At 37.7% G+C, this 72,089-nt stretch overlaps 2 protein-coding genes across 7 annotated transcripts; both read left to right on the top strand.

Moving 5' to 3' along the window:
• Window positions 1–12,611: 12,611 nt before the first annotated feature.
• On the top strand, window positions 12,612–22,283 carry pld3 (phospholipase D family member 3). The gene is made up of 12 exons (XM_028464758.1): window positions 12,612–12,794; window positions 15,543–15,596; window positions 16,069–16,119; window positions 16,189–16,385; window positions 17,069–17,243; window positions 17,325–17,442; window positions 18,337–18,464; window positions 18,954–19,151; window positions 19,694–19,833; window positions 19,907–20,072; window positions 21,106–21,205; window positions 21,929–22,283. Exons 2-12 carry the CDS (start codon window positions 15,570–15,572, stop codon window positions 22,126–22,128), a joined length of 1,500 nt encoding a protein of 499 aa, XP_028320559.1. The 5' UTR covers window positions 12,612–12,794; window positions 15,543–15,569; the 3' UTR covers window positions 22,129–22,283.
• A 5,924-nt stretch (window positions 22,284–28,207) lies between these two features.
• prx (periaxin) lies at window positions 28,208–67,353 on the top strand. 6 transcript variants are annotated; one of them, XM_028464840.1, is made up of 12 exons: window positions 28,208–28,367; window positions 35,907–35,962; window positions 36,807–36,926; window positions 41,673–41,798; window positions 43,347–43,506; window positions 46,819–47,012; window positions 49,232–49,473; window positions 49,551–50,068; window positions 50,162–55,786; window positions 56,390–57,292; window positions 57,881–65,185; window positions 66,848–67,353. In XM_028464840.1, the coding sequence occupies exons 4-12, from the start codon at window positions 41,769–41,771 to the stop codon at window positions 67,135–67,137; spliced, it is 15,267 nt and encodes a 5,088-aa protein (XP_028320641.1). In that variant the 5' UTR covers window positions 28,208–28,367; window positions 35,907–35,962; window positions 36,807–36,926; window positions 41,673–41,768; the 3' UTR covers window positions 67,138–67,353. The 6 variants fall into 6 exon arrangements, with proteins under 6 accessions (XP_028320641.1, XP_028320643.1, XP_028320640.1 ...); XM_028464842.1 differs by having other exon boundaries at window positions 49,551–55,786; window positions 57,881–62,503; window positions 62,705–65,185; XM_028464839.1 differs by having other exon boundaries at window positions 49,551–55,786; window positions 56,390–56,763; window positions 57,352–65,185.
• Window positions 67,354–72,089: the final 4,736 nt, after the last annotated feature.

Here is a 72,089-nt window from a genome sequence, read left to right as displayed (position 1 = left end):
AGCAGCGCACCATCCGCACCATACATAGTGTTGACGGTGCACTGCTTCCCCCTCCTGAGACGCCGGATAGTGGTCCAGAATCTCTTCGAAGCCGTCCGGAAGTCGTTCTCCATGGCCTCACCAAACTCCTCCCATGTCCGGGCTTTTGCCTCGGCGACCGCCGTGGCTGCACTCCGCTTGGCCCGTCGGTACCTGTCTGCTGCCTCCGGAGTCCCACAGGCCAAAAAGGCCCGGTAGGACTCCTTCTTCAGCTTGACGGCATCCCTCACCCCCGGTGTCCACCAACAGGTTCGGGTATTGCCGCCACGACAGGCACCGACTACCTTGCGGCCACAGCACCGATCAGCCGCCTCAGCAACAGAGGCACGGAACATTTTGTTTGTCATGGTAATAAAAATTCCATTACAATCATACGTTTAACTGTTTTTATTTAAACTAATAACTTGTCATATTACTCTTGTATGACAAAAAAAAGTCCTGTTTAGTCAATAGTTAGTAGTTAGTAGTCAGTAGTCAGTAGTTAGTAGTCAGTAGTCAGTAGTCAGTAGTTAGTAGTCAGTAGTCAGTAGTTAGTAGTTCGTAGTCAGTAGTCAGTAGTTAGTAGTTAGTAGTTAGTAGTCAGTAGTTAGTAGTTAGTAGTCAGTAGTCAGTAGTCAGTAGTTAGTAGTCAGTAGTCAGTAGTTAGTAGTTAGTAGTCAGTAGTCAGTAGTTAGTAGTTAGTAGTCAGTAGTCAGTAGTTAGTAGTTAGTAGTCAGTAGTTAGTAGTTAGTAGTCAGTAGTCAGTAGTCAGTAGTCAGTAGTCAGTAGTTAGTAGTTCGTAGTCAGTAGTTAGTAGTTAGTAGTTAGTAGTTAGTAGTTAATTGTCAGTAGTCAGTAGTTAGTAGTCAGTAGTCAGTAGTTAGTAGTCAGTAGTTAGTAGTCAGTAGTCAGTAGTTAGTAGTCAGTAGTTAGTAGTTAGTAGTTAATTGTCAGTAGTCAGTAGTTAGTAGTCAGTAGTCAGTAGTTAGTAGTCAGTAGTTAGTAGTTAGTAGTTAGTAGTTAATTGTCAGTAGTCAGTAGTCAGTAGTTAGTAGTCAGTAGTCAGTAGTTAGTAGTTAGTAGTCAATAGTCAGTAGGTAGTAGTCAGTAGGTAGTAGTTAGTAGTCAGTTGTCAGTCACCAAATTAGACTTTTTATTGTCGACAAAAAGTTTTATTTTAAGTTTTAGTTGTAAAACTCAAAACTGCATAAAACGTGTATAAATTCAGCAAAATTTCTCCAGAAAATAGTAAAACATTTTAAACATCTTAGAATTCCACAGCTCTGTGTCATGTACTGAGTTTGTGTCGTACTGAGATTGTGTATGCATGTGGCGATTACGTGAAAATTATTATTAATTTTTTGTTTTCAAAGTGAACGAACGCGTGTTTTATTTGTTTATGGGATTATGTTAGGGTTAGGATTATAATCTCAGTACGGAGGTAAACTCAGTACGTTACACTGGGCTCCGTACACAATAATACGTTGGTTGTAAATTTTTACCAGAGCTTCAATCTATTGATCAGACATATTAATAAAGTTGAATAATAGACTGATATGCTGTAGCTATAGAGAAGAATAATATAAATCCATAAATCAAAACACTGTAGACATGTTTCACAACATGTCATAGTTTGTGTGTTTCACTCTCAGGTCTCAGAGCTGAGTCGACCCACTGATAACACCTGGCTCCATGCCAGCTGATAAGGACACGGGGCATACCTGGTGATTAATGATTGGTCAGCCCTCACCCCCTCACCCCCTTCTTCATTACAACATTATGCCTTATTATTCCACTGAGTGGAAAATACAGCATCAGCCGTGGGTTTCAGTGTGTGTGTGTGTGTGTGTGTGTGTGTGTGTGTGTGTGTGTGTGTGTGTGTGTGTGTGTGTGTGTGTGTGTGTTAAAAGGACGACACAGGAGCCAGTTTAGTGAAGCACATCGTCATTAACATCAAACAGGCGACAGTGGTGCCATCAGATACTAATGTAGGAGGAGCTTTATCCACAGTGGGCTGTACACCACTACACTGCTAACCAGAATATAAACTAAAATATATACTAAAATAAAACTAAAATATCCAAAATGACTCAAAAACACAAACCGACAATAAAAAATGCACGAAATGAGAGGAAAAACTAACAAAATGACGACAAAAACACAAAACGACGGACTCACATTTCCAATTTCAAAACGTCCTCAATTCGAGTTTTCTCATTTCTGTTTCTTCATCTTTCCACGTTTAGATGATTTTATTGCTATTAAACTTCATAAAAATGTACCAAACTTGATAAATAAGGTAAATATGGAGTTAAATACTGTTATTATTTTAGTTTTCAGCATTTTTGTTGTTGATTTGTAATCTGACATTTATTGCTCAGTGATTTGTAATTTTTTAATAGTTTTTGCTGATTTGTCTGTTTTTGTTTGTTTTGAGTGTTTTTGTTGTTATTTTGTGCAGTTTTCTGCCGTGTGTTTTTGAGTTGTTTTCTGTAGGAAGTTGGTTTTCATTTTCATTCCAACTTCTTGAATAACAGTTTTTTGGAGGTTTGTTTTGGGGGCCGAGGGTCACATGTGGCCCCCACGTTCCAGTCCTCTCCGTGTAAACACAGTGGATCAGTGAAGGCAAAGCCACTTTGTGTGGATGTTTAGACCTAAAAAGTAAAACGTGTTAGTTTCTCGTCTCTCTGCAATATGGGCGCCGGCTTCTGAAACGTAGAACACGCCACGGCGCTGCTCGGGCAGTGACCTCAGGGTTGTCTGGCCTGGATAAAAGGAAGTCCTGGTTAATGAGTGACAGTGGCAATGTGGCCTGGCGCTACAGGTGGGGTGGGCGCACTGATAAGCCTGGGTGAGTTAAGGGGTGGGCGGGGACAGATAGACTGCACCCCTGTTGTCTACGCTGCAGAGCATGAGGAAATAGCATTTTTATAAGCAGAGTCACCAAAACAGAAGCACGTAGGACAGATAAAGAAAACGGGTGATGTTTTTACTTCTGCAATAACGCGTTCATGCCTCCAAACTTTACAAAGCAGGTTTTTTTACTCTTATAGAGACTTTTAATGATCAATACTTTTATAAACTCAATTAAAAAAAATGAATAAATACCAATCATTTTAAAGGGATCATTTTTATGACTGTTCTCATTAGGATGATAACTAACATACTGTAGATATAGACACCGTGGACGCTCATTGATCAGTGAATCAAACTTTGATTATCAATGGCATTTTTCCCATAAAAAATGAAAGAATTTACTGTAAAAGATTTTAAACTGCTGCTCGAAAAGTTGGAAAAAAGTTCTAATGAACTTAGGCCAGGGTTAGGGTTAGTCATCTCTGTGCCAAATAACACGTCCCACGTTCCCAAGAATTCAGTTAAATGACAACGATACACACAAAATCACTCATAATACAGTAAATGTACAAAATGTATCCAAAACCACAACAAAAACACACAAAATGAAAGAAAAATACACAGAATGACACCAAATCATTCATTATTTTAAATGCTGACATGAATATTGATCATGTGACCTTAAAGGATCAGATAATCACATTAAAAAATGTCCATCTTTGCTTCTGACATTTTAGTTTATCATAAACTTTTGTTTCATTGCTGCTCAATGACTTCTTTGTTTCATTAAATTCATAATTATAACATTTTTATTGGTTTGGGTCACCGTTTATTGTTGGGATTGGTTGGTGGGTTTGTGTTGTCATCACAGCTAGCTAGCTAACTAGCTAGTTAGCTATCAGCTACGTGAATTCCAGGCTTAATTTAGATTTTTCCTGCTGAGCCTCAGGATAAAATAACTGATTGAGTGGGAATGTAAAGCAGAAACTTATTGATTTGGGATCTGTAAGTCAACAAAGTTCACACAGTGCTGATATAACCCCCCAATCCATGGGGACACTGACAGCTTTACTTCTACACTTTAGTCCAACTCCATCCCTTAATTAAAAAATACAATTCCAATAATATTTCCAAGCCAATAACAATTGTTGGAGTCGTATTTTAAACGTGGAGCACACGTGCTGACATATGAACCTCTGCTGTTTGTCCAAAGTGCTTAATCTGCTCCTACTTAAGAGGCAGGACTCACACTCTGTTTTTCTTGCGTCTTAAGTGAACAAAAGCTGACTTTGAACACAACAATGAGGAGGAAATCCTCAGTGTGCAAACCTTTAGGAGGGGATTCAATGATGAGAGAGATCTGATAGGTGGGGGGTGGGGGGACATATACCTGTGGATTCCCCTCTAATGAATGACCTGCTCCCCACACAGACCCACACTGACCCACACTGACCCGCACAGACCCACACAGACCCACACTGACCCACACTGACCCACACAGACCCACACTGACCCACACAGACCCACACAGACCCACACAGACCCACACAGACCCACACAGACCCACACTGACCCACACTGACCCACACAGACCCACACTGACCCACACTGACCCACACTGACCCACACTGACCCACACTGACCCACACAGACCCACACAGACCCACACAGACCCACACTGACCCACACAGACCCACACAGACCCACACTGACCCACACTGACCCACACAGACCCACACTGACCCACACTGACCCACACAGACCCACACTGACCCACACTGACTGACACAGACCCACACAGACCCACACTGACCCACACTGACCCACACTGACTGACACAGACCCACACTGACCCACACTGACCCACACAGACCCACACTGACCCACACTGACCCACACAGACCCACACAGACCCACACAGACCCACACTGACCCACACTGACCCACACAGACCCACACTGACCCACACTGACTGACACAGACCCACACAGACCCACACTGACCCACACTGACCCACACAGACCCACACTGACCCACACTGACCCACACTGACCCACACAGACCCACACTGACCCACACTGACCCACACTGACCCACACAGACCCACACAGACCCACACAGACCCACACTGACCCACACAGACCCACACTGACCCACACTGACCCACACAGACCCACACTGACCCACACTGACCCACACTGACCCACACTGCACACTATAGAACCTGAACACAACACAAACAGGAATTAGTACAGATCAATAAAACACATTCATATTATCAGCACAGATGTGACAGAATTTTAACATTATTATTAACTGGTTTTCAATCAATTTAATTCACTTCAAACATTTTTGATTTTGTTACCAATGTCTTTTGTGTCATTTATTTATTTATTTTTGTAATTTAGAGGAAGTTGTGTTTGTGAGAAATTGCAAGATTTGTAGAAAAATTGAGAGTTCTTTCCACTATTTGAAATTAAGAACGACTGCATTGATATGATATAATTTAAACAAAGAAAAAATACAAGCCCCTAAAAATATTCTAGACTTTCTTCTGCAGACAGAATTAGATGCTCTAAAGGGCCTCGAGTCTGACACATGTGTATTAGACATTCCAGTCAATCCCATGTGGGGTCACGACCCTGAGGTTGAAAAACACTGAACTAATGTGTGTTTGCTTATGACGTATCTGTTGATGAAATGCTCATTTCCTGTAAAACATCTGTACTAACAGCATCAGTACGCTGTCATCATGTGTTCCCTTCAAACGAACCGCTTTAAGAGCCAATCCACTGTATTTTATGCTGTCATTTTAGATTTTGGTCCAAGAAAATGTGTTCTTTCCAACAACACAAAATGACTCATAATACACACAATTACTAGAAGGATACACAGAAACGCTTGAAAAAATCAGTAATTTTTTGTATTTTTGTTGTTTTCTGAATGTTTTGTGAGTTCAGAAATAATTTTGGGGGTGGGGTTCTGTTGTTTTCTTTTGTTTTGTATGTTTTTAGGGTCATTTGAAGTATTTTGGTCATTTTGGGAATTTCTATTGTCAATTATGTGTTTTTAAAGTCATTGTGTGTGTTTTTGTTAAAAATCTGTTCCCTTCAAACGATCCGCTTTAAGAGCCAATCCGCTGTATTTTATGCTGTAATTTCAGACATTTGTGTAAGAAAACTACTACTTGCTCTTGGCCAATGAACAAAGGCAGCAGGGACACCCCCAAAAAAAGACAATTAGAGTGGGTGGGGTATCGTCATATCATTGATTGTTGTGTTTCTATGAAACAATAGATTAAAGTCAAAATTTTGAAGATGAACTCAAAGTAAACTATCATGATAAAAATGTGAAATTTGCTAAAAAATTACCTTTGTCTTGAATTACAAAATTTCAACTTTAATATGGAGATTTTGATTTTTTTCTTGATTTGCACAAAATTAGCCCTAATCCATTTCCGTAATCCCAAATTTCTACATATTTGGTTTCTTTTTATGCTTTTAAACCTTATTAAAAAAGTATTTTTATTTTAAACTAAAATAAATGCAGTTAGACAGAATATTTAGAGTCACGTCATTGAGCCATTACCATATCCCGCAACTTTTTAATCCAAATCCAAATAATTTATCAACATACCTCTGCAGAATCATTTCTTAATTATGTTTCTATTTGAACAAAACGTTTTCCTGTACTAAGGACTGTAGTTATTTCTTTGGAACTCAGCAGCTGTGACGTAACAGCCCTGAGCGTCTTTTACCTGCACCAGTAACGACTCTGTGAGGCGACGCCCAGAGGCCAAACCGAACAGGCCTTTGAAGGTTTGAGGACGTTTGGCGTTGGCGTTATCTCTCACGTCTCACGCAGTAATGGAACAAGTGATGAGTATCTACTGACTATTAGGAGAGTAACGTTCTCTTCTTCTAATGCTAACCATAAAGGACCAAAACTAGGACTGTTTTCATTTATGAATTGATTTATTGACAATATCCACATACACTATTCTTACTTTTATCAGTTAATGCAGTTTGTCTTGTGATTGGGGTTGGGACCCCATTTGCGGTCGCCAGACACTGGGAGGGGGTCTCCAGATGCCTTCAAGAAACTAAGAATGTTTTTTGAACATTTTGAGTCTTTACCCTTTTTCTACAACTACACCAAACTTTCCATATTTTAACCCATTTTCATCACTTTTTCTTGCCAAATTTTTGCTCCTTTTAATGTATTTTTGCTACATTTCTGACACTTCTACATCACATTTAATGACTTTTCTGTGTTCATCACTTTTAAACCCTCTCTACCACTTTTACACCTAATGTCACATATGTTGACCTATTATTATATGAGGGGAGGAGCCTACATTCAGCTACCAGGCTCCTCCCCTTTAGAACCAGCTCCCAGTCTTACTACAGGAGGCTGCTACTCTCTCCACCTTTAAAAGTAAACTCTAATTATACTCTACTGATATGCTAAAGCGTATGCCGTATAATAGCGTTAAGCTAAAACAGACTTGATCTCGTTGTTTTGGTCACAATCACAGACATTATACACAATGATCAACACCTCAGACTATTGTGAGACGATTACGTTGAAAACCTACACCATTTGAAGCCTTTTACCACTGTTTCTGTCTGTTTTTATCCACTCTAATTTGCAACTTTTAACCTATTAATGTTGTTTTTAAAATCCCATTTCACCACCATGTTTTGTCACTTTTAACCCATTTTATTTCTGATTAAAACAATCATTTACATCTTTAAGATGACCACAAACTAACAATAATATTACTCAGTACAATACTGTGTTTTCTTGTAATTTATTAAAACAGGATCAACTTATGCTGTAGATGTTATTTAATCAAAACTCTGACAATTGGAGACAATAATTAGAAAGATGTATTTTAAAAAGGAAACATAGTAATTGTTTACTATTGAAGTAATCACATGAAAGTCGTAATATTTCGGGGTTTTTTTCTTTTTATTTACACATCCTTAGAGAACCAATACTCTCTACATGATGCTCACTGATACACAAATGAAGCAGCAAATTAAACATGACATGTTCATGTTTCATTTATTCAGAAAACTTTTTTCAGGAAATTTACTTTGATCTCCTGACATTATTCGAGTGTCAACTGCCAGTCTTCTGCAGAGGCGTCTGATCATTGCTTTGATGTTTCCTTGACTTTTTGTTGTTGTTTATTCATTTGTTTCACCTTTGTGAAACAACAATATATTTTATTATAATGTTACGGTTCATTCTGTAAATGATTTATAAACTAAGACCTCTGCAGAAGTCTTTGACCCCCACTCTCCATCTGTCAGCCTTCACCTGTGCCTGCACGACCTGTTCCCTCGCACGTCGCATCCTGACAGTAGCCCCCACATTACCACACACACACACACACCACCTCACTCCCCCGCTCCACATCACAAAGTCCAGTTCGCCTGTAGGTGGTGGGTGGAGGGTGAACACAGAAAACTGGCTTCCAGTCATAATCCATGTCCTTAGATGTCGTTTGAACCATTTGTGTTAATCAGACCAAGAGAAAACAGTTAAAATAAAAATCCGGAAATGCATGTTGGTGAATAATTATCCAATGAGGTCGTTAGAGACAATGTCATCTTTTTAATCATGTAAAGCACACCTTTATTTTGGGAGTTGTGGGCTGAAAAGGTAGAATTCAGAAGATGCTTATGCAATGAAAAGCACCTTAAATACACGTTTAGGGTTTAAGATTTCCTGTAAAAACATGCATGGAATGAAATTTCTGAAACAGAAATTGAAATATTATAGATTTTTTTTTAATTGTTATAATCATTTCTAAATGTAACAAAATCAGGCAGAAATTGAAATCTGACATTGAATATAGCTTTATATGCATTTTTGGTGGAAATATCACAAACTGAAATGCAATGTCTTAACGGATGGACAAAGAAATGTAAATGTGAATTCTCACAAAAAACTAAACAAAAACCTAATAGAATGTGATATGACAGACTTCACCTTCTGAAATGTAAATACTGTATCTCTATGTGACACAGACTAAACCTTCACTAACAGGTTTTTATATTTTTACCATAAAAACAAGTGATTTAACGTTAGCTTAGCATGCTAAGCTAATGTCAAATCTCTATCAAACTCTCTCTGGATTTTAGCGTATGCTTGTTTTAGCGAATTGTATGAAATGAATGACAATAATTAACTCCATTAACTGTAGGTTTCACAGCCTGTAATGGCATGGATTTATCTTTATTTTATTGTGTGTTTATTTATGTTTTAATGTGTTTTGTAGTTTGATAGTTTGGCTACTATAGTGGAGTGAAATTAAAGATATTAATGTGAAAGTGAAAGGTACATGTGAAATTAATGTTTAAATCACTATTAAAATTCATGTTTATCATTTTTGTGTTTATTAATTTACTTATTTACCTTTTTATGTATTTTTATTTATAAAATGCATTTATTATTAATCTGTTTTTTTTTTTTAATCTTTTTATTCATTTGATTATTTTATACAGTATTTATTTATTCTCACTTTCAACAACACAAGTGAAACAAAGAGTTGTGCAAAGATCAAACTATGTAGAACAAAATGTAGGACAGAATAAAAGACTTATAATAATAATAATTAGACAGAATGTCAAAACAAGAACATTGAAAATAAGAAAAGCACAAGTCACTCCTTCTGTTGGGCGGCGACGGCTTTATAACGACGGCGTTCCGCTTCCTTTTCCACATCCTTTAACTGCTCAGGTGTGTGTGTGTGTGTGTGTGTGTGTGTGTGTGTGTGTGTGTGTGTGTGTGTGTGTGTGTGTGTGTGTGTGTGTGTGTGTGTGTGTGTGTGTGTGAGACAGAGAGACACTGTGACAGTTTACTCTCTGTATGTCAGAATGAGGTGTAGTTTATAGTTTATAATTTACATTCGTAACTTAAGGCAAAACAAAAAACAAATAAAAAATGCTGAGTTTTACTCCGAGGTTGGAGTTTGCATGTTCTCCCTCTTCTTGCTTGGCTCCTCCCACAAACAAAGACGATGTATGCGAGATTTTTTAGAGTAAATCGAAATTTGGATATTTGGTTTAATGAAAAAACAACATTTGTTCACAAAAAATGTAACTATTAAAAGCCATAAAACATCATTATTAATCAAAGTAAATGTTCATGTCATGCATAAATAGCTGCGTTCAACACATTGCACTAAAGTAGGACAGTTACTGCTATTTTTGTTCTTAAACAAGCTTTTCTAAGCAATGTTTTTGTTTCCGTTCCTTGTCTAAGCTAAAGCTGCTAATGCTAACATGCTACTGTAACGGACCTGCCACTTTACATATTTGGTGTGACAATTTTTCTTCAAAATGTTTCAATATTCTCTGTGAGAAAGTGTCATTGTAATCCACAGAATAAGAAGTATAGAGTATATTACAAACTTTTTATCGTTTTAATTTAATGGAAACGTTCATACTCAAGGTCAGTGTCGCTAATCATCCATGGAGTGGCGCTGTCTCTATAAATGTCAAAGTTTCCTCATTACCTTTAACAATTCCACAGAAAGCACAAAACCTTGATTTAGTGACAATCGTTATTTGTGTGAGAATGTCTGTAAACATTATCTGTCCAGAGGGAGGCGCTAAATATCACTTTAAGTTAGGGTTAAAGTGGTTGTTGTGTAAAAGTGTATTAATCACCAAGTTTTTGCAGTTTTTAAAGTGTTGATACAAAACTGCTTTTATAGTAGTTTTTAGCTTGTTAAGGTTTATTTATTTATCGGTGATATTCTTAGTTGCTCAAGATTGGGGAAATAATGTAAAATGTAAGTATTTTTCTTCATTTATTGCAACAAACAAATATTGACTAAACAGCTTTGTGCTTTCAATTATCATTATATTTGACATAAATCTGATAGTTGGCAGAAGAAGAAGAAGAAGAAGAAGAAGAAGAAGAAGAAGAAGAAGAAGAAGAAGAGCACATGGTAAACATGTTTATTTAAGCATGAATAACCAGGCTCCATCTTTACACGTGTTTATGTGTCACACTTATTTGCTCTCATTTGTCATAACTTTTTCTCTCTTTTTTAATCACAAAAACAAAACCCAAAACGTCACATGTGTGTCAACGCGTTCAGATGATGTGTGGTGTTCTCCATCTTGAAGCTCAAACCATCACCGTGTTCCTAGAAGAAGAAGAATAGAAGTGTGCACTACGTGAGAATTAGCGTAAAGGCATCATTATCTGGAAAAACAAGAACTGAAACTCACTGAATATGTAACAACTTGTTCTTGTAGCTTTGCAAACATCCTGCGGTGCCGCCTTTGTCAGCCTGGTCATTAAAACACACATAATGCTTCACGTCTATACTAACTATAGCTATATATGATGAATGCTTCACACCTAAGACTCACTACTGAGATAAACACAACATGAATCTACTTTTTATATCATTCTAACACTATTGATAAACATCTGATTGATTAATATTGGACGAGTCGGACAAAGTATCTATCTATAAAAGCAAGGAATGTCTGTGTGTGTGTGTGTGTGTGTGTGTGTGTGTGTGTGTGTGTGTGTGTGTGTGTGTGTGTGTGTGTGTGTGTGTGTGTGTGTGTGTGTGTGTGTGTGTGTGTGTGGTAACAGGATGTCATAAAGGAAAGGGTGCCAGTCAGCGTCAGGTCTGACAAATAATAATAAATTCAACTCAAAACATAGGAAGTGCTCACAGCCTCCATTTACTATTGATACTTTTACCTTTAATTATCATTACACACACAAACAAAGTTTGTTTTCTCACTTATAGTGTAAGATTCAAATAAAAAAGAACAATACCAATTGATCAGGAAACAACCAGGATCAGCTGACCTGGATTTGCTTTGTTTACAGTTCTTTGCCTGGAAATAGACGAACAGGACTGATGCAGTTTTGTGTAAAAAAGGTTGGACATGCAAAGCTGGATTTGCTCCAAGAGTAAAAGTCCCAACAGTTATTTTAGAATTTTATTTTATTTATTTTACCATGTGGCAACATTTTTTAATCCAAAATTTATATTTCTTAAAATTAGCCATTCTTTGATTGATGGAATAAATGTTGCCATTGAGCATATGAAAAGAGTTAATCATTTACTTTAATTAATAAAATAAAATGGCAAATGTATTTGTATAGCGCATTTCATAAAAAAGGCAATTCAATGTGTTAGGGTTAGGATTAGGGTTCACATAATTAAAAAGTGCAATTGAAAACATTTAATGGTTTGAAAATCAGTAAAAACATTAAATCAACAATAATATGATTAAAAAACCTATAGTAAATTAAAACGCCTGTTTGTTACAGAAGGCCTTTGTACATTTTTCAATAGTTTTTTGTAAAATGCTGAAATTAAATTTTATATAATCAAAGATGAGCCCACGTTGTTTATTAAAAAAGTGCTTGTTCTAAATAAACAAATAATTACAAATACAATAATAACAAATACATTTTCTCATCCTAAATAACAGTTTGAAATAATATTTTATCTTTAAAAGTAATTATTTTCAGATAAATAAATACATTTTTATTGTTAGTTATATTTCTATTGTTATATTTTATTGTTAGTTTTATTTTTATTGTTAGACTTTTTTATTCCTTGTTCGTTACAGATTCCGTGTGTTTAGAGTGACCTCTAGTGGTCATAATATAATGTACATTTATTAAATCCATGACATATGACGTCACGACGTTACACTGATTTAATTGGCTGTTCCGCTTTGGTCACATGACTACCTCATCGTTGTTTCAGCCGGTGTAAAAACATTACACAGGTCGACCTGGTTTTTAGATGTTTTTCCCTCATTTTACGACGAATTAAAGACTTTGAAGTGCGTTTAAACGTTTGGTTTCACGCCGACGCTTCCGTTTGAGGGATTTCACGTATTTCTGAGGCTGGAAAGCGGGTAGGTGATATATTTAACAGTGTTTTTGTGATGATGTTGTTTTGCCCGGTCAGCAACTTTGTAGCTGTTAGCTTTATGCTAAGCTATTCAACAGAAACAGCCTGTAAATGTAACACACGGACAGTTCAGAGATGGAACGCTTTTATTATTCATTATGACCGGAAATAATAGAACAACGTCACATAGCAATGCAGGGAAACAATAATCATCCATTGGCAGCAGGTGGTCTGGGGGCCACATGCGGCCCTCTGTGTGCGGCCCCAAAGTAAACAAAAAAAATCATTTTCAAAATAAAACTTAGAAATATGCACAAGGACGATATAAAAAACAGAAGCATAAAATAAGCTACAACAAAAATACATAAATTATCCCCCCCAAAAAATAATGAAACAAATAAGAAAGAAAGTTTCTGACACTACGCTAAACGTAGCCATAGCCCCCGGAACTATAGAAACATTACCGGAGCTTTTTTTAACGTAAGTGCAATGTGCCGTTGAGTGGTCTAAAGCTAGCGTGGGTCTAAATCCCACATTTGACAAATTCCACCTTTAAAAATACATTTCTGACAAAAATGAACATTTTAGGGTTATCGTTACAGTTAGGGTTAGGGACAGGGCTGAAATAAAAGGGTTAGCGGGGTAGCTAAAAATAAATATGAGCTAAAATATAAATGACGGAACTTTAAGTCACGTGTTGCACCTATCACGTGACCTAAACTGGCCAATGAGGGGCGCTGTGTATCATTGAGGGGCAGTCTACTGATATGTTTAAGTACTCATAGTCACGGCCATTAAGAAATACATAAAATAACAGACATTTTAAGTGTCTAAAAAAATCATTCAAAATTGTAGCAAAAAAAATATTAAAATGACAAACATATAAAAAATATACAAAATGGGGAAAAAAATCACAAACTGACTTCAAAAAGACAAAAAATTACTGAATAATACAAACAAGGACAACTAAATGTTTAAAAAAGGACAAGAAAATTATTAAACACCCCCCAAGACGACTACAAAATATGCAAAAATAACAGAAAAACATGCACAAAATGAGTCTAAAAACACACAAAATTACAGAATATACAAAAAGACAACAAAAATAACAGAAAAACATGCAAAAATACACAAAATTCCTCTGTCATTTATCTGAATTCTGACATGAATGTTGATAATGTGACACAATCACATTGTTGTGGTCCCGCTGTGTTTAATTGTTGTTATTTAACAGTTAAATGATGAAACCTAATGAATGAGTTTCAGACTTAAAGTAATGTAACAGGTGAAGGAGGAACAGGTACCAGTCTGGACCAGTTGTTCCACATATTCTCTGAACAATGAGTCATGAGGGTTCTTCTTCTTCTTCCAGTGAAGTATCACATGTTCCTTTGTTGGTCACATGACTGCCATCCTGGTATCAACATGAAGGTTTCCTCTTTTTCTGCTTCTGCTTCCGTTAAATCTAACACGAATGTGGTGAGAATCCATCATTCAGCCACCATTGAAGTGTTTGCTCAGCACATTGATTTAAACAATTATTCTCATCCACAAAACGACACTATTGTTATATCCTTCTATAAATATATGGTTTCATTTAAATATATTTTATGGCTGTGATGAATGGATTTCTTACTCTTTCCTATGATTTTTGTTTATTCTGTAGTAGAGGTGGGTACCTCATGATACGATGCACGGCTCACGGTTATGATTATCTGACGATATGACGATACTGCGATTATCGATATATTGGTCAGAAATCATTCTACGATAATCTGACATAACAAGAAAAAAAGATTAAGTGGAAAAAATCCAATTTTTAATTTATATTTCTGATAGACAATAAATATAAAAAGTGTCCTATGAACAGTGACACTATTTTAGTGCAACATTTCTGTAAATGTGTCAACACACCAATGTAAATAAATAAGTATCTCCAATAGTGCTTTATGTAAACAATAAATATGGTCTTTATTACTTCATTATAGTGAAATATTCCAGTCAACAATATATTGGTTCCTTTGACAGTGACAGCATTTCTGTGAAGACGTACCTGCACATTTTAGTGAAAAAAAACAGAAAAGGGTTTGAAAATAATAAAATAAATCTTAAATTCCCCCCAAAAAATTTAAAAAATCTATAGCATATTGATAATCAATTGTGCGAGAAAATATCGCCATATCAAGAGATCGTCACACTCCAATTCTGTAGTTGTCTTGTGTCTTTTTGGAGTCAGTTTATGTTTGTATTTTTTTTCATTTTGTATATTTTGCCATTTTTGTGTTTTTCTCTCCACATTTTTTTTCCTTTCTCTAACTATTTTTGTTATTTACATTTTTTTTAATTGTTGTCAATTTGTGTATTTTTTTATAATTGTTTTGTATTTGTATTGTCTTGTTTTTTCATAGTTTTTGTGTTTTTTTTGTGTACTCTAATTTTGTGTGTTTGGAGTAATTTTCTTTTCATTTTCAAATATTTGTGTTGCCTTGTGTGTTCTGTGATTTTGTCTATGCTTTTCTGTGTATTCTGTAGTCATTTTATTTTATTGTCCCTGTGTAATGTTTATTATTTTGTGTCTTTTTGGAGCCATTTTGTGCGTTTACGTGTTGGGCGTCACCAGTTGTCCGTGACGGATCTAAAACATGCAGGATTGTGGCCCTCCAGGACCAGTCCAGTCTGATCCTGTGTGATTTTTTTTTTAGCTGATGTAAACACTTGCATCTCAAACCTTTTCTCTCACTTCCTGTCACAGATCGACTGCATCACATTCTACAGCAGGATGAAGACAAACGTCTCCTACACCAAGGTTAGAAATTTTGAATCCATAATGTCCACAGTCACATTACATGATGTTTTTTAATTCAGAATTAGTTAAACTGAATTAAATTATTCACAATTAAAGTATTCTGCTTTGTGTTTACATGGAAAATCGGTTTATTCGGCTTTATTCAACAATAACACAATGACTTTGGTCAGTTGAACAGGAGATAGAAGACATACTTCAGTCAATCAAAGCACATGCTCAGATCAACCAGAATGAACTTAAAGTGGAATTGTTTACAAGAAAGAGGAATTATGTAATTCAGAATCGGAATAAACCAGCCACCTAATTTTGGTTTAGGTTTAATTTGTAATTAAATTTGCATTAGGAATGAAGTATTTACAAGGTCAGTTTAAAGAGGATTACACTTTTATTCTGAATTAAGGAGGAATTAAAGCTCCCATGGAAACGTTGTTGTAGATTAAAGAGATTAATGGTTTCTGCATCTCGTGTGTAGCTGGACGACGTGGAGGACAGAAGACAGAAACCCAGCCGCAGACTTCAGATGGTGAGTACACGTACACGTGCACAGCTGCCCCGGTGAAATCATCTCCACACTGACCTTGTCCTCCTGCAGTTTTTCAGCTGTGTCGTCTTTCTGTTCATCGCTGCTGCCATGTTCTCACCGACTGCCATCTTTGGCTTCCTCCTGCCCAACCTCCTATTGTCGTCCAACTCCTCCTCTTCTTCCTCTTCCTCTTCCTCCTCGGACCATCCCTCTCTGAGCCATAGCGTCTTCCTGCCTCGGGCGGCGTCCTGTTCAGATTCCTGCAGGTGAGCAAACATAAGCTAAGACACGGCGCTGCTCGTTTTTATGTTAATGGTTTTGATGTTTTCCATGTAACAATTAAATGTAACATTTCATCTATGAACAGGTTTTCACTCTTTATTTATTTTATTACTATTATACTATTTTTGTTATTGCTATTGTTTTTTATTTAGTTTCTATTGCTTTTACCATTTTATTATTGTTTTACTATTATCGTTAATGCTATTGTTTGTATTTTTACATTTGTTATTTAATATAATTTTTTTATTTTATATATCTTTTCTTTATTGTTATTGCTAATGCAGTGATATTTATTGTTTTTATTATTTTTTATCTGTATTGCTATTAATATAATTGTTATTATTCTAAATTGGTATTGCTGTTCTATTATATATTTGTTCTTGCTATTATTCATTTTTATTAATTAATTCTTGCTATTAGTATTTTTTAATTGCTTTTATTATTATGATTATTAATAATATTACCTTTTTTATTCTGGATTTATTTCTTAATTGTTAATTTAGATATAGTCATTGTTTTTGTTATTATTTTAAATCTGTATTGTTATTATTATTCTATAATTGTTTACTAGTTATAATACTTTTATCATTCTTTAGTTTTTTTTCATTGTTGTTAATGCTAATATAGATATATTTACTATTGTATTATTATTATTATCTGCTGTCAGAATTGTGCTGGCTGAGAGCATCCCTATTGGTCTGAGCCTAAACTCCTCCCACCCCTCCATCTTCCAATCGTGGATGAATCTGATGGACGGGGCTTGTAGCAGCCTGGACATTGCCTCCTTCTATTGGACGATGACCAACAATGACACCGGCACTCACGAGTCATCGGCCTATCAGGTCAGCCCGTGTCTTCACCCCCACCCCCCCTTAATTCCCTCTGAGGTTTTTATATGAACAAGAGATTTTTCTGCTGCTCAGGGTGAAGCCGTCCTGAATAAACTCGTTGAACTGTCGGGAAAGTTAACAGTTCGGATTGCAGTGAACGCACCACAGCAGAGACAGCCTATTGACGACCTCCGGCTGCTCAGTGACTCAGGTATCAGGTCTAATGAACGTTTAAAAGCTACCATGGCTCATATTATCACATTATTATGTTTCTTCACTTAGAATCCATCATTTATTTTCCAATGAACATGGGTCTGCCACCAGGGGGCAGTAGAGGACAGTGATTTGTGAGCACACTGGGAGAGGGTCACCAGATGCCTTCCAAAAACAAAGAATATTTAATGAACAATTTGAGCCCAGTTTTGCTTATTTTTACGCTTATTTGCAACTACACCAAACTCACCATATTTTAACTTTTTCTTGCCATATTTTTGCTCCTTTTAATGTATTTTTGCTACATTTCTCCCATTTTTGACACTTCTACATCACATTTCAATGACTTTCTACACATTTTTTCCACTTTCCAGACATGTTCAGCACTTATAAACCCTTTCTACCACTTTTACACCTAATGTAACATATGTATTATTGCCACTTTTAACCTCTTTTCACCATATTTCAGAATTATTTTTGCCAATTTAACCACATTCATGATTATTCACACCCATTGTTTGCTAGTTTGAACTAATTGTTCCTACTTTTTCCTCCCACCACTAAACTAATATTGACACTTCGAACCATTTTTACCACTTTTTCTGTCTGTTTTTATCCACTTTAATTTACAACTTTTAACCATTTTCTGTGATTTTTAAAATCCCTTTTCACCTCCTTTTCCACCATTATTGGTCACTTTGAACTCATTTTATTAGTGATTAAAACCAGGATTTCCATCTTTAAGATGACTATAATAATAATAAACAGTGGATATTATTCAGATGAATAAATAAATGTGGTTTTCACAGATTCATAGAACAATGGACCATCATTTTACTGACTTTATGGTGTGTGTGTGTATATTGTGTGTGTGTGTATATATGTATATCAGGAGCCGATATCAGAATCGTGAACATGAAGGATCTGACTTCAGGCGTGCTCCACACTAAGTTCTGGATCGTAGATAAGAAACACATTTACATCGGCAGCGCTAACATGGACTGGAGGTCCCTCACACAGGTACAAACACTGGGACGACACTTTAATCTAAATTATTTTATTCAAAGCTGAGAGTAAAATATTGTTGATTTATTTCTCTGGAACAATCAGTAACAAGAAGAGTCAGTAGAGGGCAGTATAACACCGTAACAGTGTTAAAGTACTGATTTTATAACATAAGATGGGAAAACTGTAAATTTAATAATCCAATTTTATTCTCCCTTTTTTTGTGGAGCTTTAGCAGATAAAACAAAATAAAAACAATCCATTTCAAATCAGAATGAACTTTGTCCATGTAATGTATGTTATACACACGAGGAATTTGACTTGTGATGAAAATGTGGTCACGATCCTAAAAAGGTTGAGAACTGCTGTCTTAAAAACAGATGTGGTTTTGTGTCGTTAGTTATGGTTTAGTGATGATGTGGGCTAATTAAATCTTTAAACTCATACGTTGACCTTTATTTCTAATCGGGCATTCTAAACTGACGCCTGCGTTTATTTCTGCAGGTCAAAGAACTGGGCGCTGTCGTCTACAACTGCAGCTGCCTGGCAGCAGACCTGGGGAAGATCTTTGAGGCGTACTGGTTTGTGGGGGAGAACCACTCCATCCCATCACCGTGGCCCAGCAGCTTCTCCACCCACTACAACAAAGACACGCCCCTCCAGCTGCCCCTCAACAACACGCCCTCCAGCGTCTACCTGTCGGTGAGAGAAATGTAGTGTGTCGTTATTATTGTTGTTTTCTATGTTTTATATTTTATTTTTATTCTCGTTTTGTATATTTTTGTTAATTGTATTAATATTATGTATTTTTCTGTCAACTGTATTTTTGTTTATTTGTCATTTTGTATTTTTTGTGTATTGTTTTCTTAAAAATAATTTGTGTTTGAGTCATTTTCTGAATTTTCTGCTCATTGGTAATCATTTTTTGCTATTTTGTCTGTATTTTTGTCATTTAGTGTGTTTTTTGAGTCGTATGTATTTTTCTGTCATTTTCTGTGTTTTGGTGGTTTGTGTATTTTTTGTTGTTGTGTATTGTTTTGGTTTTGAAATGTTACGTAATTTTGCCTGCTTTGCTTGTATTTTAGTTATTCTCTGAGTGTTTCCATCACTTTTGTTTTGTAAGTTTTTTTTCTGTTTTTGGAGTCATTCCGTGTGTTTTTATTTTGTGGACCTCAGTGGTCTGTGGTGATGACTTTTCTGCACATTATGGTGACGTTCAAGCATCTGTATTTGTTCCTCCTCAGAGTTCTCCTCCATCGTTCTGTGCCACAGGCAGGACTTCAGACCTCCAGTCCATCCTCAGCGTGATTGACGACGCTCAGAGCTTCATCTACATCGCTGTCATGACCTACCAGCCCACCACAGACTTCACCTTGCCAAAGAGGTGGGATTCTTTTAACGCTTCTAGATGCGATAGAATAGAATAGTTCACCTGTGACCTGTGGCGCCCCCTGCAGGTACTGGGCAGACATCGACACACAGCTGAGACGAATGGCGTTTGAGAGGCGTGTGAAAGTGTATCTGTTGATCAGCTGCTGGGCCAACTCTCAGCCCCTCATGTTCCCCTTCCTCAAGTCTCTGTCCTCAGTCTACTCGCCCAACGGGAGGCTGGACATCCAGGTGGTGAGTGGGACCCCAGCATCTCTATACGTGTGTCATTTAGACTGATCGGGTTGTAAAAATCTCTTCTTTTATCCGTCACGTTCATTTCTAAAATGAGGATTTCATTAAATGTCATGTGTGCGTGTGACGTCACGTATCAAACTGATGAACACTTTTTCTGTTCTAAAACCTTGACTTTAATCAGTTTCATTAATCAATTAATCAAACCGTCAACAACGCGTAATATTATTTGTTAAGAGAGGATACAATATTTTAAATTTCTTCAATAACGCACTATTTAGGGTTGCTTTGTGTGTCATATTGTGCGTTTTTTCTGTTATTTTGTGTTTTTCCTTCAATTGTGCAAGTTTTTTTCTGAGTCATTCTCAGTATTTTCTGTTCTTTGGTGTTTTTGTTTTTTGTGTGTATTTTTGTTCTTAGTTTATACTTTTTGAGTCATTTTGTATGTTTTTGAATAATTAAAATTTGTCCATTTTTGTAATTTTTTTTGGTATTTTTTAGTTGTTTTGTGTGTTTTTTAACATTTCTTAACTCAATTATGTCATTTTTTGGTAAGTTTTGTCTGTATTTTCTTGTCATTAGAGTTTATATTTTATCCTTTTTGTGTTTTTTTAGCTTTTGTGTATTTTGTCGGTTTTTGTGTATTATTGTTGTTTTTTTTTAAAAAAAGAAACGAAGTCATTTTGTGTTTTGAGTAATTTTTCTGAAATTGTGAATTAGTTTGTGTATTTTTGTAAGTTTCTTTCTGTATTTGTTGTCATTTTGTGTATAAATACTAAACAAGGCATTGCTAATATTTTTTTTAGCTTTTGATGGACAGATTTTATGCACAATAAGAGGAAATGTTCCCTGAAAGGCCACACCCACTAACGTTTTCATCCAGTCTCGTCTCAACAAAAACTCAACCATGCATCGTCATGTTTTAGTCCTAAAAGAACACATTTAGCTCAGCAACGTCATGAAAAAAAGGAAATATTTTTGTCATTGTTGATGTGACAGACAGTGTGTGTGTTTCCTGTGTCCGTCTGTCCAGAGGCTGTTTGTGGTTCCTTCTAGTGCGTCTCAGAAGCACATTCCCTTTGCCAGAGTCAACCACAACAAGTACATGGTGACGGACAAGGTGGCGTACATCGGTGAGGCTAACACTTCCTTAGCGTGTCATTAGGGTTGGTGGTCAATTCCATTTTTTTTATCACAATTACATCCTCAATTATCCACGTTCAATTACAACTAATTTACGATTACGATGACCGGCATTTTTTTCCAGTTCCAATTAAAATTATTATTTTTCCCTTGAAAATCAATTACAATTACTATCTCAATTACCAACGTTCAATTTCAATTAATCACAATTACTGAGCCTTTAATAAATAGTTGTATAAAACGTAACCTTCCTCTTGTGTTAGCTTTCTGTTAGCATCTCTAATGCTAACGGTTAGTGTGATTCATGTCTTAAATCAGCTGTGAAATAATTTACAATCTAATTACTGAGCATATTTTTGTCAGTATTTATATATTTATATTTTTAAAATGGTAACATTAACCTCAAGAGAAGTGACAATTAGTGGGAAAAGTTGCTATTATACATAATTGAATAATTAACTACATACTGTATGTGTGAGACATAGAACACTAACATGGTTCTATAGTTTTGTGTTTAAGTAAATTGTAATCGACAGTTTGTATAGAATTTTCATCCCAATTATAATTACAATCCAATTGTGATTGCAACAGGTTTTTTCAATTACAAATAATGACAATTACACTATTAGTAAGTATTGTAAATGACCCCCACCCTGCATGTTATGGTATTATCTGTCTGTGTACACACCATTACTCCTCTTTCGTCTCTGCAGGGACGTCTAACTGGTCTGGGGACTACTTCCTGTCCACGGCTGGTTCAGCGCTGGTAATTAACCAGACAGGGTCTCCTGAGCCCAGCGTCCAGGCTCAGCTGAAGGACGTGTTTGAGAGGGACTGGAGTTCCCAGTACAGCACTCCACTGACCCAGGACACGGAGCTCAGAGACCTCAAAGACCTCTGTTCTAACATTTAAATCATCTCTGGACCAGGAGTTTACTGTAAATACAGTATTTACATGCACAGAAGGGACAGGATTTAACTTAACCTCAGTGCTCAGAATGACCTCACATAATGTTTCTGAAGACACACAAACCCTTTGATCCTTCCTGTATTACTAATAACACAAAATAACTAAATGACCACAAACACACAAAACAACAGAGAAATATACAAAATAATAACAAACATGGACAAATTACTCCAAAAATATACTAATGGAAAATAAAAACACACAACACTACCCCAAAAACACACGAAAACTTAAAATGTACAAAAAAACATTAAAATAAACAAAAGAACAACAGAAATACTTAAAATGACTCATAACATTGAAAAATACACAAATTGGCCCCAAAACACAAAATTACTACTAATGTACACAAAACTTACTGAAAAATATACTAAATGCCAAAATAAATACACAAAGTAACTAAAAAAATACACAATGACAGAAGTACAGTAGCCCGCCGGCTGCCTGTTCGGCGTGGCTCTGGTCGTCTGCTGGGCGTGGGCTTTGGCTCCTCCGCTGGGGTCTCGGGCGGGGGGCTCTCTGGGCCCTCCCCTCGGGGGGCTGGGCGCGGGGGTGTGGGTGGTGGTGGGGGGGTGGGGGGCTGGGGGGCCTGGGGGTTGGGGGTTGGAGTCGGTGGCGTGGTGCGCTTGGTCCTTGGCTCCTTGGGGGCTTTTCGGGTGTGTATGGGGGGGGCAATGGCAGCCTCTCGGCTTGGGACCTTGGGGGCGTTCGGGGGGCTGCTTGGCCGTGGGGTGGTCGCCGGGGGCCCCTAGATCTCTCGCTCTTTCTGCTGGCCCGACTGCTTCTTCGGGCCCGGGGGCGGCTCATGGGTTTTGCAGTAGCGGCTCTTGGAATCACATTTGTCATGGACGCACTGGCCTCGGGCTGTGGGATAACACTCATACTGGGCTCAACCATAGACACGTTGTTCCCAAATACCTGTTTTATGTAACTTCCACTCACTTCCTCCTCTGCTCACAGCCACCACCATTATTCCTAAGCCGCACACTGGTCACCAGACTGGCTTGATAACACAACAATAAGCACAATATACACAACCACAATTTCACATCACATCACTTGAAACTTATTGATTATTCCCCACCCATTCGTTTTCCTATCTTGTATCCCTCCTCCCTGTTAACTCCCCCCCCCCCCCCCCCCCCTCACCCTGGTGTAACACTGCCCTCTCTCTTTTACATCCTCCCTTTAATAAAGTATTTACCCTTCCCTAGGGAGGGCTGGTGATGGTCACAATTATGCAATGAAATAAACTCATTTATTTAATTGCAATAATAAAATATGCATTGCTGTTAAAAGATTGCACTTCTTGTAGTGTTAACCTTCAACAGCATGTGCAAACAAGGTGAGAAAAAGAAAAAAAAAAAAAAAAAAAAAAAAAAGTACAGAAAAATAAGCCCAAATCCTAACCATTAAAACAAAATTCATTATTCTAAATGCTGACATGAATGTTGATCATGTGACCCTCAGGTCACATTGTTGTGGTCCTGCTGTGATAAATAATATAAAGTAGTTTCAGACAAATGTGCCATGACATGAATACGACCTGTTGTGAAAGGAAACCAAAGGATGAATCCTGACTGAGGGAGAGAACGTAGATGAGATCTTTAGTCAGGATGAGGTTTATTTCCACTGTGTGGACCACAGCAGCTCATATAAGCTTCAATAAAATAAAGGTTTTAAAGGAAAACTGTGTTTTAATCATTATGTCATTTTCTGTAAATTGTTGCTTTTTAACTGTCCAACATCACGTTTGACGTCGTGTTGTCCAACATGTGCTGACCGATGTGTCCCTGTGACTTTTTAAAAAACAGACGTAATCAGAGTTTTTACTACGGACAAAAGAAACGACTGTTGACATCAGAGGGAGGAGAACATGCAAACTTCCTGTACAACAAGGCTTGAAAAAACCTGTTTCCTGTGATTTTCAGGAGGATCGTAACAGGTTATTTCTGTGCTGCAGTTTCACATGCCTTTCACTAGAGGGCGTGTGTGACAATGTTACACAGACACACCCTCACATGTCCTCATGTCACTCCATGTTGTGTAAACAAGTGCAGGAGGTTTATTTTTGTCCTGAAGCAGAGACATTGGTCCATGATGACATCTCACACTAGTAGTAGATCCACGGTCTACGTACCGCTCGCTCCTATTGGATGGTGGTCATCATGTGACCGGGAGTTCAGTCCACTCATTGTCATGTTAGAGAAACCAGTTTGAGCTGGTCTTAGCTCTGGACAACTGGGACAAGGAACACTATAGAACACAGCAAAAATGGTGAAGGTGTTCAAACCATGACTCATCAACTTTACTGACGGCAACAGTGTTTAAACCATGACAGTGAATCAGTTACAATACTCTCAATGGAGGCGTTTAAACCATGACTCAGCAGCAATACTCAGTGAAAGTGTTCAAACAATGAATGCAGCAATAATCATAGCGACAGTGTTTACAAATGACTCAGCAACAATATCTACAATGTCAGTATTAAAACCATGACGCATCAACAATACTCTAATAAACTGGTGTTCAAACTACAAGGATGTGTCAAAACTATGACTCAGCAATAATACTGCATATGCTGTGGATTTCTAAGCATGACTAAGCAACGTTACTTTTATTTATTTTAACCTTTATCAGAATGAAATTATCGACCCGAGTCACTGTTAAGCCTTCTATAAATATATACATGAAATAGAAAAACACACGTACGTGTATAGAAAAGAAGTATCTTTATCTCTACAGTTAGGTTTAGTTTTCTGGTTTTTTGCAGACTTTAGTATCCAGAGTGAATGTGTTTAAACCGTGACTCAGCAACAATACTCACAGTGAAGGTGTTTAAACCATGACTCAGCAACAATACTCACAGTGAAGGTGTTTAAACCATGACTTTCGTATCCACAGACTGTTAAAGTTTAATATCTCACATTATGACCTCTGACCCCTGACACTCAGACTGTGTGGTTGTGCGTTTCCATCAGTGATGATGTCATCACCCTGTGTTCATCTAAAGCCACCAACAATGGAGCCAGGCTTCACTGAGAAAACTGCTGACTGTGCTCAACTGAAGATAAAACACCAACATTCCCAATTTGTGGTTCAGGGCCAAAATTGGGTCGTACAAGCATTTTCAGTTGGTCCATGGAAAAAAATAAAATAAACCTTCTGCTCTAATTGTGACTTTTCAGGAACACAAAGTTCAGATTTATCAACTATTAAGTATAAAGTTACATTTTATTCCTATATTGTTTTTTTCTTTCTTTTTAAAAGTCCTTTATTTCCTATTTGTTTTTGTCCAATTTTGCAAATACACTTTTCATCCCAATAATTTCCCTTTTTGCCCAATAAATACCACTTTTTTCATTTTCTACCTATATTTTGCCTCTTTTTGTTCCACATTTTTGCCCTTTTTCACATTCACATGGTTTTACTTTTCTCCCTCCCTCTCTCCATCCCTCCCTCTCCCTCCCTCCTCTTCAGTCCTGACCTCTCCCATCATTCCCTCTCTTTCCATGCAGGACCCCCAGTGAGAGCCCAGCACAGCCTGTAGCAGAGAAAGCAGCCCCACCGATCCCTGGACCCCCACCAGACTGCACCGGCCCTCCCAGTGGTCCCAGTGCTCCTAGAACCATGTGTGAGTGTCTGCGTGGAATATTCCGGGTCTCCTGGAGTCCATCGTCTGATGCAGGTCAGGATGAATCACAACACATTCAGATCAGATCTCACCTGCTGGTTCGGGGCCCACAGGTGGGTCACACACCTGCTTTCAGCGGCTCCTGCAGGAAGTTTTAATGACAAGGGACGATCGTGTGCTTTTATTTTGAAGGATTTATTTATATACTATAAATATAGTGTTATCTAAACGTACTTTGTAGTGATTTAGTACCTTTTAAAATATTTACTTTGATGTCTTAGTTTCTGGGTGAAAAACCTTGAAAAATGTATCTTCAAAAGTTCCTCTGCATCTTTTTACAGCAACACAATGATTTTATCACAATGTGTCAGAATGTGTAGTATTCTGACATTTTGTGTGTTTTATGTGTCATATTTGGAGTCATTTTAACCAGTTTTTACACATTTGTGTAATTTTCTGAAATTGAGTTTTTTTTTTTTGTATATTTATTTTGTCCTTTCATGTGTTTTTGCAGTAATTTTGTGTCATCATTTGTATTTTCCTGTCATTTTGTGTGTTTTAGTTGTGGTGTTGGGTATTTTTGGACTCCTTTTGTATATTTCTATTGGCCTTTTATGTGTTTTAGTGGTAATTGTGTGTATTTGTTTTGATGGACACTGAATCAGACGATGTTTCTGATGTGATTTTGTTTGTTAAAGTTGTAAAAAAAAACACAAATCACTGTTTTAAATCAGTTTGAAACTCAAAGCCAGAGTTTTTGGAGCTAATCTGAGCTTTTATTTATAATCAGTGACATCAGAGGAACACAAAGGTAGAGAAATGTTTCCTCTCGCCTGCCTGTGTGTGTGTTCAGGATTTGCTGATGCTGTGGCTACTGCTGTGGCTGATGCTCGCTCTTCTCTGTAATGATAACAGATGAGCTCATGTTTGTAAAGAGGGATTACGCTGTTGTGTGATGAGGATTAGTAGAGGAAATTCTCTCCTTTCTTTTCTTCTAAAGTTACATTTTTAAATGTTTACAATCATGGATTAATTATTAATAATTCATCTCATCATTTAGAGTCAACATTTAAAATGTGTTGGCGTTCCCGCTCCAGCCCAGACATGTGGTCTCCCCAGTGTATGAATGAATAATGAACATTATTGAAGGCCTGTGCAACGTTTTGTAATTGTGTATATTTGGAGTCATTTTGTTTATTTTTCTGTCATTTCATATATTTTTTTATTGTCTTGTGTATATTTTCATCATCATGTTGTGTGTTTTTGTTGTCATTTTGTGTATTTTTGGGTAATTTATCATATTTTTTGGCTGTTTTGGGTAATTTTCTGTAAATTAATATAATTTTGAAGTCATTTTGTATGTTTTTAAAGTGTGTAATTTGTTGTCATTTTGTTTAGTCTTCTGTTATTTTGTGTATTTTTGTTGTTGTCTATATTTGGAGTCGTTATGTGTGTTTTTATGGTCATTTTTTGTATTTTTAAGGTTATTCAGTGTATGTTTTTGTCATTTTGTGTTTTTTTCTGTCGTTTTGTGTATTTTTGTTTAATTTTGTGTATTTTACTCTCATGTGTTTTTGGCCATTTTTCAGCAACTACACAAAACTCACCATATTTTAACCTATTTTCAACACTTTTTGTTGCCATAAAAGTAACCATAACCCTAACCCTTTATTTTGGAGGGTCCCCGCTCTCTGGGACCTTTATTTTGGAGGGTCCCCGCTCTCTGGGGCCTTTATTTTGGAGGGTCCCTGCTCTCTGGGGCCTTTTTTTTGGAGGGTCCCCGCTCTCTGGGACCTTTATTTTGGAGGGTCCCCGCTCTCTGGGACCTTTATTTTTGGAGGGTCCCCGCTCTCTGGGACCTTTATTTTGGAGGGTCCCCGCTCTCTGGGACCTTTATTTTTGGAGGGTCCCCACTCTCTGGGACCTTTATTTTGAAGGTCCCCACTCTCTGGGACCTTTATTTTGGAGGGTCCCCGCTTTCTGGGACCTTTAATTTGAAGGGTCCCCGTTCTCTGGGGCCTTTATTTTGGGAGAAAAATACATAAAATGATTTTTTTTTTTAAAAAAAAAAACCCAAAAACAGACAGAAATATTCCAAAAGCACAAAAAAGAGTAAAATCATCCAATATGAAATATTAAAATAAAAAAATAGAAAATAAAAAAATAGAAAATTAAAACCTTAAACTACAGAAACGCACTAAAGTAAATCCTAAATATTTTCATATTTACATGAATTATGATGTGTGACCCCTGGGATCAGAACCAATCACCTGCTGTGATGTACACAGAAAGCCCCGCCCACCTCTCACTGTCCTAATATGGGGGCTTCTCCGAGCCAATCAGAGAGCTGGACTCGTCCCTCCTCGAGAAGCCTGAAGTCCAGCACGAGCCTGTGTCAGAGGAGGGCTGGACACACGCGCACGAGCACGGACACGCGCACGGGCTTCAGACTCTGACAGAGGAGATGGATCAGGACTGAAGAAGAAGAAGAAGAAGAAGAAGAACTAAAGAAAGAGAAGAAGAAGAAGAACGCAGGGAAAAGTTTAAGGTTGGTTATTTATTGGATCACATCCCGCGTCACACAACAATAGCACCGCTGTGTGCGCGTGCGTTACACGTGCCAACAGCGTGACTGTCAACGCGCGTTAGTGAGGAAGAGGAGGGTGGCTCTTCATCTTCATCATTAAATCATTAATAAAGTGAGTGAATAAACTTTATTTATTGAGGGAAAAATAAGAATAAAAAACACTGTATATTTTTATTTTAAATGAATAGATGAATAAATACATGTAAAACAACAAAACGTAACATAATTAATGATTCATTTATCATAAATAAATCACTAATATTTTCTATGTATAACCTACATTATTTTGGAGGTAGAATTCTATCTTTATTATTTATTGATATAAAAAAAACAATTGATTCAATAAAAGCTTTTTTAATTTAAAAAAAGTGTTTAAATGTAATTATTGTGGTTTCAAATTATTTATTTGCCTTTGAACACTTTTTTTTACTTTGAAGTAAACTTTTTTTTAATGGAAAGTGTTTTTGCGTGAATAATTAATTAATTAATATCACCTCCATCCATATATTATCTAATCATTTTAAAAAATGTGTAAGATTTACAAGAAGTATGTCCCAAAACTGATATTATTTTAGCATTAACCCTGTAAACTTTGGCTCAGTAATAAATAAGTACATAAATAAATAGGTTGATGAATTAATAAATTTAAAAAATAAATAAAAATAAGAAGCAAATTAATGTATAGTTATTTTAAATAATATGACAAACATTTTCTATGGGTATTTTATTGACAACAAGTCTATACCTTAACACTGTAAACTTTGGCTCAGTAATAACAAACAAATACATAAATAAATAAATAGTTTAAATAAATACATGTAAAACAATAACAAGAAAATTGATTTATGATTTATTTATTTCAAATAAAATGATCAATAATTCCTATACATATATTATCTATTCATTTTTTCATAAGATGTTGATGATGTTAAAATTGTTAATAAACCCAGTTTGTGTTGCCATGTTGGACGAGTTAATTGTGGGTAAAAGTCGTTTTATTTATTCACGTTTAAATGTTAAAGGATGAAAATAAATATTCCACCTCACGCTGATAGAATGTATCAAAACTGTGTTATTTCATCAAATATAGACAAATATAAATGAGAGGATGAATGTGTGTGTGTAAAAACACTTGTGGGCGTGTCCTCACAGTGTGGAGTCATTTCAAACATCCTCCTCTTAATGTTACACATGAACGACAGCTGCAGGCTGACGGTCACACGATCTGTTCATGCACGGTATGTGCACGGCCCAAAGTGGACTAGGAGGTCCAGATTATCCACACACACACACACACACACACACACACACACACACACACACACACACACACACACACACACACACACACACACACACACACACACACACACACACACACACACACTGTATAGTTTCAGACTGCTGATTTTTAAGTTCTTCTGGTTTGAGCGTTAATGTTGAATAGATTTTATTCCTGATTGTGTTTTAACACTTTGGAGCAAATATCCACAAACATTCCATCTCCTCAAGTGACATTAAAGCTGCAGTATGTAGAATCGTGAGACTGGAATGGAATCAACCACGCTCCGAGTCCCCCTCCCTGTTTTGAGTTAACGGTATCCTGGTGAACACTCACCACAGCGGAGCTCTCAGCGGGTTCAGAGCCATGAGTGATAAATGATTGTAGTGACAGTCGACCACTCTCAGTAGTTGAGGATGTGGGCGGGGCTAGAAGCGCTGCTACAGATAGCATTGTCTGACCCAACTTATCAACTGTTGCTTGGAAAACGTTGCTTCTTGTGTCAAATATTGTTTGGCCATTAATTGAGATTAATTAAAGCTGCAGTATGTAGAATATTCTCTATGCTCCGTTTCAAAACCGAAAAACAAAACTCCTGTGTCTTTCTGAACGCTCTTAGCAACTTTTTTCCTAATATAGACTAGTAGCAAATGTAGACTTTATCTTGTGTTATTTGATAGTTTTCTGGTGTGTTAGAGACTCTGACATGAATGTACGTATCACTCTTGTTACTGTGCTGAGCAGCGGCTGCTGCTGTTAGTGAGCACACAGAGAGGGCTGTGATCTAGGTTGTTGTGACAACCATCACTCCACATCCAGACTGTAAAATGAAACCACCTTAAATAAGCTTCTCTTGGATTTACACAAGATTTATCCCATCTGTTATCACTGTCTCTGTCACCGGTACGTGTGACGAACCCTGCACAGTCACGGGGATCCGCGAGGACACAAAGTGGTCCGTTCCTCCTCAGTGTTTTGTTGCTTCTCCACCTCAGTCTGCCTTTTTCTGCCGTCTTTTCCGTGTAACTGTTGCGTCTAACACTGCGATGGAGACTTCTGCTGGAACGTCCACCATTGCACTTGGTATGTGAACGCGCCTACTTCAGTCGAGCAGCCAATAGTAATGCCCAAAACAGCCCATTGAGCACACATGTTTGTAGAAAGATCACTGATTGGCTGACATCCAGGGTTCATCCTGGATTTATAAAGTTCATTAACAGGAAAATAGCTTCACTGTCCACTCAGAACACTTTGATTACAATATGCTCAAAGATTATTATGGATTTTTGACCAAATGATGCTAAAAAAAATCTTACATACTGCAGCTTTAAGAACAAAGTCTCTAATTAATCAGATGGGTTTTTTTTAATCAAGTCTCACCACTAGTCTTTGTCCGTTCTGAGTGTGTAAGTGCAGAGATGATGCGTTCACACCAAACGACTCTGGCGACTAGATTATGTTCAAAATCAGTGTAAATAACGCAACGTTAAGCGACACAACTCACACGATTCCAATGACTGGGTCGCTGGAAGTCGCTTAGAGTTGACTACCTCCTCCCTCATGTCTCCACACAGGTGGGCCCACTCTCCTGATTACCACCTGTTATTGTGTTATTGATCCCACCTGCTGTGGGCGTGGTTTTATCAGTGAGCTCGTTAATGGCCTGTCTGTATGTTGGACACGTGACTAAGATTTGAAAATGCTGATTGATTTAATTCATTACAACTATTTAAAGAAAAGTATTAACGTGTCAAAGAATATAGTTTTTATATTACATTTTAGTGAAAAGAGTTTGAAAATCAAATAAATCCAGGTTTAAAGCCATGAACACGTGTATGTGTGAATCCATAAGCTGTGTCACATGATGTGTCAAACTCAAGGCCCGGGGGCCCAATTTGGCCCTTTAGAGCATCAAATTTGGCCCGCTTGAGAAAGTAAGAATATTAAAAAACATGAAACGTTTTGTAAATGACCAACTAATGCAGTGGTAAATACCTCAGCCTCTACAAATACACACATTCAAATAAAATATACAACATATGCCGAGCTCAGTTTTCCACTTCTTATATCACATGACGACAGTCAATTTTTATCTCAAATTGTTGAAAAAAACTCAATTTTTGCCAATTTGGGAAAATGTTTCTCTATGTATTCTACAAAATTGTGAAGTGAAGATCCTGCAGGGACTGATTTACTCTATGATTTATACGTAGAAATGCAAAGTAGGGAACATACAGTAAATGTTGGAATCTGTGGCCCACTAAAGCTCAAACTGCTTCGTATTTGGCCCCTGAACTAAAATGGGTGTGACACCCCTGAGCTGAGTGAAGTGATGGATGATGCACCTCCTTCCTGGCGTCAGAGTGAGGCTGTTGGTGGGCGGAGTCAGAGTGAAGTGGGGTCAGCAGGGGACCGGGCGTGGCACAGAGCAAAGGAAGGAAAGACGTGTTTTGATTCCTCAGAGTCGGAGAATGAGAACATCTAAGTTCATCTTTCCTGTTTCTGAAGAGGGCGTGTCCTATTCTGACCATCTGATGTTTCACAGGAAGTCTGACCTAATGGTCTGCAACAGTGTGAGAGATAACGCTTTAGGTTCCCTAAAGCAGGGGTCCTCAAACTTGGGGTTAGGACCCCATTTGGGGTCACAAGACACTGTGAGGGGGTCACCAGATGCCTTCAAAAAATTAGGAATATTTTCTGAACAATGTTTTACTTATTTTTACCAGTTTTTCTGCAATTCCACCAAACTCACCATATTTTAACCTATTTTCATCACTTTTTCTTGCCATATTTTTGCTCCTTTTAATGTATTTTTGCTACATTTCTGACACTTCTACATCACATTTAATGACTTTTCTACACATTTTTCCACTTTCCAGACATGTTCATCACTTATAAACCATTTCTACCACTTTTACACCTAATGTCACATATGTTGACCTATTATTGTCATTTTTAATCTCTTTTCCCCAGATTTCAGGATTATTTTTGTGAATTTAACTACATTCAATCATTTGTCAGTTTAAACTAATTGTGCCTACTTTTTAAATTACATTACCCCAATCACCTTTTTTATTAATTTGTTTGGAATTTGATTATTTAAAACTGCACTTTTTAGGTTATTTTGTCATAAATTCAGTAAAATGAGTATTTTTGTGACCCTGCTGTGATATTCTATATTATCTAAAAAGCTAAAAACTATTTTTTTTGGTTTTTAATTGTAATTTTTTAACCTCATTTTGGCTTGTGTTTGTTCATAGAAATTATAAAATCTATTTCACTGAATAATGAGTTGCATCAGAACACTGGCTTCTGTTTGAATTGTGAGTCAATTTAAGTATTTTTGTTTACATTTATATTCAGTGTGTATGTGCGTGTGTGTGTATCCTAAAATTAGACCTAGCTCAGTTTAAATCATCTAGAGCTGTTACTGACGGTGAAGAATGTTTGCAGTGTTTCCTCTGGGTGTGAATGTTACATAAGAGTAGATCTGAACAATACATAACAATTTTTAACAATTTTTAACAATAAATAGCTGGTTTTCACAAACATCAGCTGTCTATTATTAAATCAACAACAGGACATCATTGTTGTAATTGATTTGTTCTTTTGTGTGTATTATTTTGTATATTTGTGTCTTTGGAGTCATTTTGTATATTTTTGTGCTTTTCTTTTCATCTTTTTGTGTGTTTTGGGAGTTATTCCTTATTTCTCTAAAATATTGTATGTATATTTGTAGTTTGCATGTTTTTGTTTTTATTTTTTGTTGTTTTGTGTGGGGCATCTTGTGTGTCTTTGGATACTTTTGTGTATTTTAGTTGTCAATTTGTATTTTTTGTGTATGTTGTAGTGTAATAATTTTCTTTTATTGTATTCTAATGGTGTGTACAGCAAAGATCTTTGATCACAGGAGGGCGTGGCAGATGTTTCTGATCTATAATAAGAGCAGACTGTGAGGAATGTCAAAGCTGATCTTCATCCATCTATTCCTCCTCTTCTTCATCCACCTGCTGCTGTTCTTCTGCTGCACTTTACACTCACACCGTCTGAAACTTCTGCTTTTATTAACTCTTCTTTAGGTTGGTTTGTTTTTTATCTTTTCATTTTAGAAAAGAAGGAAGCTCTTACAGTTGACCTGAGGGTTCTTTAAGATTATTTAATGAATAAAAGTGAAGCCAATGTCCCACAACGTCCTAAATAAAAAGCTCTAAAGTCAGACAAATGTAGATAGAAAATATGGATGAACTTCATTTAAAAGACATAGACGGGCCAAAAAAATGTGATTGTATCTGATCTGAGGGTCACATGATCAACATTAGTGTCAGCATTCATAACGCTGACTAATCTTTTGTTATGAGTCATTTTGTGTATTTTTTGTGCATTTCTTCTGTGATCTTCTGTCTTGTTGTTGTTGTTGCCGTGTTTGTGTATTTTTGCTGATTTTTTTGTGCATTTTTTTGTGTCTTTGGAGTCATTTTGTGTATTTTGGCATTTTTTTGTGTGTCTATTGTGTATTTTGCCGTTTTTGTGTAATTCATTTTGTGTATTTTGCTGTTATTCGTGTATTTCATTTGAAGGCTGTATCTGCCCAAACCTGCTATAAAACAATACATTTTTGCTTGTGAACATGTTTCTTTTGTTGCTCTTTTAATGTGATCAAAATATAATTTTGTTATGTTTTATGATTTTTTTTAATTATTTTTTATTTTTTGTCATTTTGTATATTTTTCTATTATTTTGTTTGTTTTTGTGTATTTTTCTGTCATTTTGTATTATTTTCTCCTTTGTTGTGTGTTTTTAAAGTCATTTTGTGTGTTTTTTCTTTCAGAGGCTGTATAGAAATTGGAAATTGTAAGACAAAAAAAATAATAGATAAAATGCTCCAAAAACAAACAAAACAACAGAATTATACAAAAATGACAGAAAAATCAATAAAACAAAACTCTTGTTTTTTTTCCTGTGTTAATGCTGTGATTTTTCTAAAAGCTGATGTGATTTTTGATCATGTGACCCTCAGATCAGATACATTTGTGTTGGTTTATCTAATATTTATATAAATATAATAATAGTATCTGCTGTACGCTCCACTCGCTGCTCACTGAGAACCAAACGCCGACGGCTCGTCACGTCTGAATGTACGTTATGTGTTTCTGTGATCTGCCAGACATCGGATACTCACGACCAGCCCAAACACACACACACACACACACACACACACACAGCGAGTGATGTTCTTCTGTTGCTTTTCTATCATCTTAAACCAGTGTGGCCAGCCTCCTCCTCACACCTCTGATTTACTGGATGTTTCCTCTGTGTGAATCCTTTTCTGGAAACCCCAAAAAACTGAATAATTATCAGAAAATTACTTCAAAAAGCTGAAAAATATACAAAACAAAAACGCAGATACACAAAATTAATGAAAAATGCCAATAAAAAAACCAAACTTACATGAATACTCAGAATGACAGAGAAAAAAAAACACAACTACAACAAAAACCCACAAAAATAGAGAAACATTTCCCAAATGATCTAAGAATTGTTTCTAAGCTCAATAAAGCCTGGATGTAGTTCTGAATATGTTTGTTGTTCTTTTCTGTAATATTATGTTTTTAGGAGTTATTTTGTGTCTTTTTGTGTGTTCATAATTTTATGCGTTGACTTTTTTACCTGCACAAAGTCAGACAGAGGGCCACATGTGGCCCCTGGCCCACCAGTTGTCCATATCTAACGTTTTCTTTAACATTGAATGTACGATTCATTTAGAGAGGAGAGCTTTTTGTATTTTTGTTTTTTTCTGTCACTTTGTGTATTTTTGTTTTAGTTTTGAATATTTTACTGTTTTTGGGGTAATTTTATTCTGTTGTCCTTTTGTGCATTTCTCTGTAATTTTTGTTGTTGTTTTTTGGGAGACATTTTGTGTAAAATAAAAAACATTACACAACATGCACTCTTAACACAAACAAAAAAAAAGATAAAAAAATACACAAAATGAAAGAAAAATGTACAAAAATATCAAAAACACACAAAATTAGAGAAAATAATTCAAAGTAATGACAAAAATACAAAGATAAAAGATAACAAAGCCTTTATTGTTTCCTGTGTTAATGCGTAGATCACACGTTTGTGGCCACACTGTAACAGATTGTCTGAAGCTACTTAATAAAACACAGACTGTGATGAAGGTTCTTAGAAACGTTTATTTTCTTCTTCTGTTTCAGACTGTGACACAGAACGAGAGGACAGACATGTGTTCACCCAGAGCAGAAAGCAAGCAGTACGTACTAAAGTACACACTGACAACGACACAAAGACATATTTAATAATGCTGATTTCATCTCTGAATATTTCATTATTCAAACGTCAGGACTTTGGCTCCATGTGTCCAACAAACAGGATTAGAGGAAAAAATTAAAAATCAAAGGGTGTAAAAAAAATCAATTAGGAAATATATCGCGATCCAAAAAATGTCCAAAATCAATTTTTTAAATCATGTTTTTTAACAAAAAAAACTTATTTAATTGCGCTAACATTAGCATAGCACGTAAACACCCGGTCACTAGGTGTCAGTGAACGCACCATCAGACCTTATTAACCTACATCACTCATCTATGATTTTTAGCTTTATTTTAATTAAATATACTGGACACTTTTACAGATGTATTTAGTTAGTTTTTGTAAAAGAATTTAAGAACTTAACAGAATCTGAATCTGTTGTAGAAGCAAAAGTTAAACCTTTTTTGAAGAATGTAATTTGACAGTTTGATAAACATACCACTTGTTTTTTATATTAGTGCTTTAATTACAGTTAGTTCCTATTTACTTGTTTTTGCAAATTAAAAAAATGAAACAATTGTATATCATGCCATTTTGTACTTTTAAAAGTAAAATTTGTAATTACTAATAATATCTCGACATATATTGTATTGTTTAGTATCGCGATATATCATGAATCGTATCATATCGTCAGATACACAGCCCTATGTTGTAACTAAACTCAATACCAACAAAACAAACTGCATTTACACAGACAACGCTGACATTTACAGTTACTGAATTAAAATGATCAATTCTCCAGTCCAAAGTCTAAACTCTAAGCTCCTCCCCTTTTATTTTCACAGGTGAAAGACAAGAGTCGCCCCCCGTCCAGCAGAGCGTCTTCCACCCGACAGCATTACCCCCCCCACCCCCACCCTCACCACAGCAGCTCCACCGAGGAACAGGAGAGCCCTGAGAGAGTGGTGAGACACACACACACACACACACACACACACACAGGAACGTGAAGTGGACTTTCCATTAATGAGTCACTAACACACTCCAGTCATCCTCAGAGGTGTAAGAAGTGGACTTAGTATAAATGACTCAGCACTTCACAGACCATCAGCTCTTCTTCTCCTCACATGTTCTCTCTGTGTCTATAGGGAGAGATTTGTCTAAAAGAATAATCTTCAGAATATTAATTCCATTTTACCAGGACTTTGATACCAGACGATATTCTCACATTCAAACTTCCAGCTTCAATAACTTTTTAACAAAACGTCATCAACACACAAATTACACGTCTTTACCCTCGGTGCGAGGTGGACAACATGTTACAAGATCATTTTATGAAAAGCATCTGTGTTGGAGGTCCCTAAGAGCAGCCCAGCCCAGGGACCGTCTGCAAATGACAACACCGCTGCAAAAACAAAAACAGACGCTACAAGAATATCTAATAACGTCACTGGTGTTCACTCCAATGTCACTAAAATCACTGCAGCCTTCACTTTTCTCCTGCTGGTCATAGTACAACACTTGGTTTGACAAATAATACTTTTTGTCTTTGTGGATCTAAAAAACACGTGAAAATCTGAAAAAAAACATGTGAAAATTGTGGATATATTTGTGAATATTTTAGAGACAAACGTCTCCTTGTCCTCAGATTGTTTCTCCATGTTGGAGGTTTGATGTTTTTTGCCATAAAACTTGTTGGACATCTTCTGCATACCTTGTTGTCTTCTCTTTAATAACTAAATGCTCTCAGTCGTCAGCTCCTGGTGATTCTCATGCTTTAGTTGGGAAACTGGACTCAAAAGTCTGTCTTAAAGATGTCTCACCTCTCATCCAGATCTAGTTAAAGCTGCTGGAGACGATATATTATATAAGACACAGTGTTGGCATCATCGATCAATAAATTGAAGTTCCATTGTTAGGAGAAAAATGACATAAAAGGTGGAAATTGTTGCTCTAGAGTTTGTTTTTTGTTTCTTCTCCAGACAAGGAGGACATTGATTGTCTTGACTTTATCTTTTTATTGTAGTTTGTTCACAGTGATATTTTTTCACTCCACCAGACATTTAATTTTGTTCAGATAAACCCCAAAATAAACAACTGCCATTGTTTTGCTGCTTTTGGGGCAAATCACAGTAAAAACACTCCAGATCCCACAATGCAGTGTGTTTATACTAGAGATCAAAACAAACATTTGTGCATTAATTTAAACATTTTACATCTTTTTTTCTTCCAGCAAACCATTTCTGATTTATTGATCATAAGGATAATGTACACATTATTGGAATATTTAAAGCATGTAAATAAAAAACACTAGTAGAAATAATAAAATGTAAAATACTAGACATTGTATGTTCTAATGAATTTGATAGCTGTCCATGGAAAGCTGGTGTCCACTTTCAGACCATTCCATTCCAAGCACCACTCGAATACCAAACGTGCCCTATCTAGCTATATATATCTATGGGCTGAGTATTAGCCTAGCTCCTACACTGTGCAGGTTCTTTGATTATTTGTTTTACCTTTTAAAGCAAAGCTTAATTTGGCATTAGTGTTGCTTATTGACTGTGACTGATCAGATGTATTGACGGTGGTTCAGCTCAGCGTCTGAACAACATTCACTCTGGATCCCAGTCGTCAGCGACTGATGGGCACAGCTTTTTGTCCAGTGCGTAAACAGCCGCTGTTTCACACAGCTCAGCACTAATGGGGCTTTTCATGTCCGAGCAGGTGGAAACTGGAGCACAAAAAGCATCTGAACTGGTGTGAACTGAAATAAAGTCTAAACAGCTTTGTTTAGCGTCATTTATAGATTTACAGAAGGAATAAAGACTGTTTTATGACACGCACACAATCACATCCCCTCCTAACAAAGTACACTCCCCATTTCTACCGAGGGCGACCATATTTCACTACCATGAAAGAGGAAACTTCGGCAAAACACAATATAATAAACGAATTAGGCAAGACCTGTATTGGCCAGGCAAATTTGGCAATTGAAACTTGGTTATGATTTACAATCTTTACTAACTTTGATGAAACAATGAATGCGTGTACAATAATAAAAAACAAAACATCCCACAAATTATTATTTTTTTTACCATGTCATGTCTGGGGCCCCGCACTTTATAATACGGAGCCCCTCAAGGGACACGGATAGTTATTCTTTTTATTGCGTGCTCACGTAAAAGTTACACGCGAGCACATCACACTAGTGTTGTAAGTGAGCACGTAAAGGTAATTGTTAACCCTGAGGCTGAAATAAAGCTTTAATAGATCCTCTAACATGATTAACAGAGCATGCAGCATACGCTTAAAACTATTACGTGCTCCCTTAGAACTTTTACACGCTCACGTTAAGCCTTTACGTGAACACGTCAATAAAAATATATATTTGTGTCCCTTTTTTTTTGTACAGCACCTCATTTACTTTTGGGGGTTTTGTAATTAAATTTTAAAGTATTATATTTGTACAGCTGCATCTTTTGTTGAGTTGAAATCACTGGAAATTTCATTGTAAACACAAGATTAAATGTATAAACTGAGCACGAGTGAGGAAGAAAGGGCAAAGTCAGGCCACGCCCCCACGCTACGTCTAAGGTGTGATTTTGCGCAAAAATTGTTTCTCTAGCTGGGTTTCCATTACAGATTTTCACAAAAGTAAAGCGAAATTTCTAAATGTCGACAAAGTATAATTGTGCTTTGAAGGTGTTTCCATTGAAGGTTGTTTTGGGGGCGGAGCCTGGTAACTCCTGTGAAATCTCATCTTGTGAGACTTCTCTGCAGAAAGACGGACGCTCCAAACCTCCTTAGAACATTCTGTATTCAAAGGTTGTTTCACGTCTATTGTGGCACTAATCAATATTAAGTCTAATAATCACTAATCAATATTAGGTCTAATGATCACTAATCAATATTAAGTCTAATAATCACTAATCAATATTAAGTCTAATAATCACTAATCAATATTAAGTCTAATAATCACTAATCAATATTAAGTCTAATAATCACTAATCAATATTAAGTCTAATAATCACTAATCAATATTAAGTCTAATAATCACTAATCAATATTAAGTCTAATAATCACTAATCAATATTAGGTCTAATAATCATTAATCAATATTAAGTCTAATAATCACTAATCAATATTAGGTCTAATAATCACTAATCAATATTAAGTCTAATAATCATTAATCAATATTAAGTCTAATAATCACTAATCAATATTAAGTCTAATGATGACTTAATGACTAATAATAAGAAATACCGCGTCATGTTTTCTCAGAGAGAAGTGGTCATGTGACCAGGTACGTCACATTCTGTGACGTGTATTTGCAGAAAAAGTCTTTCTATTGATCTTTAACGATACATTTCAATATAAAAACTTCTGAAAATCCTCCTCATGAATGCGTCAAAACTTTTTAGCGATATTTGAGTGTTTTTTCATAATTCAAGCCTTTTTTATTCCAATCCAACTTTATTTGTTAAGCACGTTTAAACAACCACAGCTGATTAAAGTGGTGTAAATAAAATACACAGCAGATAAACACATGAGATAAAAAACTATATTTGAAATACAAAACAAATTAAAAGGCATAAAACGTGTCCAGGAACGTAGTAAAAGGAATTAGATCAATAAAAGAAATAAAAACAACAGTCTTAAGAATGGACTAAAAACAGGCAGAGAAGAGGCGTGTCTGAGGTGCTGAGGTAGATCCTTCCATAGTTTTGGAGCAAACATGAAATGATCAGCTGACCTGAGAGAGCGGGTGGGCGTGTCAGGGTGTCAGCTCAGAGAGGTAGGGCGGGGCCAGACCATTTAGAGATTTAAACACAAATAAAATCATTTTATTGTGTTATATGGATTTTGCACATTTCTAAAGGTAATAGAAACACAGCTTCTGTTAGTTTGGAAGAACAAAAAGGAAGTTGGATTTAAAGATCTTTTTTAAGCCAATAAGTGAAGCTGATGTTAATAAGTGAGTTGGTTTCTGTGGAAATCGCTGAAACAGTTAGCGTAGCGACTAGCTTCAACTGTAGCGATGATGCTAATGCAGGAGAACCTGCCTCCAACACACAGGACACAGGAGGAGAACTATCCAGGGAATATGAGGAGGACTCAGGGTGGACTTTAGGTGAGCTGCTGCTCTAGGTTTATGAAAGACAAAGTAGGCCTCGGCTGTGAATAATGTTAAAAAGTTGCGAGGATACAAAGCTCTAATAAAAAGGGAAGCATGCATTTTATTTTCATTTTCTGCTGATTCATTAGAGGAGTTATGGCCTCATGTTGTGGGTGTAAAGTTTTTAAATTGTTTGTTTTTGTGTTCTGAAAGTTTAATGACCTTTGTGTCTAAATTAGCGGTGATTAGCTCTGTCGTTGGTGCTGAAACATGGCAGATTTATCAGCTGTCACTCAGAGAGAGATAGATTCATCATTCTTTTATTAAACATTTAGGTTCATTAGTTGTTTGTCTCACATGATATTATTTAGTTAGCAAAAGGCACTTTAAAAAAATGTATTCCGTGACATTTTTCTCTCTTTCTTACTGACGGAACAACACCCGCCGTTTGTTCCGAGACCTGATGATTTACACATTAAACACTGCCTTTATTACACATTATCTGTACAAGCCCAGTTTGGTAACTGGATGAAAACTAACATACTGTACGTCTACGTCATGCTCACCTCCTTTGTCCTGTGTGGTTTTGCAGGAGCAGAAGGAGAAGCTTCATGCAGAGTTGAAGCAAGTGTTGAGTCTGAAGAGAAGTCACCTGACAGAGTTGAGCTGCCAACTGGCACAACCAGAGATGGACCCAGAACCATCAGTGGATCAGAAGGTGACTGGGTTCATGGGATCCTCCTCTGTTTTACAAATGTGTCCTAAAACCTTTCAAATGTACAAAACACATTATTATGCTCCATATTTATTTTATTATCTTTACAAAGTGTGACTACAGGTTTAGAGCCTGTGTTCTTCCATCTTTAAATCACATGATTGATGATGTCACACGGCCCCACTTGTGCTGCTTTTGGTTGCTCTAAAAAACCAGGAAAAGTTAAAAATGTCGATGTAAACCTCTCTTTTTTTTTTCACTGAAAGAGAATAAAAACAATTGTGATCCAAAAAACAATCTGTGACAACAGGGGGCGACAGTTCCAACTCTGAGGTTTGGTAGTAGACAAATGCATAGACAATCTTTGACGTTTTTCTCGTGCAACAAGCTAGCAGTGCAGCAGAAACAAGGACAGAAAAGTCTCATAAACTCGCTGTGTGTGCTCTAAAACATTTAAATCTTTTTACCGCACACGAATAATGAACAATGCACAACGTTGTCAATTGTCAACTTTGATTATAAGAAACCTCCATAAATGCAAGAAAAGCAAGTCTTTTTTACAGGGATTTGTTTCATGGTTAGTTGGTGTCTAGCAGCACACAGTCACGTGTTGTGAGGACAGCACAACAATGAAGCAGAGAAGAAGAGCTCTCCTAAGGAGCCTTTACTCCACCCTTAAACAGTGCACAGCTGATGCTCTAGTGCAGGGGTCTCAAACTCATTTTAAGTTCAGGGGCCAAATATGAAGTAGTTTCATCTTAAGTGGGCCACAGATTGTAGACTAGGAGCAATTTCAACATTAATGTCCCCAAGTTTGTACTTTACATATAAATGATACATAAAGTATGAAAAGCACCGACAATATCCAGACAAAAAGTGACAGAAATCTGTCCCGTAGGATTTTCTTTTTTACATTTCATTGATGTTGTGACCAATCTTTGTTTAATTTGGGGAAATTATGTGAAATAATTTCAGGAAAATTTGGTCATTTAGACCAGTTATTCTCAACTGGTGGGTCGAGACCCAAAAGTGGGTCGCGGGCCTGTACTAGGTGGGCCGTGGACAGCTGGTCAAAAATAAGTAAATACTTAATGTCTCTCATGTTGGACCTGTCTTTTATTTGGGAACGAAACTTTTATTTTGACAGGCATACTGTGAAATGCATGTTGCACAGGAACACATATAGATTCATGTTTAAAAAAGATTATATACCGTACGTGCTTTTTCAACAGATATTTTTGAAAAACTATATTTGGTTGGTTGAGTTCTAAAAAAAAAAAAAAAAAAGTGGGTCGTGATTTAATGACCTTGGCAAAATGTGGGTCCCAGGGTGAAACTAGTTCAGGACCCCTGATTTAGACAATAGTTCATTTTTTCTCCTGTGGGCAGAATTGTATGATCTAAAGGACCAGATTTGGCCCACGGACCTTAAGTTTTACGTGTGCGCTAGTGGCTAAAGTTAGCAAATAAATGAAATCATTGATTACTCGATTACATGGAGAGTGTGTGTTTGATGTTTGTGATGTTCAGTAGTGTGTGTGTGTGTCCCAGGTTGAGGAGGAGGTCTCTAAGCCGGTGGACATCATGGTGGAGACGGAGGCGGAGGCTGGAGCGAGCGGCTACAGCGTAACGGGCGGAGGAGAACGAGGGATCTTTGTCAAAGACGTGCTCAGAGATTCTCCTGCTGCTAAACACCTCAGTCTGCAGCAAGGTGTGTGTAGCAGTGGAACACATGATCATAATAATATTATTATATTATAATAATAATAATAATAATAATAGGAGTTTCTCAGCAAACAGGAAGAGCCTAATGTTAATGAGACTTTTTATCAGGATTATTACATTTATAAATATATTAGTTTACAATAGGAATATATCTTTAGCACATCACTATATGGTTTCTTTATGTAATAAACAGAAGAAAATAAATGGTCAAGACATTCATGTTTTTACTATATAATTATAATAAAAAAAACTAAATAAACTGTAAAAAAAACACATTAATTCTTGTAGTGAAGTTTACGCTCTTTATGGGAAATATAATTCATTGATAATATTTGAGTTTTGTTTTTGTAAAATGTGGCCTATAAATAGATTTAGAACAGTAATTAATTAGCCTAAATCAATTGTTTATGATCCCAAACCCATTTTTTTACACAAATTTCTGGCGACCCCAAAGATTTATTTTTAATAATTTGTTTTTGATCAAGTTAGTTATACTTTGTAACAACTACAGAGTAGTACTGTATTTTACTGTTTTCTCTTTCTTCTCCTCTGTATGCTGCATTTTATTTGAACTACATTTATATTTGAGAAAGGTAAAGTATATAATACAGTTACATGTATTTAGGAAACAGAACAATAATTAAAACATTTTAATATATATTTTCAATCAGTACATTTTTTTTTTTTGACACACTCCAGGTGACCCCACATGGGCTCACAACCCCAAGGTTGAAAAACACTGGCCTAAATAGACATGTAAAAATCCACTTTGATGGATCAACGTCTTTGAATGTGAGAAGTTCCAGTGAATTGGATGCGTTTGGAGAGATTTATTAAGCTGGTGGTCCAGGTAGTGCTATATTGAATAATATTATTGAAAAATCTTAATCAGTGTTTAGAACTCAGCTGATCTGGATCTACACACAATAGATCATGGGCATAACAAGCTCTGCTGATCACCAGTAGGTGGAGTGTACCGCCATCTACAGGTGGGATTGTGAATGACATTTTTTAGGAATACAAATTTAAAGTCTGTGTAAACAAAGCAAGTTCAGCCATTTTCTTCTGAACACGTTAAATAGGTCATATATTTATTCCTTTAAACATGTAAAAAAAGCCATTCAACCATTTATAGTTTAATAGAGCTGGGCTTCACAAACTGTGTTTCATATTTCTGTGTTCAGGATTTAAAGCAGAACTAAGTCACTTTTGAACCTTAATAAATCCTTCTCATAGTCCCTGTGAGGGTAACACAAGTGTTTATGGGGTGGTTGGGGGTCTTTCCCCCCCGCTGTCTCTGACCAGAAAACAGCTCTTGGAACTTTCCTGCCTCTGACCCAGTGACAGACGTACTGCTTTACAGCAGCCCAATACACACTAATGCCACATTATGACCAGTGGCTGCACACAGTTGTCTACTATTTTACTTTTATCAAACTTATATCAGGGCGGAGCCAGCTAAAAAAGGCAGTGAAGACGTTTGTCTGATGAATGGGGCAACTCCATCAGTGACAGCTCAGCAGTAACACAGCAATCACACACACTGTTGTCATGGCAACAGGCATGCACACACACTCACAACCCAGCGCTCCATTAGGCAGCACACACACAAATATCCATCTATCCATCCATCCTCAGAGCCGCTTTGGCAGCACACACACAAACACACACATTTCCACACTACTTTCCGTATTACTCTCACATCATTCATTTATTTCACTTGTCTCTCTTTCTCATACTGTTCATATGGTCACATGGGACTATATGTGTGAAAACACCCTTAGTGTTACTGTTGTAGTAGGATTTTTCAGTGATCGGTTGCTACTGTCTTGGGAGAATAAAGGTGTGCATGTAGCTGTGGGGTGGGGCAGGGGGCGGGGGGTGTGGAGTGTTTACGACAGTGACATAATCAAAGGGACCTTTAGAGGGAGCTCTAAGCACAAGTTACTTAGTTCTGCTTTAATGGGAGAGTCAGAAATCATAACCGCGTTATGTAACACAGCCATCATTGGCATAAACCCCACCCTACTGCTGAAGCATATAAATACATTCAGCGCATTAGCTTCACTGGTTTTGCTCTTGAGTCCCGGATAGCATCTCTTATGACAGTTTGCAACTAGCTAACCAGCTAACCAGTCATGTCTCCTCCAGAGTAGCGACAATAACAGTAAACACACCTTTTGTCTGTGATTGACTCCGTTTGGCGGTGTTTCACGTGCTGCAGCCATGAAAGGAAATAATAAAACTCTGGCACTTTCAGACTGTCGCGGTTCTCTCTTTGACTCAATCCACTGTAGAAATAATTCTCATACCCCTACTCTAAAACAAGGCGTTGTTGAGTGGAAAAGGCAGTGACCGGGGCTGAGGTTTAGGCGGACCAATCACAGCGCTCCTCGATGGAGTCAGTTTCTGGCTCTGATGGTTCAAACAGGTAGGGCTGGGTTCATCCGATGACGCTGCTAGCGCTAGCTTCCATTGTTACTGTAGGTTACGTGGCTCCTACAGTACACGGAGGCGGTGCCCATGTGGGCGTGGTTCTAGCACCTCTAACTGACACGCCCCCAGCGTCTCAGAGCAGAACGAGATGTGCTTGTTTTTCCATGATTCTGAGATCTAATTTTATATATGACATGTTTCTGTGGTGTGACAAACTCATAACACAAATGTATTTTTGCTTTATAAGGACGATTAATCTCGATTTTAGTTTTTGTGATGATATCAAAAATCTATATTGCTGTCTAGAAATCAATTTATTTATTTATTCATGTTTCACCATGCGTACATAAGTGTCACTGTCACATGCAGTGTAACTAAATGTCACAGTGACTGACTGACTTGTGATGTGCATTGCGTTTTGGAACTACAAAAGATATGTTGTTTCAACTTTTGTTTTTGGATTAGGAAAATAAAGTGCAATAATCATCGATATTGAATCACAATACTTGTATAACTGCGACAGATATTGAATCGGCGCCCAAGAATTGTGATAAAATTTAACCAGAACAAAAGGATATTGTCCCAACCCTAATAAAGAAATACACACATTGGCATGTGTGTTTCAGAATAGCCACTAATATAAAATATAACATCATTTTGAACATTTCTGACAGCTAATGATCTTTCCACAATACTCAATGACTTATAAATAAAGGAATGATAACTAAAATATGCTGTATATTCAGTATGGAGCGTCTATTAAAAATCTAGTTTTCCTCGACCTACCAGTAGGTGTGGAAAACCATAACCACTTGTAATGTTGAAGTGCTTCTGTGTCACTTATTGTGGTCTTCATGTGAAGGTGACCAGCTGCTGAGCGCCAAGGTTTACTTTGACAATGTGAGGTATGAAGATGCTCTGAGGATCCTTCAGTGTGCAGAGCCGTACAAGGTCAGCTTCCAGCTCAGGAGGACCGTCCCCGAGGCAGAGGTCAGCGTTCGGCCGAGAGTTCCCAGCGTGGAGGTCAAAGGTCCAAAGGCCAAAGTGGCTAAAATGGTAATCAGAGGGACATTTTTAGCAGCTGCCAATGTAACACCGTATCTTTCCCGAGGTAAATAAAGAGGAATGTCAGGTTCATCAGGGTCAAAAAATTCAGTTTGTTGCTTCATAGCTCATAAAGAGATAAATGGGTATATATCAGAAATAGGCAACAAGCAGCCCGGAGATCACATGGTCTATAAGGTATATGTACAAAATGATAGAAAAATACACAAAACAAAAACAAGAATACATTAAAAAAATACCACAAATTACAACATTGCAGGAAAATACAGTAAAAGACAAGAAAAACACAGGAATGCTCCAAAAACATACAAAACTACAACAAAAATAAACAAAATGAAAACAGTAACACACAAAATTAAGCCAAAAAATACAAAAAACTGCCACAATACACTAAATGACTCAAAAAAATATACAAAATTACAAAAACTAACAACAAAAGTACAGAAAGACAAGAAAACTCAGTGCTAACAAACAAGCAAAACGACAACAGAAATACACAAAACTGGAAAATGACACACACAACTACACAATATGACTCCAAAAAACATATACTTTACAGTAGAAACACACAAAATGACAATAGAAATGCATAAAATGCCTCACAACGAGCAAGACGACAACAAACATACAGAGAATGAGAGAAAAACACACTTTGTTATTTCCTATGTTAACACTCAGATTGGTCATTATTCTAAATGCTGACATGAATGTTGATCATGTGACACATTTTCGTGGCCCCCGCTGTAATAAAAGTTACCCACCTGGTATAGATCACAAAACATTGACAATATCTTGTATATGTCTTAACCAGTGTTGTGCTAGTTAGTGAAAAATAAGAGTAACGTAGTTGCTTTACTGATTACTGGAATTAAAAAGTAATCCATAACTGTCAATAGTAACATTTGAGTTACTTAAAAAAACTTACAAATGCTCTAATTAATGCCCTTTATTATATTATTATTATTATTTTCACCAGCATTTATTTGTTTATTTTTCTGTTAGCAGGATTGCACCAAAAGTACGGAGTGGTTTTGACAAAACTGTAGCCAAAGATGGACCTTAGGCTATGGAAGATCAATATACTGATTCTAGATCAGTTTCAAAAATCTAAAAGTCTTTATCTCATATCATTGGAGAAATTTAAAAAATTCATATTTAGGTCCGATCTTTATGAAAGTTGACCCTTAATTACCCCACCAAATTTAATTAGGATCCAATCCGGATTACACATTTCTTCTTCCAAGCCTTTAAAGCACATGTGTCAAACTCAAGGCCTGGGGGCCAAATCCGGCCCTTTAGAGCTTTCAATTTGTTCCGCAGCAGAAAGCAAAAAAACAGAAGATACCATGAATCACTGTTTAAATTACAAACTAATTCAGTTGTAAATATCTGTTATTTACTGTATCTCGAAAATAATACACAAATTCAATGAATCTCCACAATATTAGCAGGTCCCACATTTTTCCCACGACTATATCATTTTTAATCTTAAATTGTTAAAAGAACTTTACATTTTTCCTAAATCCTGCAATTTTCCACAAATTATTCCACAAAATCTCCTCAAATTAAATAAAAAAAAATGTGTTTGTTTGATCAGAGGGTCACATGATCAACATTCATGTCAGCATTTAGAATAATGAGCGATCTGAGCATTGTTGCAAGTGTTGTTGTCTTGCTCTTTGTGAGGCATTTTGTATTCCTGTAGTCCTTTTGTGTATTTTTCTTGTAAAATATATGTTTTTTGGAGTCATATTGTGTATTTGTGTTGCCACTTTGCTTGTTTGTTAGTACTGTGGGTTTGCAGAGTACTTTTTTGTTTTTCTTGTCTTTCCGTGTACTTTTGTTGTCATTTTCTGTAATTTAGTATATTTTTCTGAATAATTTTGTGTATTACTGTTGTCGTTTTGTTCATTTTTGTAGTAGTTTTGTGAGTATTTTCTGAGTATTTCTCTTGTTTTTTACTGTATTTTATTGCAATGTTGTAATTATTTGTATTTTTTAATGTATTCTTGCTCTTGTTTTGTGCAATTTTCTGTCATTTTGTACATTTACTTTGGGGGTCACATAAAATTAGACGAGGGCCGCATGTGGCCCCTCGGCCGCCAGTTGCCTTTGTCTGATTTAAATGTATGAAAAGTAACATCAATCTCTATTTTTGTTTTATTACCAATTCCTCAGATAAGAGACTTTTGTGTATTTTATTATTTCAGAGTGTGAAAGGCACCAAGTCGTTTAAGGTGAAAAAGAAGAGGGGAGGTCGTTTTGGTCTGAAGAAGCTAAAGGAGAAGAACAAAGACGAGCGAGTGATTGAGGGAACGCCCCCTGAGCTAGACTCCAGTGATGTGGATGTTGAGTTTTCACTCCCCAAACTCAAGCAGAGCAAGAATATTAAGGTGGAAACCAAAGACGTTGCAGGAGCAGCAGCCTTTGGAAAAGCAAAGAAGAACATCAGGTTTGTTCTGACGGGTTTAGAAGACATTCAACATTTTGTTCTGGAATAAAACAAAGTTGTCTTTTTTGTTACTGCAGGTTTCCTCGCATGAAAACCAAGGGTTACGCAGGAGAAGTGGAAGCGGGACAATTTGAAGAACAAGTGAAACCCAAAGGAAAAGGACACACATTTGGGATTGCATTTCCAAAGTCCAAACACACAAAAACAGACTCTTCTTTGGGAACCGGATCAGTAAAGTTGAATCATCCAAATGCAAGCTTCCAGCCATCAAGTGTTGATGGCAACGTGAAATGCACCTCACCTGATGTGGAGTTTTCTCTCGCTTCACGAAAAACGGATACTGTCCCTTCTGCAGGAGGAACTGCTGGAAAAAAAGTGGGAGGTAAGATGACTGAGGACTTTGGAAAAGGAGACGCAAAGCCGAAAATGCTAAAGTTTAAACTTCCCAAAGTTCGGTTTTCCCGTCATTCCGATGAGATTGATGGTGAAATCAAGGTGAAATCTGAAGCTAACATCAAACCTCCAAATGTTGAAATAAAGGGAGATGTGGATACGGGTCTCCCTGGAGCAAACATTACGAATCCGAAGATAGGAGGTAAACTCACAGGAGAAGCTCTATCCATTCAAATGCCGTCTGTGGATATTTCCCGACCAAAAGTGAAAGGAAATGCTGATGTGTCTTGTCCAGAAGCCAAAAGTATTGGGAAAGCTGCAGTAACTATGCCAAACATTAACATTGAAGGAAAGCTTCCTGATGAGGTGGAAGGTGCCGTTCGAGGGCCTAAGATCTCCATGCCAAAGGTTGACGTTTCACCATCAAAGGTAGATGTTGAATGTCCGATGGGTGCTGGAACTTTCAGTCTTCCTTCTGTTGACGTTTCTCTTCCCAAAGCAAATACACAGACTGAAAGCGTAGATATGGACCTTTATGTGGGTGGAGGTGGAAAATTTAAAATGCCAGATTTTGATGTAAAGACTGGTGAGGTTGAAGTTGATGCTAACACCTTGGGCATTAAAGGTGGTAAGCTGGAAATGCCCACACTTGACATAGCTGTACCTGAAACAAATGGAAGTACTGAACTAGAAGGAGAAAAATTTAAAATGCCTTCAGTCAATGTTTTTCTACCAAAGCTGAAACAACCAGATTCAGAGCTTGAAGCTAACATTGGGCTTAAGGGACATCCAGCCGATGAAGGCAAGTTCAAACTACCTTCAGTCAGTGTCAACCTTCCTAAAATAAAAACATCTGACATTGGTATTGACCTACCTGAGATTAAAGAAGGCAAAGTCAAAGGACCATCAGTAGACTTTTCTCTCCCAAAACCTGATGGAAACATCACAGGAAAGGACTTAAATAAAATGCCTTCATGTGACACAACTCTTCCTAACGTGAAGTTGCCTCAAGGGGAAATTGTCTTGGAAGGGCCTAAAGTCAAAGAAAATTTTGAGAAGCCAAATATTGATGTTTCTGTTCCACAGGGACTGATGGAGGGAGTCAAACTGCCCTCTGTGGACATATCTTTACCTAAAGTGGAGCTACCTGAAGCTGGTGTTAAGCTCAAAGGTCCTGAAATTCCAAATGTTGAATATTCTCTTCCCAATCCAAACCTTGAAGGCAACTTGAAGTATGGAGATCATGAAACTGGCAGGTTTAAACTGCCAAATGTTGATGTATCACTCCCTAAACTTAGTACCAAAGTAGGAGGAGTGGATATTGACGAAATTCAAACCAAAGGGGAAATTGATATGCCTTCCCTTGAGTTTTCAGGTCTCAAAGTGAAATCGCCAGACGTAGATGTGGAGATAAAAGCACCTGATGTCAAAGGAGGAAAAATGCCCTCTTTAGATGTGCCATTGCCACAAATCCAATCAAAAGATGATGACATTGGCATAAAAGCCCCTGATTTGAAGCTTAAATCTCTAAAAGGAGATTTAGACGTAAAAGCTGAGGCTGGGATGGATGGAAAAGAAACCAAGTTGAAAATGCCTTCCTTTGATGTATCTCCAGGAAAAATAAAGATACCAGAGGGAAAGGTGTCCCTTCCAAAAAGTGAAACCAAGGGTCTGATCAAGGCTAAAAGCAAAGGAGGACATTTCCATTTGCCATCTGTTGATGTCTCACTTCCGAAGATGAAATTAAAGAAAGGTGACATAAAGATCAAAGATGCAGAATTTAGAGCCGGCGAGATTAAAAAGCCGACTTTTGAGATCTCGTCACCACAAAAAACTTTAGAAGGTGATATTTCTTTGAAAGGCAAGGCTAAAGGAGCTAAAATCAACGTGCCTTCAGCTGACCAACCAAATGTGAAACTGCCAGAGGGAGATTTAAATCTGCAAGGTCCAAAAGTCAAGAGTGGAAAGTTTGAAATGCCAAAAATCAATGTGGGAAAAACAGAGGGGAGTGTTGATGCGGGGATTGGAAAACATGTTAAAATAGAAATGGCATCAATTGGGTCCACTGACATAAGACATAAGACTAAATGTGATGTTTCTATTCCAAAAGTGAACATGCCAGAGGGAGATATTGAAACGAAGGGATTGAACATAAAAGGAAAAACACCTCAAATGAGATCTCCTGAGATGGATGTACATCTCCAGGGTCCTGACTTGAGCATTCCAAGTGTGGGAATCTCACTTCCAAAAGCAAAGGGCGATGTTGGCTTAAACATTGATAATTCTGGAGTGGGAAAGATGAGCATGCCCAGTGTTGACATTTCATCACCAAGGGTAAATATAGTAGAGAGTGGTGGTGTCCAAATAAAAGGACCCGATATTAAGGGTAAAAAAATTGAGATGCCTGATATTGATGTTTCACTTCCAAAAAGCCACTTGCAAGGTAAAGTAATTAATGAACCTGGCTGTAAAGGAGGAGAATTCAGTATGCCCACTGTGAATATATCTCTTCCAAAAATTAATACTAAAGGATCAGAGGTTAAATTAGAAACTTCAGATCTGGATAGAGGAAAAATCAAGATTCCTAACGTTGACCTTACTCTCTCCAAAGGATCGGCTGAAGTTGAATGTCTTGCAGGAGGCAAATTTAAAATGCCTACATTTGACAATTCACTTCCAAAAACAGAGCTACCAGAAACCAATGTGGAAATGCCAGCAGTTGATATTTCACTTCCTAAAGGAAAGATAAAGGCAGATGTTGACATTGAGTCACCTAAGGGTTACGGGTGCAAAGTTGGCATGCCCTTGGTTAATGTCCGTCTCCCTGAAGTACAAAGAAAGGAGGGCGATGTCAGAATCAAAGCACCAAGTGTGAATGTAAGGAACATTGAGATGCCTGATATTGACGTTTCAGTGCCCAAGTCAAAAGCATATGGGGAAATTGAGGGAGGAAAATTCCAAATGCCCTCTTTAGACATCTCCTTTTCTAAAATGAAAGCCAAAGAACCAGATATAAATGCACAGGTTTCTGAAATTAAAAAAGGATGTCCCAATATTGACATTAATCTCAAGGGACCTGATGTTAAAGGAGGAAAGATCAAAATCCCCACTGTTGACTTTTCGTTACCAACAGGAAATATTGAGGGTGAGTTTGATACAGGAAAACCTGATGTAAAAGGAGGAACTTTCAACATGCCAAAGTTTGATGTTTCAATGCCAAAAGTGAGTTTCCCAAAGATAGGTGCAAAGGTGGAAGGACCAGAGATGGAAGGAAAAATGAGAACCCCTACTGGCAAAATTGTGATACCAGAAGGAAAGGCTGACATTGATCTTGATTTCAATGTAGGGAAAGAAAGCAAGTTTAATGTCCCTTCATTTGATATTTCTCTTCCTAAAATCCAAGGAAAGAGTTGTGATGTGGATTTTCAAAGGCCAAAAGTGACAGGTGATTTTTCCCTCAGTCAAGTGAAATCACCAGAACTAGATATCAGCATTAAAGGTCCCGAAGGAGGAATGTTTAACATGCCAGACGTTGATATTTCTCTACCTAAAGGAAAAATTCAGGGTGACATTGGTATTGAAAGCCATGATTTGAAGGGTAGTAAGTTTGAAATGCCCAAAGTTGATGTCTCACTACCAAAAGTAAGGCTTCCAGAAACTGATGTTAAAATACAATCCCCTGATGTCAAAGGAATAAAGATTGAGATGCCAGACATAAAAATGCCAAAAGGAAAAGTTGAAATTGAAGGATATGTCGGTAAAGACAGCAAGTTCCAAAAGTCTTCTATTGACATCATTCTCCCTAAAATTAAATCTGAGGGACCAAAGATGGACATCAAAGGTTCTAATCTGAAGGAAGGGAAAATCACCATGCCAGACATCGACCTTTCAGTCCCTAAAGAAAAGCTCAAAGCTGATGTCAGTTTTAAAGGGCCACAGGTTATTGGAGGGGAAGTGAAATTGCCAAAAGTAGATGTTGGTCTTCCAAAGATCAATATGCCCAAAAGTGATTGCAAAATGGAAGAGCCAGAAATAAAGCTTGGACAGGTCACAGTTCCAGGTGTTGATATTGAAGTTCCAATAGAAGAAGGAACTATAAATGTAAAAGGACCATCTGGAAAGTTCAAAGCACCCAAACCTGCAGTTGATAAAACCAGTGCCGGACTCCACATGCCCACTATAGACATCAATTTGCCTAAACTTGACCTAAGTCTTCCCTCCGGTAGTAAAAATAAAAACCTAAAATGTGACATCAGTAATCTGGATGCATCAGGAGAGTTTGATATATCTGATCCTAAAGGAGACATCGATCCACCAAAGCTGAAAGTTAAGTCGGAAGGCAGTGACATAGAGCACCAAGGTGTATCCCTTAAACTTCCAACTGTCAAAATGCCAACTGTTGATATCTCCACTCCAAAAGTGGATCTTGACTTTGGTCTCACAAAAGCAAAAGGGGATGATGTGAAAGTGCACCTTTTGAAAGCAGAGGGGTGCAAGCCATCATCTGGAGTCAGCTTTGATTTGCCTGATGTCAACCTCAAAGCCCTGAGTTTTACTCTTCCTAGATTTGGTGAAAAGTCAAAAAGTACTGGTTTAGAGACGTCAGGACTCAAAGGAGGCATATCTCTAAGCTCACCACAGCTAGAGGGAGACATTAGACCACCATCAGTAGAGTTTGATGGAAAAGGAAAAGTCAGGGTGAAAAAAACAAAAATTCCTTCATTTGGAATATCCAAGAAAAATGTAGATCTTTCGATTTCCTGTCCTAATGTGGATATTCCACATCAAAAGATCAATGTTGAGTGCCCAGAACATAGGTCTGGGTTTAAAGTGAAACTTCCAAAATTTGGAAAACATCCATCTAAAAGTCAGCTTCCAGAGGGAGAAGTGGATGCCAAACTTAAAGCAGATGTGGAAAGCAAAGGTGGCCTCTATGTACCTGATGTGTCCTTAAAATTACCTAAATTTTCTATGCAAGGATTTGGCTCGAAAGAAAAAGCCTTGAATTCACCTAGTGAAGATCTCAACGCAAAAGCCGGTGTCAAGATTCAGTCTATTGAAGTATCATTACCAACAGCAAAAACTCAAGAGCTTGAAGTTCTTCTCCCCAAAGCAGATTTTGATGTGTCAGGAACGGTTCATAAAGGCTACGAAGGAAGCATCAAAATTCCTAAAATTCCAACTGTTGATGTCTTTATTCCTAAAATCAATAAAGATGGGTCCTTACCAAAGGGAAAATTACCAAAAATTGAAGAACCAACTACAAATGTAAAAACCACTGGAAAATTCAACATGCATCAAATAGAAATGCCAGATATTGATATCTCCCTACCAAAAGGTTCAGAAGGTGGAAACAACACATTTCCACGTATCAATATGCCCTCTATTGACATTTCACTGCCCAAAGGTAAAACTGAGGGAACAAAAGTACATTTGGAAGGAGATGCAAAAGGTAAATTCTCATTACCGTACACAAAAATGCCTGAAATTGATGTCTATATGCCTGAAGGAAAGGTTGAAGGACCAAATTTTAACATCAAGGAAAAAAGTGGGAAGTTCACGATGCCAAACATGAGCATGCCTTCAGTGGACGTTTCCTTGCCAAAGGGAAAAATTGATGGTCTAGATGTAGAGCTAAAAGGCGATGCGGGTAGGAAATTCAAAATGCCTGAAATGAAAATGCCTGATTTAAACACATCCTTACCTAAAGGAAAAGTAGAAGGTCTAGATGTTGACGTCAAAGGAGGTGGAAAATTTAAGATGCCACATATGAGCATGCCTTCAGTGGATATTTCCTTGCCGAAGGGAAAAATTGAAGGTCCAGATGTAGAACTAAAAGGCGATGCAGGTGGGAAATTCAAAATGCCTGAAGTGAAAATGCCTGATTTCAACATTTCTCTGCCAAAAGGAAAAGTAGAAGGTCCAGAAGTTGACATCAAGGGAGAAGGTGGAAAGTTCAAGATGCCACATATCAGCATGCCTTCAGTGGATATTTCTTTGCCAAAGGGAAAAGTTGAAGGTCCAGATGTAGAACTAAAAGGCGATGCTGGTGGGAAATTCAAAATGCCTGAAATGAAAATGCCTGATTTCAACATCTCTCTGCCTAAAGGAAAAGTAGAAGGTCCAGATGTTGACATCAAAGGAGAAGGTGGAAAGTTCAAGATGCCACATATCAGCATGCCTTCGGTGGATATTTCCTTGCCAAAGGGAAAAGTTGAAGGTCCAGATGTTGAACTAAAAGGTGATGCTGGTGGGAAATTCAAAATGCCTGAAATGAAAATGCCTGATTTCAACATCTCTCTGCCTAAAGGAAAAGTAGAAGGTTCAGATGTTGACATCAAAGGAGAAGGTGGAAAGTTCAAGATGCCACATATCAGCATGCCTTCGGTGGATATTTCCTTGCCAAAGGGAAAAGTTGAAGGTCCAGATGTAGAACTAAAAGGTGATGCTGGTGGGAAATTCAAAATGCCTGATATTAAAATGCCTGATTTAAACATATCCCCACTTAAAGGAAAAGTTGAAGGTCCAGATGTTGACATCAAAGGAGAAGGTGGAAAGTTCAAGATGCCACATATCAGCATGCCTTCGGTGGATATTTCCTTGCCAAAGGGAAAAGTTGAAGGTCCAGATGTTGAACTAAAAGGTGATGCTGGTGGGAAATTCAAAATGCCTGAAATGAAAATGCCTGATTTCAACATCTCTCTGCCTAAAGGAAAAGTAGAAGGTCCAGATGTTGACATCAAAGGAGAAGGTGGAAAGTTCAAGATGCCACATATCAGCATGCCTTCGGTGGATATTTCCTTGCCAAAGGGAAAAGTTGAAGGTCCAGATGTAGAACTAAAAGGTGATGCAGGTGGGAAATTCAAAATGCCTGATATTAAAATGCCTGATTTAAACATATCCCCACTTAAAGGAAAAGTTGAAGGTCCAGATGTTGACATCAAAGGAGAAGGTGGAAAGTTTAAGATGCCACATATCAGCATGCCTTCAGTGGATATTTCCTTGCCAAAGGGAAAAGTTGAAGGTCCAGATGTAGAACTAAAAGGCGATGCTGGTGGGAAATTCAAAATGCCTGAAATGAAAATGCCTGATTTCAACATCTCTCTGCCTAAAGGAAAAGTAGAAGGTCCAGATGTTGACATCAAAGGAGAAGGTGGAAAGTTCAAGATGCCACATATCAGCATGCCTTCGGTGGATATTTCCTTGCCAAAGGGAAAAGTTGAAGGTCCAGATGTTGAACTAAAAGGTGATGCTGGTGGGAAATTCAAAATGCCTGAAATGAAAATGCCTGATTTCAACATCTCTCTGCCTAAAGGAAAAGTAGAAGGTCCAGATGTTGACATCAAAGGAGAAGGTGGGAAGTTCAAGATGCCACATATCAGCATGCCTTCGGTGGATATTTCCTTGCCAAAGGGAAAAGTTGAAGGTCCAGATGTAGAACTAAAAGGTGATGCTGGTGGGAAATTCAAAATGCCTGATTTAAACATATCCCCACTTAAAGGAAAAGTTGAAGGTCCAGATGTTGACATCAAAGGAGAAGGTGGAAAGTTTAAGATGCCACATATCAGCATGCCTTCAGTGGATATTTCCTTGCCAAAGGGAAAAGTTGAAGGTCCAGATGTAGAACTAAAAGGCGATGCTGGTGGGAAATTCAAAATGCCTGAAATGAAAATGCCTGATTTCAACATCTCTCTGCCTAAAGGAAAAGTAGAAGGTCCAGATGTTGACATCAAAGGAGAAGGTGGAAAGTTCAAGATGCCACATATCAGCATGCCTTCGGTGGATATTTCCTTGCCAAAGGGAAAAGTTGAAGGTCCAGATGTAGAACTAAAAGGCGATGCTGGTGGGAAATTCAAAATGCCTGAAATGAAAATGCCTGATTTCAACATCTCTCTACCTAAAGGAAAAGTAGAAGGTCCAGATGTTGACATCAAAGGAGAAGGTGGAAAGTTCAAGATGCCACATATCAGCATGCCTTCGGTGGATATTTTCTTGCCAAAGGGAAAAGTTGAAGGTCCAGATGTTGAACTAAAAGGTGATGCTGGTGGGAAATTCAAAATGCCTGAAATGAAAATGCCTGATTTCAACATCTCTCTGCCTAAAGGAAAAGTAGAAGGTCCAGATGTTGACATCAAAGGAGAAGGTGGAAAGTTCAAGATGCCACATATCAGCATGCCTTCGGTGGATATTTCCTTGCCAAAGGGAAAAGTTGAAGGTCCAGATGTAGAACTAAAAGGTGATGCAGGTGGGAAATTCAAAATGCCTGATATTAAAATGCCTGATTTAAACATATCCCCACTTAAAGGAAAAGTTGAAGGTCCAGATGTTGACATCAAAGGAGAAGGTGGAAAGTTTAAGATGCCACATATCAGCATGCCTTCAGTGGATATTTCCTTGCCAAAGGGAAAAGTTGAAGGTCCAGATGTAGAACTAAAAGGCGATGCTGGTGGGAAATTCAAAATGCCTGAAATGAAAATGCCTGATTTCAACATCTCTCTGCCTAAAGGAAAAGTAGAAGGTCCAGATGTTGACATCAAAGGAGAAGGTGGAAAGTTCAAGATGCCACATATCAGCATGCCTTCGGTGGATATTTCCTTGCCAAAGGGAAAAGTTGAAGGTCCAGATGTAGAACTAAAAGGCGATGCTGGTGGGAAATTCAAAATGCCTGAAATGAAAATGCCTGATTTCAACATCTCTCTGCCTAAAGGAAAAGTAGAAGGTCCAGATGTTGACATCAAAGGAGAAGGTGGAAAGTTCAAGATGCCACATATCAGCATGCCTTCGGTGGATATTTCCTTGCCAAAGGGAAAAGTTGAAGGTCCAGATGTTGAACTAAAAGGTGATGCTGGTGGGAAATTCAAAATGCCTGAAATGAAAATGCCTGATTTCAACATCTCTCTGCCTAAAGGAAAAGTAGAAGGTCCAGATGTTGACATCAAAGGAGAAGGTGGAAAGTTCAAGATGCCACATATCAGCATGCCTTCGGTGGATATTTCCTTGCCAAAGGGAAAAGTTGAAGGTCCAGATGTTGAACTAAAAGGTGATGCTGGTGGGAAATTCAAAATGCCTGAAATGAAAATGCCTGATTTCAACATCTCTCTGCCTAAAGGAAAAGTAGAAGGTCCAGATGTTGACATCAAAGGAGAAGGTGGAAAGTTCAAGATGCCACATATCAGCATGCCTTCGGTGGATATTTCCTTGCCAAAGGGAAAAGTTGAAGGTCCAGATGTAGAACTAAAAGGTGATGCAGGTGGGAAATTCAAAATGCCTGATATTAAAATGCCTGATTTAAACATATCCCCACTTAAAGGAAAAGTTGAAGGTCCCGATGTTGACATCAAAGGAGAAGGTGGAAAGTTTAAGATGCCACATATCAGCATGCCTTCAGTGGATATTTCCTTGCCAAAGGGAAAAGTTGAAGGTCCAGATGTAGAACTAAAAGGCGATGCTGGTGGGAAATTCAAAATGCCTGAAATGAAAATGCCTGATTTCAACATCTCTCTGCCTAAAGGAAAAGTAGAAGGTCCAGATGTTGACATCAAAGGAGAAGGTGGAAAGTTCAAGATGCCACATATCAGCATGCCTTCGGTGGATATTTCCTTGCCAAAGGGAAAAGTTGAAGGTCCAGATGTAGAACTAAAAGGCGATGCTGGTGGGAAATTCAAAATGCCTGAAATGAAAATGCCTGATTTCAACATCTCTCTACCTAAAGGAAAAGTAGAAGGTCCAGATGTTGACATCAAAGGAGAAGGTGGAAAGTTTAAGATGCCACATATCAGCATGCCTTCAGTGGATATTTCCTTGCCAAAGGGAAAAGTTGAAGGTCCAGATGTTGAACTAAAAGGCGATGCTGGTGGGAAATTCAAAATGCCTGAAATGAAAATGCCTGATTTCAACATCTCTCTGCCTAAAGGAAAAGTAGAAGGTCCAGATGTTGACATCAAAGGAGAAGGTGGAAAGTTCAAGATGCCACATATCAGCATGCCTTCGGTGGATATTTCCTTGCCAAAGGGAAAAGTTGAAGGTCCAGATGTAGAACTAAAAGGCGATGCTGGTGGGAAATTCAAAATGCCTGAAATGAAAATGCCTGATTTCAACATCTCTCTGCCTAAAGGAAAAGTAGAAGGTCCAGATGTTGACATCAAAGGAGAAGGTGGAAAGTTCAAGATGCCACATATCAGCATGCCTTCGGTGGATATTTCCTTGCCAAAGGGAAAAGTTGAAGGTCCAGATGTAGAACTAAAAGGCGATGCTGGTGGGAAATTCAAAATGCCTGAAATGAAAATGCCTGATTTCAACATCTCTCTGCCTAAAGGAAAAGTAGAAGGTCCAGATGTTGACATCAAAGGAGAAGGTGGAAAGTTCAAGATGCCACATATCAGCATGCCTTCGGTGGATATTTCCTTGCCAAAGGGAAAAGTTGAAGGTCCAGATGTTGAACTAAAAGGTGATGCTGGTGGGAAATTCAAAATGCCTGAAATGAAAATGCCTGATTTCAACATCTCTCTGCCAAAAGGAAAAGTAGAAGGTCCAGATGTTGACATCAAAGGAGAAGGTGGAAAGTTCAAGATGCCACATATCAGCATGCCTTCGGTGGATATTTCCTTGCCAAAGGGAAAAGTTGAAGGTCCAGATGTAGAACTAAAAGGTGATGCAGGTGGGAAATTCAAAATGCCTGATATTAAAATGCCTGATTTAAACATATCCCCACTTAAAGGAAAAGTTGAAGGTCCCGATGTTGACATCAAAGGAGAAGGTGGAAAGTTTAAGATGCCACATATCAGCATGCCTTCAGTGGATATTTCCTTGCCAAAGGGAAAAGTTGAAGGTCCAGATGTAGAACTAAAAGGCGATGCTGGTGGGAAATTCAAAATGCCTGAAATGAAAATGCCTGATTTCAACATCTCTCTGCCTAAAGGAAAAGTAGAAGGTCCAGATGTTGACATCAAAGGAGAAGGTGGAAAGTTCAAGATGCCACATATCAGCATGCCTTCGGTGGATATTTCCTTGCCAAAGGGAAAAGTTGAAGGTCCAGATGTAGAACTAAAAGGCGATGCTGGTGGGAAATTCAAAATGCCTGAAATGAAAATGCCTGATTTCAACATCTCTCTGCCTAAAGGAAAAGTAGAAGGTCCAGATGTTGACATCAAAGGAGAAGGTGGAAAGTTCAAGATGCCACATATCAGCATGCCTTCGGTGGATATTTCCTTGCCAAAGGGAAAAGTTGAAGGTCCAGATGTTGAACTAAAAGGTGATGCTGGTGGGAAATTCAAAATGCCTGAAATGAAAATGCCTGATTTCAACATCTCTCTGCCTAAAGGAAAAGTAGAAGGTCCAGATGTTGACATCAAAGGAGAAGGTGGAAAGTTCAAGATGCCACATATCAGCATGCCTTCGGTGGATATTTCCTTGCCAAAGGGAAAAGTTGAAGGTCCAGATGTAGAACTAAAAGGTGATGCAGGTGGGAAATTCAAAATGCCTGATATTAAAATGCCTGATTTAAACATATCCCCACTTAAAGGAAAAGTTGAAGGTCCAGATGTTGACATCAAAGGAGAAGGTGGAAAGTTTAAGATGCCACATATCAGCATGCCTTCAGTGGATATTTCCTTGCCAAAGGGAAAAGTTGAAGGTCCAGATGTAGAACTAAAAGGCGATGCTGGTGGGAAATTCAAAATGCCTGAAATGAAAATGCCTGATTTCAACATCTCTCTGCCTAAAGGAAAAGTAGAAGGTCCAGATGTTGACATCAAAGGAGAAGGTGGAAAGTTCAAAATACCACATATCAGCATGCCTTCGGTGGATATTTCCTTGCCAAAGGGAAAAGTTGAAGGTCCAGATGTTGAACTAAAAGGCGATGCTGGTGGGAAATTCAAAATGCCTGAAATGAAAATGCCTGATTTCAACATCTCTCTGCCTAAAGGAAAAGTAGAAGGTCCAGTTGTTGACATCAAAGGAGAAGGTGGAAAGTTCAAGATGCCACATATCAGCATGCCTTCGGTGGATATTTCCTTGCCAAAGGGAAAAGTTGAAGGTCCAGATGTTGAACTAAAAGGTGATGCTGGTGGGAAATTCAAAATGCCTGATATTAAAATGCCTGATTTAAACATATCCCCACTTAAAGGAAAAGTTGAAGGTCCAGATGTTGACATCAAAGGAGAAGGTGGAAAGTTTAAGATGCCACATATCAGCATGCCTTCGGTGGATATTTCCTTGCCAAAGGGAAAAGTTGAAGGTCCAGATGTTGAACTAAAAGGTGATGCTGGTGGGAAATTCAAAATGCCTGATATTAAAATGCCTGATTTAAACATATCCCCACTTAAAGGAAAAGTAGAAGGTCCAGATGTTGACATCAAAGGAGAAGGTGGAAAGTTCAAGATGCCACATATCAGCATGCCTTCGGTGGATATTTCCTTGCCAAAGGGAAAAGTTGAAGGTCCAGATGTTGAACTAAAAGGCGATGCTGGTGGGAAATTCAAAATGCCTGATATTAAAATGCCTGATTTAAACATATCCCCACTTAAAGGAAAAGTTGAAGGTCCAGATGTTGACATCAAAGGAGAAGGTGGAAAGTTTAAGATGCCACATATCAGCATGCCTTCAGTGGATATTTCCTTGCCAAAGGGAAAAGTTGAAGGTCCAGATGTAGATGTAAAAGGCGATGCAAGTGGGAAATTCAAAATGCCTGAAATGAAAATGCCTGATTTCAACATCTCTCTGCCTAAAGGAAAAGTAGAAGGTCCAGATGTTGACATCAAGGGACAAGATGGAAAGTTTAAGATGCCACATATCAGAATGCCTTCGGTGGATATTTCCTTGCCAAAGGGAAAAGTTGAAGGTCCAGATGTTGAACTAAAAGGTGATGCTGGTGGGAAATTCAAAATGCCTGAAATGAAAATGCCTGATTTCAACATCTCTCTGCCTAAAGGAAAGGTAGAAGGTCCAGATGTTGACATCAAGGGAGAAGGTGGAAAGTTCAAGATGCCACATATCAGCATGCCTTCGGTGGATATTTCCTTGCCAAAGGGAAAAGTTGAAGGTCCAGATGTTGAACTAAAAGGTGATGCTGGTGGGAAATTCAAAATGCCTGAAATGAAAATGCCTGATTTCAACATCTCTCTGCCTAAAGGAAAGGTAGAAGGTCCAGATGTTGACATCAAAGGAGAAGGTGGAAAGTTCAAAATGCCACATATGAGCATACCTTCAGTGGATATTTCTTTGCCAAAGGGAAAAGTTGAAGGTCCAGATGTTGAACTAAAAGGCGACGCGGGTGGGAAATTCAAAATGCCTGATTTCAACATCTCTCTGCCAAAAGGAAAGGTAGAAGGTCCAGATGTTGACATCAAAAGAGAAGGTGGAAAGTTCAAGATGCCACATATGAGCATGCCTTCAGTGGATATTTCTTTGCCAAAGGAAAAAGTTAAAGGTCAAGATGTAGAACTAAAAGGCGATGCTGGTGGGAAATTCAAAATGGCCGAAATGAAAATGCCTGATTTCAACATCTCTCTGCCTAAAGGAAAGGTAGAAGGTCCAGATGTTGACATCAAAGGAGAAGGTGGAAAGTTCAAGATGCCACATATCAGCATGCCTTCGGTGGATATTTCTTTGCCAAAGGGAAAAGTTGAAGGTCCAGATGTAGAGCTGAAAGGCGATGCGGGTGGGAAATTCAAAATGCCCGAAATGAAAATGCCTGATTTCAACATCTCTCTGCCTAAAGGAAAGGTAGAAGGTCCAGATGTTGACATCAAAGGAGAAGGTGGAAAGTTCAAGATGCCACATATGAACATGCCTTCAGTGGATATTTCCTTGCCAAAAGCAAAAGTTCAAGGTCCAGTTGTTGACATCAAAGGAGATGCAGAAGGGAAATTCAAAATGCCTGACACAAATGTGCCCATTTCTTTGATGACTGAAGGCCATGATTTTAACATCAATCCTCCAAAAGGGGAACTTCGTTTGCCACAATTTCCTTTGGGTGAAGTAGAAACCAACATCCCAACATCCCAAGAATCAATTTCTTTCTCTACAGGGAAACACAAAACACCACAGGTTACTCTTCCAGACTTGAACACAGGGGTTCATGGAGAAGGGAATCTCTCTGTTGAGGTAGAGCACAAAGGTAGAAAGCTAAAATTTCCTCAACTTGATATTACAGCTCCTCTTGGAAGTCTTGAGCTTGATTTGGGACTTCATAGAGGAGAGGGAAAGAAGGAAAGAAAAAATGTGGAATTACCTGACCATGATATCACCCCAGGAGAAGCCAATGGTAAAATGAAAAGACCTAAAGTCAAAGGGACAAAGTTCAATATTGGAATGCCAAAAAAGAAAGCCTCGGCTGATGTAGAATTTGAAGCAAAAGCATTGGAAAAATGTGATGAAGATTTAGGTGGCAAAGTGATGGAAAGATCTAAGATTGGGCATAAAGATTTGAAATTTGAAATTTCAGTGCCCAGCGGAGATGCAAGAGTCCCCAGAATACCTGACACTGAGTTTGATATCAGTCCGTCACAAGAAGAGGATGATGATCATTCTGCAACCGGAAAAAAGATATACATTCCTAAATTTGGTGTTCCATTACCTTCCATGGCCTCTCCTGACAAAAGATTTTATGGGACAGATGTTCAATACGAGGGCCCAAAAATGCCAAAGGTTAAAAAAGCAGTCTTTGTTCTGGTAAATCCTGATGAGAGTGCTGCAAGTACTGCACTATCGGAAAGGCAGCCAACAGTCATTGTTGGCACTGAGGGTGATGTCAATGTGCCATTGCCCCAAATTAAAATGAAGCCAAACATTGTAAAGCCGAAAGACAAATCAGCTGCTTTGAGTGCAGAGGGAGCAGATGGGGATGAAGTGACGTTTCAAGGAAAGTCTTTGGATGTTTCACTTAAAAAAGATGGATTAAGTTCCAGTCTCAATGGTGATGTAGATGGAGGACTTCACAAGGGATCAAAGGATGATAAAGGGACCTTTGCCAGTAAAGTCAAATTTCCAAAGGTGGAACTACCTAGTCTACATGGCAAAATGGTCACAGGGTTGGAAGACACAGAAATAAGTTTCAAATCATCCAAAGAGTCATCAAAAGGCAAACCTGTTAAGATGGACTTTTCTGAATCCGTTGAGAAGTCTCCAAAAGTCGTGGTCTCCTCTTATGCAAGAACAGAAATGCTGGATAGAGACAGTTCAGAGTCACCAACTGGTTTCACTGCGGACTTTGGCTCTGCAACGTATCAGACCAGGAGCGAGAAAACAAGTCAAGATTTGGAAGAGAGAGAGTCGTCCCCCTGGTTCAAGGTGCCCAGGTACCTGAAGCCACACTCCACAGGTGAGGACAAAGAACTGAACATTTTTGGTGTTTGATTGGTACATTCTGATAGGGCTGGGCTATATGAACCAAACATTTTATTTAAAATAATTATCTCAATATTTTTTTTTATCAATAAGGTCTTACCAGAAAGTAGTTGTTGGCACCTTCGTGGAGGCAACTGGACTTGATTTATTTGGCAGTGACCATGTCCAGGAAAGCTTAAACAGAGTAAAGATGAGCTGTGCCAGATTATGGCTTTCTAGATAATGTCAATCCTAAAGGCCAGGACCATATCCATGGCGGTGCGCGACTGCTTGAATAATGTTACACCAATTTTTTCTTTGTCCATCTCAGGGACAGTATATGTGAATGAGTTGTATAGCTTGGCTCTGACAAATTCTAGTCTTTGTTGGAGCAGCAGTTGCTCTCACTTTTTCAACACACACTGACTTTTTCTAATGCACATTAGACACATACTTGCCATCCGTGTTTATCGTCAGAGAGGAGTTTGTGTGAGAGGGAGAAGACAAGAAAAGTTGCAACTCTTAAAACTAGACTTTTAGCACAAAGACTTAAGGTCCATTATTATGCTATTTTTCATTCATCTCCAATTGTTCTAAGATCTCCAACAACATAATATTTGTGGTTTATTTTACCAAACTTGACTGTTTTCCAGAGTTTTGGCCTCTGAGAAGACACTTTCAGACCACGAGTGGGTGTGTCTGTAGATGCAGACTCCACACTACAGCCTATTACCATAGCAATTCTTTTTTGCGATCCACAGACTTCTGTTATTGTTGTCAGCCAAAAAACTGCACATTACAGTAAAACACATGGATATTTAAGTGGCTATTTTGATTGTAAGTTCGATAAAGACTGCTTCAGGGTGTGTGTTTATCACATCAGCAGCGGAGTAAATCATGAACAGTCACTTCCTTCTCCTCCTCACCTCTTCTGACCACAGGAATATTCTATTTAAGACGATAGTCCATTGTTTTGTCCAACCGCTGCGTCGCATTGGGTCACAAACACGTCAGATCATTCCATAAAAGCGATACGAGGTGGTATAACGGCTACTAAAAGTGGAACTGATTGTGTAATATCAATCTGCCTTTGCCATGTTTGTTTTAGCTGTGAGTTAGTTTGAGAGGGAGGAGCTCACATTCTTATGTTGGGTAGGAGGAGCCAGGATTGTCAGGAGGAGTCTGTGGCCCCTTATGAGTCATAAGGGGGGAAAATCCAACTTGCCCATTTGGAGCTCACTTTACAAAATGTGGAATATCAAGAGATGGAGGAAACAGAACTTTAACCTCTGAATGAGGCTAAAGGAATGTATATCACTGTAGCAAAACCATTATAAAGCGAATTTTTCAGAATACTGCCCCTTTAACATAAAGCTTGATCGATATAAACGATATTGTCTCATTCTATATCAAACATGAGAAACATTTGGTATATATTGCTTTATCAATTAAATGTCCAGCCCTACATCTTAATTTCTGCAATTTGTGTTTTGCAGATTTGTTTAATTATTGACTGAATGAATAACATTTGGTTTTCTTTTTTTTCTCTACTACAAAAGACTAAGTTTCTTTTCCATCCTTAAATCATCACCTGCCCCCTTATCTTCTTCCTGTTTCCTTCCTCATCTCGTCTCCTTTTCGTCGCTCTTCCTCCCAGGCTTCCTTCAGATCACTCCCGAAGGTTCCCCTCATGGCCAGCGAAGGGGCGAGGTGGGCGGAGACCTAGACGTCTCCGGGTCTTTCTGCCTCCACACCTCGGGGCTCGACTTTACCACTCAGCAAACGTCCGAAGAGCGTCAAGTCACCGCCGTAGAGGGGGGGAATGTCACCACAGTGACCAAAACCACCAGGATCACTCGGCAACTGGCTACCATGGAGACGCCAACCGGCGAATCCACGACAACGATAACTACTACCACCAAGCACGAGTCAGGCTTCAAACACTGAAGATGCTGAAATGAAATCTTTAACCGCTTTCAACTTTCTTTGTTTATTTTCTATCTTATTTTATTTTTTGGTGAGATTTCTGTTTTATTGTAGCCAAACAAACATCTTCAGTCTGTGTGTTTTTTAGGAATGATATCAGTGAGATAGAATATGTGGAATGACCTTTTATCAACCAGCATTATTTGTATTATTATTAAAGCAACAGAGTAATATATATTTTATTTTATTTTATGTGTTCTTATTGAATGTTGTCAGTTGGTCTAAATTACCCTACTGTTTGGTTTTCTCTTTTTATCAACTGAATTTCATATATATTGCCGTTTCTGTGTTCAAAATTAGTTTTTTAATCACATTGGCATCAAAAATAAGACCACGCTTTTATAATATAATTTTTTGAAGTCACTACATCAGAAAACAAGAAATTTAATGTGCATAGGTTAAATAATACAAGTGCTGCCTACTTTAAAACCATCACCCTGAATTCTAAACTGTAACTATTTTCTGAATTAATTGGACCTTACTTACTTTGGGCCTGATTTACTAAAGGTTTGTGATTGATCTACTAACCGGACTATCGCATGTGTCAGTAACACAAATTTAGCATGTTAGCCGCTATCTAATCTGCAATCTATGCGTTTCTGCCAGGATAAGCTAAATATCAGCATCTGTTTAGAAAACTGTCACAGCTTTACTCACAGATGGCTGCAGTTATTGTTGGATATTGATATTTTCTGCTGAGTCAGCATTTCTGGAACGAATGATTCACAAATAATGGAATGTGAGCTTTTTTTTTCCTCTGTTGTTTTACTTCTATCTGTCTGTTTTTCCTAACGTCATCTGCTGTTCTTCTCGTTTTCCCCATGGTGTTTACTTTCTCTCAGATGGCCATCCATGTGGTATCTCTCAAACAGTATGTTTATTTAGTGCTTGTGGCCAGTCTGCGCTATCACCTTTGTGGCTGTTATCATCAGTGCGAGCCAGGGTTGAGGTCAGTTATAATTGTAATTGTGTAATTGATATTGTCGTAATCATAATTAAATTGCAATTGAGTTTAGATAATTGACTTTGGAATTGTAATTGCCTTGAAAATTCTTTAAAAATTGTCAAATATAATTTAATGCAAAACTGGGAAACTGTGTTACAGTTCTATGTAGAGTTCTACACATATGTAGTTAATTATTAAAATGTTTCAGATCAAGCTTGCCCACATTTCACCATTAAAAAAGCTAAATTAAATGGGGGGTACACAAAACGTCCACACTGAAAATATTAATACCTGTATTTTCACTAATTAGGAAGCCTAACAAGGTAATCAATCGATAGAAAAGAAATTAGATGATATTTGTTTTAGTGTATTTTACAGCTGATTTAAGACCTTAGAGCATAAGAGATGCTAACAAAAGAGGAAGATTAACTTTTATTGGGTTATTTATTTCAGGCTCAGTAATTGTGATTAATTGTAATTGAACTTTAGTAATTGAGAACGTTATTGTAACTGAAAATGTAATTGACCCCAAACCTGGTATGGACAATCTTAGTAAATCACATGCACTCCCAGTTTAGCACTCGTTATTTGTGATCTTAGTAAATCAGGCCCTTAGTTAGTGACTGTCTACTTTGGATGGTTTTGGCTAACATGCTGCTATGTGGTTTAATATTCATGTTTTTAATGTGTGTGTGTGTGGTCTCATTCTCATAAACAACCTCATTATGAGGCTGCTACAATGAGATGAGCTAAGGAGTGGCAGTGATGTTTAAAACAATTATTCATTCATTGGTAGGATAGCGGTCCAATGTAAGACCAGTGCAGGTTAGTGTTCTGATTTTAATGGTTTTAAAACACTTCCTGTTTGACACCACTGGAGTGTAAACAAGCTGCAAACGTTACTGTTATTTTTATCGTAACTTTGGCAAGAAGAAAAAAATCAGCTTTTTTAATCTGAGAAGGAATTGTTTCACTTGGTTTGTAGATGTAATGGATGATGTGTGATTAAATGTCCCTAAAAACCCTTTGAGTTATTATACAACGATAGCGCTGCCTGGCAAACACTCACACATACACACTTAGTGCCTTTGTATAAAGAGATTTTTACTTTTTAGGGTTTGTGGAGTTGTTTTGGTTACTTTTAGATTTTAAGGCTTTACTTGGATTTTTTGTCTTGAGCTGATTTGAATGAAAACAATTAATAAAACATTTACACAAAAAGCATTAACGTTCATCATTCTTTATTTATTTTGTTCCTACTTCCCATGTGTGAATAATGACCACATTTTGCACAAAGGTCCAGTCCCGACTCCCATCCCAATTGTCCTAAAGGTGGCACTACAGCAAAATCTTAAAAATTCACAATAAATCAACCAATTGTGCTACAGATAAGCAACTTTAATCAAAATGTAGCCTCAACACTGAACAAACGTTTGTACATTTAAACCTATTGAAAATGATGAAGTCCATCACTCTGTGTTTTCCAAAACGATGTAAAACTTATTAACACCTATCTCCCCCCCACATGTTTTGTTTGTTTGACTCCAAAGTGTCTACAGCTTTAAACTTATTTATTTACATATTTAGACTGTCCTACGGAAACTATCCACACAGATTTTTCATTTGTCAAAAATGTAACCTACAGTGCTACAGTTCTTGCTAAATACATTTTAAATTTGTATTTTAAAAAGTTTGGAAAATATCAGAATTTGATCTCAATAACTGATTTTTTTTTTTTTTACAGTATTTTAAAAGTTTTTATCTTATGGTGCTAATAAGTCATTTTTAAAAACAAATGACCAACATCTGCATGTTGTCTAGATGCAATAATTATATTATCATATTTGTGTGTTAATAACTGAATATTTGTCAACCGTTTGAAATCTGCCATTACATGCCAAAAACTGCTGTCATATTTTATCTAAAATGTTTGCACTATAATTTCCCTTGCAGTAAATGCACCCAATGGTCCACAAACCGGTGGTTGGGGATCGCTGCTTTAAAGGCATTCTCCACTGTTTTTACAAGTTTAGCCTAAGATCTATGCGTAACAAAACACATTATTATGCACCATATTTATTTAACCAACTTTTAAAAATAGGACTACTTTACAGTTTTAGAGCCTGTGTTCCTCCATCTTGAAATCATGTGATTGATGATGTCACACGGCCCCACTGCCTGTAAACATTTCATTGTTTTCTATTGGAGTGAAACATTCAGCCTGATTTATAGATCATTTAGTAGATTTTTAGTAAATTACGGACACACAAACCCTGAGGGTAGAAGTCCTTTTGGGTGGGAGTCCTTCAACAGTCCATGATTTACTCGAAAACCTCAGCCACCAGAGCGTGTCAGCGCACTGTTTAACTGTAGGGTAGGCGATTTTCAAAAACTAGCATGATTTTGAATGTAGCCTCCCCAACGGCTCCACTATTCCCACCTCCCCTCTGTGCTCCATCTCACTCACATGCATGCTCACAGCTGCTGCAGAAGAGGAGCTCAGCTCATCACTTGTGTAGGAACATCATTGTCTTATTCAGCAGTAAATAAACAATAAACTTTATCATTATATATGTTAAAAAACGTGACTAAAAACTCTGATTAACTCTGTCAGCAGTAACGAGTTTTCAGTGTGAGCTCGTGCATGTGAGGGGTGGAAAACGAGCAGGGAGACAGAGAGACGTGATTGGTTAAAAAAACTGTTCGTTTTTTCCATTGGTTGAAGTTATTACAGATTTACAGCTGCTACAGATGATGGATTTTCTTTGTTCCTTTTTCAGAGAACATAAGATCTTCATTTCTATCAGGACATAAAGACAATTTCAACCAAAAACATAAAAAGTGTATCTGGAGAAAATTACCTACCCTAGCTTTAAGGGAGAGTAAAGGCTCCATAGGAGAGCTCTTCTTCTCTGCTTCATTGTCTACTATGAAACCACAGATTTGGAACTGTCGACCCCTGCAGTCACAGATTTTTTTAAAGTTACAAATTTTACTTTCAGTAAAGTAAAAGAGGTTTACATCGACATCCTTAACTTTTCCTGATTGTTAGAGCAACCAAAAGCAGCACAAGTGAGGCCGTGTGACATCATCAATCATGTGATTTCAAGATGGAGGAACACAGGCTCTAAACCTGTAATGTAGTCCTATTTTTAAAAGTTAGTTAAATGAAAATGGTGCTTAATAATGTGTTTTGTTAGACAAAGATCTTCTTAAAAGTAGATTTAAAATATTTTGGGGCAAACTCGTATAAGCAGTGAAGGATCTGTACTCCTTTAGCTTCTAGCTTAGCCGTACTTCCAGACGCAGCCTAACTTAAACTGATGTTCTTGTGTTTGTTCTTTACTGAAGAGAAACAGTGAAAATGTCTCACCACGAGGGCCCATTTGGTCCAGTGTGAACAAAAATGCACATAAAGCATCTCTGTGTGTGAATAGAAACTAGTAATCAGACACTGCAGTCTGACACTAATTTATTATTTTATATAACAGACTTTAAATCATAAACATAGGAGTAAAAACAAAACAAGTCTATTACTGTGAGTGGGACAGCAGTGTTGAAGATCTCTAATAGTGTGGATGCTGACATTAATGTCAGAGGTACGTTAGCATCATGAGGACGCTGCTTCATGTGAGGTGTAAAAACAGCTTTGTTTTCACATGTGGAGGTAATGCTGAGCCTTTCACTGACACTAATACTTCCATCTTTATTAAAAGATGTTCAGGAACAGACATTTACTGTTATGGTGCATCCTCCACCATCAACACCTTTAAAGGATTTTGTCCTGAGAAGGACCAGAAGCAGGAAGTGGTGAAATGGGCACATGACGTCACTTTGGCTGCTGCTATGGTGATGATGATGATGATGATGATGATGATGATGATGATGATGCTGTGAGGCTTGACTCTTCTGAGGGTGAGGGAATGTGGAGGCAGATTATTTTAGACGTTAGGTATTTATTTCATGA

The sequence above is a fragment of the Gouania willdenowi genome, chromosome 13, assembly GCF_900634775.1.
Source record: "Gouania willdenowi chromosome 13, fGouWil2.1, whole genome shotgun sequence".
Classification (NCBI taxonomy): Eukaryota; Metazoa; Chordata; class Actinopteri; order Blenniiformes; family Gobiesocidae; genus Gouania; species Gouania willdenowi.
The sequence above is the reverse complement of the archived record's forward strand: the minus strand, read 5'-3'. Positions and strand labels throughout refer to the sequence as shown.

What these genes read in the sequence shown, in the direction of transcription:
- pld3 (XM_028464758.1), top strand. Translation starts at nt 15,570, where the DNA reads ATGAAGACAAACGTCTCCTACACCAAG. An exon ending in TCCTGTTCAGATTCCTGCAG is followed by an intron (nt 16,386 to 17,068) that starts GTGAGCAAACAT and finishes ATCTGCTGTCAG; the next exon opens with AATTGTGCTGGCTGAGAGCA. An exon ending in GGAGGCTGGACATCCAGGTG is followed by an intron (nt 20,073 to 21,105) that starts GTGAGTGGGACC and finishes CCGTCTGTCCAG; the next exon opens with AGGCTGTTTGTGGTTCCTTC.
- prx (XM_028464839.1), top strand. Translation starts at nt 41,769, where the DNA reads ATGGACCCAGAACCATCAGTGGATCAGAAG. An exon ending in AAAGCAAAGAAGAACATCAG is followed by an intron (nt 49,474 to 49,550) that starts GTTTGTTCTGAC and finishes TTGTTACTGCAG; the next exon opens with GTTTCCTCGCATGAAAACCA. An exon ending in TTAAAATGCCTGATTTAAAC is followed by an intron (nt 56,764 to 57,351) that starts ATATCCCCACTT and finishes CCTGATTTAAAC; the next exon opens with ATATCCCCACTTAAAGGAAA.